This window comes from Solanum tuberosum, unplaced genomic scaffold (assembly GCF_000226075.1).
Source record: "Solanum tuberosum cultivar DM 1-3 516 R44 unplaced genomic scaffold, SolTub_3.0 scf00012, whole genome shotgun sequence".
Lineage (NCBI taxonomy): Eukaryota > Viridiplantae > Streptophyta > Magnoliopsida > Solanales > Solanaceae > Solanum > Solanum tuberosum.
Window position 1 is genome coordinate 18,113 of NW_006238937.1, and position 72,089 is coordinate 90,201.

General features: G+C 31.0%; 4 protein-coding genes and 1 long non-coding RNA gene across 5 annotated transcripts; 3 read left to right on the forward strand and 2 right to left on the reverse strand.

Moving 5' to 3' along the window:
- Positions 1-6,935: 6,935 nt before the first annotated feature.
- LOC102591170 (probable N-acetyltransferase HLS1) lies at positions 6,936-9,078 on the reverse strand. The gene is made up of 3 exons (XM_006339750.2): positions 8,571-9,078; positions 8,294-8,493; positions 6,936-8,111 (listed from the first exon to the last, which is right to left on the reverse strand). Exons 1-3 carry the CDS (start codon positions 8,757-8,759, stop codon positions 7,247-7,249), a joined length of 1,254 nt encoding a protein of 417 aa, XP_006339812.1. The 5' UTR covers positions 8,760-9,078; the 3' UTR covers positions 6,936-7,246.
- Positions 9,079-42,316: 33,238 nt separating this feature from the next.
- On the forward strand, positions 42,317-47,461 carry LOC102591498 (UPF0553 protein-like). The gene is made up of 7 exons (XM_006339751.2): positions 42,317-42,512; positions 42,754-42,897; positions 43,253-43,351; positions 45,548-45,624; positions 45,807-45,915; positions 46,022-46,350; positions 47,178-47,461. The coding sequence occupies exons 1-7, from the start codon at positions 42,443-42,445 to the stop codon at positions 47,268-47,270; spliced, it is 921 nt and encodes a 306-aa protein (XP_006339813.1). The 5' UTR covers positions 42,317-42,442; the 3' UTR covers positions 47,271-47,461.
- A 2,485-nt stretch (positions 47,462-49,946) lies between these two features.
- Positions 49,947-53,379, forward strand: LOC107062315 (uncharacterized). Its single transcript, XR_001474555.1, has 9 exons — positions 49,947-50,057; positions 50,319-50,391; positions 50,512-50,666; positions 50,756-50,810; positions 51,014-51,357; positions 51,583-51,779; positions 52,496-52,559; positions 52,690-53,028; positions 53,119-53,379. It is a non-coding gene; the product is annotated as an uncharacterized lncRNA (long non-coding RNA).
- A 690-nt stretch (positions 53,380-54,069) lies between these two features.
- Positions 54,070-60,089, reverse strand: LOC102591839 (formamidase-like). The gene is made up of 7 exons (XM_006339752.2): positions 58,166-60,089; positions 57,813-58,050; positions 57,536-57,726; positions 57,177-57,412; positions 56,185-56,428; positions 55,956-56,063; positions 54,070-54,485 (listed from the first exon to the last, which is right to left on the reverse strand). The coding sequence occupies exons 1-7, from the start codon at positions 58,382-58,384 to the stop codon at positions 54,330-54,332; spliced, it is 1,392 nt and encodes a 463-aa protein (XP_006339814.1). The 5' UTR covers positions 58,385-60,089; the 3' UTR covers positions 54,070-54,329.
- Positions 60,090-63,216: 3,127 nt separating this feature from the next.
- Positions 63,217-64,353, forward strand: LOC102592166 (LOB domain-containing protein 37). The gene is made up of 2 exons (XM_006339753.2): positions 63,217-63,579; positions 63,657-64,353. The coding sequence occupies exons 1-2, from the start codon at positions 63,396-63,398 to the stop codon at positions 64,109-64,111; spliced, it is 639 nt and encodes a 212-aa protein (XP_006339815.1). The 5' UTR covers positions 63,217-63,395; the 3' UTR covers positions 64,112-64,353.
- Positions 64,354-72,089: the final 7,736 nt, after the last annotated feature.

Below are 72,089 nucleotides of genomic sequence, written 5' to 3' on the forward strand. Positions count from 1 at the left end.
CAAGGTATGAGTTTGATAGGTTTAGTTATCACTCATTATTTAGCTCATCTTAAGCCAATCTATGCCCAATTTTTTTTTGTCCCACCTATATTCGCTCAAACTGTCTAGTATTTAACATTCATAATTATTATTGATTGCCATTTATTTAGGTCGAACTTTATTTTCATAATTATTTGATGTATTATCGTGATGTGCTAGATATATCTGTTCCCTCTTATCTTATTTTCTTATTTGACATTATTGGTTATTGCTATTTCAATTCAAACAAATCTTTCTTTTATGTTGCTTTCTCAAACAGTTCTTAAACAGGCTTATTTTTCTGAAAATTGTTGTTTATGCTACTTTTTTAAATGACGTTTCATAAGTACACAAAAGTACATAATAATCTTCGTTTTCTGAATTCATTTTTTCATTTTTTTTTTTTGTACAAAGAGTAGTTTTAGTAGACTGAAATGGGAGGTGGGGGGTAGTGCGATGAATTATAATATTTCTTAGAGTTCATACAATAAATTATAAGATTTAGAATTGAAAAGATTTTTGAAGTGGCTATTATACAATAGAAGTAGGACGGAAAAATTAGTGTATCAAAGTATGACCTGCTGGATTGGTTTAAGTTTGTACAGGTTAATGATTCATGCATTTATTAACTGTAGCCACTTTGATCTATCTAATTCAGCTCATTTAAAAATTGTTTGATTTAGGCGAAATATATAGCTCAAATTAGTAAATATGAAATTTTATCAATTATTTTGTTGATAGAATAATGATTTTTTTTTTGTTTAGTTTTGCTTCATAATAAAATAAAAATTAAACAAAAAATTGTAAAATTGCACGATTGAGTCATGACCTTGTGTTTTTAACTCATGTTGGTCTTGTCAATCTCAATCGAAATAACCTTTGGGCAAAATTTAAAATATATTATATATTAATTCAGTTCATTTTCACCGTTCAAATTAAACCCAAATTGACTACCTGTCACTCCCCTAAATAATAGAAGTGAATTATATTTTGAAGTTCCGACAATTATAACAGTTATACAAAATACTAACCATCTGTCACCCCCCTAAATAATAGAAGTGAATTATATTTTGAAGTTCCGACAATTATAATTGTGATACAAAATACTAGAAAGAGTTGTCAAACTTAAATGTCTCGACCTTCTAATAATTTCGTACAAAAATATTCCTCTTATATTTAGCAAGTACCACTACTTTACTAACTAAATTTATACTATTTCCCAGGTGAATGCACACACAAAGACAAAAAGATATATCACTAGTACAACGGATGGTGCTGCTCCTTTCTTAATTAAAGATTTTAGGTTTGATCCTTGAATATAGAAAAAATTTTGGTAAGGAACACTTCTCCTCAAATTGTGTCCTACGAGGGTGTGAAAATTAATTAGTCGAGCTTCGATATAAGTATCAAAATCGAAATAAAGAGAAAGATTTGTAGAAATATAGTGGGGAAAATATTGAGATGGGCCACAGAATCCAAGTTGGGCCCCCACAAAGTGAGGCCTAAATATTCAGGCCCAGACCGTACTTGACCACACACACGAGAAATGACGTTTTCTAAAAAAAACAAAACGTAGCAAATGGAAGTATCCTTCGCCTACCGACATTCCATTATGCTATTTTGTTTTCACATTAGAATGTTCTCTTTTTCAATGATTTTGCCTCTGAATTTTTTTTTGATTTCTCTTGTTTAAATCGTCAGTTCTTGTCATAATTTCAACCACAAGACAAAAATCATACATGGCTTTTTTGAGATTATTGAGCTTTCACTTCACAGTTACGTATTACTTCCCCAATCACTCCATATATATCAATTATGATTTTGCATACTTTATCATTGTGACACTTCGCGTAAAAAGAGGATTCCATGTGTTCTTGCGATCAAACGAAATCTGTGGGGATCGATCGACAGAGTTACTAAATTCGGAGTCTAAACATCACATACTAGTTAATCGCTTCTCATGTCTAATCTGATGGACAGCGTAACCAAATGGGCCTAAACAACACCACCCGTGGGACCTTCCAGGACACCTACATAATAAATAAAATGGATCTACAAATCGATAATGAGAGATTAGTAACGAAATTTATTTTTAATCATCTTTGACTAATTAGTAGTAGTAAAAGCAATTAAGGCCGACAAAACTTGACTTATCTAAATGTGTAGTAAGAATTAATGCTGCTTTTCTCCCACTTTACCTAAACCAACTATCGTAGATCGAGCCAGGTGTGAATTTGGTACAATGTTGGGCAATTGCAGGTACTTTTTTTAAAAAAAATTAGTATGTAATTAATTATGATTAGGACCTAATTACTTTCTCATTGCCCCGGTCAAAGCTTGCCTAATTCGTTATCTTTTTACCCTAATGATACAGACAAGAGAATTATAATATTGTACTTTGAAAGTAAATAAATATCTACAAAACTAGTGATTCATTATTATTTTTCTACTTATTTTGGTTTTGATTATTGATGAAATTGAAGAGAAGAAGCGAGCTAGGCAAAAATTATGTGGCTTTGGATTATATTGGTACATAACCTAAGTAAATTTGTTTGGACATGGATCAATAGAGTCCGAAACATAAAGTATCAAATTATAAAGGTATACCCCGCATTAAACGAATCCAAGTCAATCACCCTCATCTCTAAGATTGTCTCAATAGATTTTGTATACCCCAAAACTAGAAGACATCTTCTTAATTATTCTAACAAATAAGGCTTGTGATAGACATTACCTTCTTTAATTAAGGCGTATCAAGTTGGGTGAGAAAGATAGATGTTATTATTTGAAAACTATTTTCCTCTTTAATTAAATGATTTTTCATTGACATGGAGTAATCGTTTTAGTATGCCAGGTATATCTTTGCCTAAAATTGAAAAAAATTATTATGGATGAGGCACAACTAATATTAGTTGAATGAGGGATTATTATATTAATATTATAGTCTGATTCATTGGGCCATACTTTATTTTCCTTCCTGCCCTTTTGTTTCTCTTTGTTGCTCTTCTTCTCTTTCTTCATTTCTCTCGTTTTATTCTTTTTTTTATTTAATTTTATTTTAAAATTAGTTTAACTTCTCCTTCAGTTTATACGAATAAAAATAATTATTATTCTTATACTTATTTGTTTTATAGAATATATTTTCCAAATTATAATTTTCAGTATTATATAATTAAGGTCCCTATAATTAAAGGCTATGAGCATAAAAAAATCAAGTCAATTATTTGAATGGTCACTTATGTCATGAAAATCGACCACTAAAATTATTTTTATTTCTTTTTCTCTCATTTTTCATTTATTGTAGTTTAAAAAATTTTGTCTTCATATTTCATGTCTTTTTTTAACTTCTACTTTTAGGACCCATTTAAGCGTAAAAAATTATTTATAAAATAGTTTTTCACTTTATTTAAAAATTGATTTTTGACCATGAAAATTTAAAACACAACCTTTTTGAAGGTATATTTTAAATTTGGAAAACATGTTCGTATAATGTGTTTTTCAACTCGCTTTCACTTTTGAAATTGTATTTATATATAATATGAACATTATTTTGAATTTTTTTTTTGCAAAAATAAAACATAACTCTATTTTCAACTCTAAAGGCATATATTTCAATATAGTTAAAAAATATATGAATTCTATAGTCAAACACCTAATAATAATTATAACCATGCTATGTTTATAACTTCTAAATATTTAATGTGTAATTTAGTAACAAGTGTTTGATATATGCACATAACTCTAGTTTTATTAAAAATATTTTGAAATTTAAAATTTAATTATTAATATTGTATGTAGTTATTTAATGATAAAAATAATAATCTTAAAAAATATTTTCTATTAAAATAAATAATTAAGAAAATTACTTTAATTTATACAAATCGAAGGAGTAATTAAATTGGTTTAAATTAGAATGGGTCCCGCACAAGTCAAAATATAATATTAATAAAATAATAGCCTCATATAACTAGTACTAGTTGTGCCTCATACATAGTAAATTTTTTTCCTAAAATTCCATCATTAACTCGATAAATCCAGCTGTCTACTACCAAAATGGTAATGCATTAGGCTAAAGTTTTTAGGTAGATTATATTGTCTGAAATTGACTTATCCATAATGACAACTAACACTTGATCGAACACAAAAAAATAGTGATCACCAAGCAAATTAAAGGCAACCATATATAAAAAGTAGCCTAAAAGCTTCATGAATTATATGATCATATAACTACTTTTCCAACTAGATAGAAAATGATTTCTCGTGACATATTATTATTTGATGAAACAGACATATATGATTGTACGGACAGCTATCAATTCTTATTCTAGATTCCCATAATATTGCTTGAGAATGTAAGTTAACCGATGAAAACTAAAGTGTATATTACTTGAATAAGTAAACTTTAGGGATTTATTAAAATATATAGTAATAAAATTAAATGTAAACTGCCTTCATATATTATTTATATTATTACTATATTTAAACTTGTTACTATTTTGAACATAGTTCTTATGAAACTTTGCCAATCATAACAACAAAAGGTTTTAAATTGTATTTTCACTTGACACCTAACTTATCATAGGGTTTAATCACTTTAATTAAGTGGGAAGGTTAGAGTTTAATGCAAGAACAAAGATATAATAGACACTTAAATTTATTAATATAATATAATATATAGTCATGATGCACCAAATTTGGTCTTTTATTGCATCTTCCTTTCTTTCTTTTTTAAACCGATCAAACTTGCTCCTTATAATAGTTAATAATAAAATATCAAATATCATTTAAAGTTGTGATGAAATGAACAAAATCTCTTTATCCTTAATTAGAGGTCTCAAACTCGAGAAAAACAAAATACAAGAATTCTTGGACGATAAAGGAAGATTTCCCTCTAACACAAATTCATATTAATAAGGACTTAAGGTAAATATCATACAACGAACCAAAAGAAATATTATTCTTTCCATTTTCATTTGTTTGTCTTTATTTTTTAGTCTCTTTAAAAAAAGAATGTCTCTTTGTCTTTTTTGACAATTATTTGAATTTAAAACTTTTCATTTGACATGTTTAAGAGCATAATAGTAAAGAATATTTTGATACATGTTACCTATCTTTTATTTAAGATTTATTTACTCAAATTCCATGAAAATTTGATAAACAAATTGATACCTTGACAATTCATTCTTTTAAAAAGGGTAAATAAGTTTGTAAAGGTTTTTAAAAAAAAATCTCTAAAGGTAAATTAGTTAATCTACCCTTTCTTATTTATGATTCTTGAACGAATACGCAAAGAAATAATGGACAACTAATATGAAACGGACAGATATGAACTGAATTATCAGGAGAAAAGTGTGTAGTTTTATATTTCGAGATATGATGGTGACTGATCATGTATAACAATATGATGGTCTGATTACATCCAAATTCCACCACCCTCTTCGACAGATACCTCTATTACCATCCAATATTATTTTTATTATATAGTATAATAAATCCAAAGATAAAAAAGACAACAACCTTCGGATTAATAACTTTTCTTCCCTGCTAAGTTGCCAAATATTGTATAATCTAATTACTAATCCCCCCACCATCCAATAATTAATAGTCTATCAGTGTTTAGATTTGGCTTAATTTGTCTTCCATAAAGATTACACTTGGAGGAATTCCTGGCTGGTCCCAAAGGTAATGGAGACCACAAAAAGACAAAAGTATATATAGTGGAAAATAAATTGGTCCCATATTATTCATGTGCACTTGAAATAAGTGGAATGAAGTTGATCTCCTTGCCCTACCTCAAGTCATCCCTAATCACTACTATCTTTATACTTCTATTTTTATTTTTATTTTTATCTGTCACAAAGAAACAAAACCCCGTTTCATAGCTTTCTTGCCTAATCATAATAACGGAGTTATATAATATATTTGTTTTGAAAAGACAAAGGAATATGAAAGTAACGAAAAGGTACTTCAATTTGGCTATCTTATCTTAATTATAATGACTTCGTCACACATTATTTATGGATATATATTATCCTACAACATCTAGTTCCATGTTGTTGTTTTTTTTTAAAAAAGGGTCCCCCATATTTGTCAATCTCTCAATCCTCTTTCACTCACTTGAAAAACCCCACTTACAATTTCCTTTCACGCCCATGGTACTACCACTACCGCTTTCTTTTTTTTTGTTGTGATGCGTTTTCAAGTCTTGATTAATTAAAAATAGTTAGAGAGAAAAACACTTCTATCATCTAAGTTTCTTTTTCCCAAGGGCTTAAATTCATATGATTATATTGCCTGATACAAAATTAGGCCAATTGCAAAGGATCATTCCAAATTTGCACACATCTCTTATGTCTTCTACTCAAAATATAACATTATTGAGGAGTCAACTTTTTTTTTTCAATCATAGAAATATTGTAGTTTTTTACTTCTTACATCACATTAAGATTGTGAAATAAAATAGCAAAAAAATCATTGAAGAAAATTTAGTAGTAGTAGTTTGTTATAGAAAAATATCATATTAAAGTTAAGCTGTGCACAAGTAATAATAATATAATTCTACAATTTCCACAAATGAAAAGGGAGATAATTCAAATTAAACGGCATAATGAACTTTTTCTGTAAATTTCTAAAACTTGCAAAAATAAAAATCAACATCAGAACTATCAATTAAGATTAGATGTGGGCGGCATTGACAAATTTTGTACTACCGAATCTTGATTCTCTTTACAGGGAGAGGTAAATTACTAGTAGAATATTCTGTGTAAAATATGATCAAAAATCCCTTTTTACATTATTTCAGTTAAGTGCTTACTTTCGCACCTAAAACTTTAGAATAAGGAAAGACAAAAAGGATGAGATAATGAACATAAAAAGAAAACAAAATCCAGCATATAACACAAACGATACACCTTCTCTTTGGCCGAAAGAGGATCCAAAAGCCACATCCATTTTACATAAAATGTGGGATATTCCCCTCCTTTACAACTAATCAAAAACAACAAAACAAAGTTTTCTCATCTTTATATCATCATCATCATCATACATATTTCTTCCAACTTATATCATATCTAGTTTAATTAAATACTTGAAATTAAAAAAGAAAAAAACAAGAACCTACTAAAAGGGAAATATCAACTTTACCACCTGCTTTTTTTTCTTTGAACTTCTAAAATTAGATTCCCTACTACTATTGTGAAAGGACATGGAGCCCTCTATTTTATAAAAGTTAGACTTCTCTAGGATCAACAAATATAGAAAGACCAAGTTGTGATTTTGTCCAGTCACCTACAGACCCGTCACTATAGTCTTCCCCAAGTCGTTTCATGCACCATAGATCCTCAGCGCATGATAGTTTCTTCCAGTGTGGGATTGCTAACCTTAACGGCTCCCCGCTCGCTACCTCCGTCGCCACCACGCTACACTCTGATTCTTTTGCTAAATTGTGAGCAAAATCACACAGAGATTTCATCAATTTAACAGATAATGGGCCTTCACCACCAAGCCCATACAAAAAGTGAAGCCCAAATGGCTTGAAAACCTCCGGCACCGATGGCACCTTCAGCCATGGAAAAGCCCGGTCCACTAAACGAGTTGTTTTAGCAAGGAATTTCGTCATTCTCGATGCGCCGCGAACCTCTAAATTGAACACGTCTTTACAGTTCCACACACTGAGCAAAGCCCATGACTCCGGCGGATTGGCCAAGAAATCCTCCACACCAGGCCAAGTTTCGGCGGAGTAAAGGCCTTTTGGAACAGCGAGGAAGGTACCGAGATTGAGATTGTTGTTGAGAACGGAATCAATGTCGCGGGGAAAGAACTCAGTGGTGGAGTACCGGCGGCGGTATAGGGTTTCAGCATCAGTTGGATTGAGCTTGATGATAGTGACCCGAGTAGATACCCGGACCCGATGAGCGAAAACGGGTTGGACCAAAATGGAGGGGGTACGGAACTTGGAGTAACCGCATTTGTGGTTGAAGAGCTTAATGGAAGCTTGATTGTCGTTTTCAGTAGCTATGTACGAATATTCAGCTCCATTACCTCTGAACCACTCCTCCATTCCGCACACCAGTTTTAACGCAATTCCCATTCTCCTGAAAATACATTTTTTATATTCATTAAACTGTCCCAATAATATTAATACTCTTAAAAAGACAAGAGAAATAATAATACTGTGTTTGATCAACTTTTAGCAAAAAAAACTAAACTATAATATTAAACTGAAGATCCAGTGCTAAATATAAAAAAGGAAATTATTATAAATTATTAGAGTTACCGGTGAGTAGGAGAAACACGAAGGCCTAAAATATAGGCGAGTTTGGTGAAGATAGGAAGCGGCTTAGTGGAATCAGAGGTGTTTTTGACACCACTCCTTGAGAGTTTCTTCCCACACGTAACGGTTTTGATGCAGCCCCTTATCATCCCTACGATTGATTTTTCTTCGTTTTTTCCGTTGTGCACCACTATTTCTGCAACCTGATCATCAGCAATAATTAACTAATACATATATACGCAAATGAAGTTTTATTTATATATATGAAATGTTAGTTTACCAGCATGAGATAAGCAGGAGAATTGCGAACTCTGCAAATTGGGTCACCCAAAAGATCGGTGTAAAGAGAAAGTTTACCACTGGGGCCAACTTCGCATCTTCTCTCTACTTCTTCCACTTCTTTGCTATCATTTTTTGAATCAAATTCTCTCACAACTATCGACACTACTAAATCACCATTCTCCACCATTTTTGTTTCTTCTCCTTTCACTCTATATTTTACTAAAAATGTTTTAGACTGAATTTGTAAGAAGCAAAAGAGTAGTTTATATAGCTGTGATAGTAGCGAGGATAACGTGTAGGGGAAGGTTAAAAATCAGAGCGGCAGAAGAAAAAGCTTTTTTTTCTTATCGAAATTGAAGAAAAACACAAACGAAGATGATAATGAACGACAAAGAGCAAGCGGCAAAAGAAAAAAGAAAAAATAAAAAAATGAAAAAAAAGGGGCCGTTAAAAAGCTCTTCTACTTTCTTTGGGTGTATTGTTCATGATTATGCACAAGTGAGAAAATAGAGAGATTTGCTAAATTAGATGCACTCACCACTCTCTCCTTTTATACTGATTTCTGGGTCTGTCTTTTTCTTTTGGGAAAAGGATATGATATATCCTTCAATTTTGTTATTTAGAGTTGATATGTTATGAAAGTGACTCGTATATATTCTTACTTTTATACAAATGACTCACATATATCTCTACCTTTATAAAATGAGCTCACATATACCCTTCATTTAACAGGAGTGAAAAAATTGGTTTTAAATTTATATATTTAACCTTTAATTTTATAAAAATCATTTAGGGGTATATATGATCCTTCTAGCAAAGTTCAAGGTATATTTTAATCTTTTTCATACATAAATTATTTTTTGACTTCTTTGATTATCATTATTTGAGTTTTTTTTTTTTTTTTTTTTCTTTTATACCTTAATGTAAGAAAAATAAAATTGTGGCTATATTATAATTTAAAACTATTTTTCGGCTATATTGTAAATTAGTTTTTGTATTTGAAAAAAAGAAATGTATAGAAAATAATCTATAGTTTAACAAAGTCTATCTTTTTTATTTATGTTTTTTTGTCTTTTGCTATCTATAATAGGGAAAGAAGAAATTTAGTAAATTGTTTCGAAAAAAGAAAATATCTAGTTTGCTTTAGTGGGACTAGTCGATTTCTATGACTCATGAGTGGGACTAATTAATGGAAGAGTTAATATTCATGACAGTTTTTTTTATTCTTTTTTATTTACAATTTATAATTTTAATCATGAATCATCATCAGAATAAAAAGTTTTGGAAAAAAGAAATGGCGGCTGTGGCTGCGCAGTCCCATTGTAGGTTAATTATTGTTTCACTTTCAATTTTCAATTTTCAATTTTAAATACGCATCAAATGGACACAATTGGTAATCATTATCAGCTCTTAAATACACACTAATTAAGATTTTAACCATCTCATCATATACTATAACGCCTTGCCGCCATCATACATGCCTTCTAAAATGCAACTCATCCTTTAGGGAATAAAAAAACTTACCACCTACTAAGTATTTATGTTAAATTGATAAATGTATATCATATTGTTTGCAATAAATTTTAAAGTAACAGAAAATAAATTACAATCACAAAAAAATATGAAGAAACATAATTTTATTCATCAAGATGACGGGTACAATTATGTTCCTTCCTTGATTCTACTCTCATAAGATCCTAAGATTTGTCCATGATTTGAGGACCGTTAGTGGTATATTTCTCGAACTAGGATAATTTAGATTTGACCTCTATATGCATATTTCATCAATTTTTAAAATATTCGAGATTTTGATCTTTAAAAATACCCAAGAGTTTATGAGATGTCTTTTAAGGGAATTTAATACCCTTTATATAGGCATAAATTAACTAGGGTTTAGGGTTGAATATTATCCAAGAATTCTAATTGAAACTAAACACACTTGTAGAGTCTCAATTCGAATTGAACACGTCTTGTAGAGTTACACAAAATTTCAATGTCTACAAATGCCCTCTGCTTCAAGACTTGTCGGAGTGTAGACTCGATGAAACTCACAGACAAGGCTTGAAGTACTCATTCTTCCACCTTTGCAGCTTCAAATTTTCAGATTTGATTTAAGAGAGAAGAGATGAAGGGCAGATTTGGTCTCACTGGAGTGCCAATTTTGGTAGACAATAAAATTTACGTCGAGAAAACAATAATCAAGAACGGAAAATTATGCAACAATCGTTTTATTATTTCAAGTGCGAGTATTACAAGCTCTATGATTCCTCTGAATTCGCCTTTTCAAATAAAATTCAAGGGCTCTTGAGCTTGATCTTGGGATTTATCTTGATCTTAATTTGTATCTTGATCTTGATCTTGATCTTGACTTGAACTTTATCTTGATCTTGACTTTCTAGTTGAATTCAAGGGTTCGAGCTTGATCTTGAATCCGGTGGTCTTGATCTTGATCGTTCTTGAACTTGATCTTGACTTCTTCAAATCTTGAACTTGAATTCTTCAATTCTTGAATCCTCGAATTCTTGAACTTGCAGAGAAATTGCGGCTTTTGATCCACGAGCTTTCTCTAACTTCTTGTTCGAATTCTTGGTTCTCTATTCTGAATTATGAGAACCCCTATTTATAGTTTTTAAAATAGAGGAGTTGTGATTAGAAGAGGACTCCCTTCGGTCAATCAGATTTAAGTGACATGGCATATGAGCTTTATGGAACGGGCTTTAATTAAATTCATATTTATTGAATTTAAATATTAAATCAATTATATTAATCCATAATATTTATTTGGACTAATATATTCATGAATTTAATCTAATCCAAATCATTTAATAAATTTTAAATAATTACACATATACTTGTATATATAAAGAAATTTCAATGTTGTTATTCTACAATGATTTGTCAATAGGAATTATATATAGTCATTAGAGAATTAGTTGTGATTTCCTTATTCTCTTTCACGAAGGTAATGCACATATCAATAAGAAAAACAGATAGATCAAGAAAATCACACGTAATTCTTTTCAAAAGACATGAATGCATATAGAAACATCTCTTAAATAAGTTTCACGATTACATGATTTTCTAGTTGAAGAGACAGTTGGTCGTATATTTCCGTACGTATATTTATTTGTAAGTATCATCGTAAACCTACAAAACGTGTTGTTATCGATATATAGAAATGTATGTCAGATAACTTTTACGATTGGATAATTATCGTAAGACAATTGGCAACACGTTTCCGTACGTATATTTATTTGTATCATTGTAAACCTACAAAACGTGTCGTTATAGATTCGTAAATAGAAACATTTGTCAGATAACTTTCACGATTGGATAATTATCGTAAGACAATTGACAACATGTTTCCATACATTTATTGACAGGAATCATCGTAAACGACTAAAAAGTGTCGTTTTCGATACATAAAATATCTTGTCGGAGCTACACGGATAAAAAGATTCTTAATGTAATTGTTTTCTACGATATAAAGGTAAACGTGATCCTAATATATTACACTTTTAATTGCAACAACAATAATAACATGTTCAGTGTAATTTCTTAAGTAGTACATAGATTTTATTACTATCTTATGAATATAGATTGATTATTGAAGACATCAAAATTTTGTTGGACTCTCAAGACTAGTTCAACAACTATTAGGGCTACTCTATCCTAAACTCTTATCATGCCTATATAAAAAGCTTGTTTGGTATTGCTGTTGAAAAACCAAAAACATTTTTTATGGGAAAAAAACATTTATTTTTGAAAAATAAGATATTTGACAAATCAAGAAAACTAATTTTATATAGAAGAAGAGCAGTTTTTCTGTTTTTGGGAAGAAACTAAAAGTTTATGCTTCTTTAAAAAAGCAGATGCAGAAATAGATTTTTTTTTTTTTACAAGACCAAAATATCATTTTCATATTTAAATATTTACTCATATATCTCTTAATAAATAATTAATATATCTCATAACTTTGGTAAAAGTTTCATTTAAGAATTTTATTTTTTATATAATTATTTATTATTATTTTATGTTTATCATCATTACTTTTTATTTAATATTTTAATTATATTGAGATCTTTATATTATATTAATATTTAATTTATTTTTTATTTATCTATGTATAACTAGACATCGGAGCCCGTGCTAGCACGGCCCCAATATATATCATTTTTTGTTTCAATTTATGTGACAAAGACAAAATTAAAGAGTTAATCAAACTTTAATATTAATTTAAAACAGTTTAAATTTTTAAATATTGTTAGCTATGGTAAAAAAAAAATTGATGTCTTTTAACATTCTAAATTGCTAATTATTGTTGTATGATTTGTAATATCTTTTACGTAATTTTCAAATAATAAAGGTTATTTCTTCTTTCTCAATTTATGTGGTACTAATAAAATTTCGAGATTCAACAATTTTTTTGTCTTTAAAATATTCTATTGTTAATTACTGTAAATTATTGTACTTTCTAAGAAATTTTCAAATAATATATATTATTTCATTTGTCCCAATTTATGTGTCACCGGTAAAATTTGAAGAGTCAATCAGATCTTTTATATATTTTTATATCTTTTAAATATTTAAGTAATTAATTATCGTGATTTATAATATTTTATACAATTATTTAGTATAGTAAAATAAATTTAAAAGAAACAAACAAAACGAATTCATCATAGGAAATTACCAAAGCATCCTTCAATACATCAATAATGGGTCCCATGTAATACTTAACAAAATATGCATATTGGGAGGATATTTTTGTCCAAACTGGAAATAGAATAAGTATAAAGCATTAAAGTCTTTAAAATTTTAAATTGTTAATTCTTATTGTATGATTTGTAATACTTTTACGCCATTTTCAGATAATAGAGGTCATTTCTTCTTTCTCACTGTATGTAGTACTAAAAAAAAATTGAGATTCAATCAATTTTTTTGTCTTTGAAATATTTCTAGCTGTTAATTACTGTAATTTATAGTACTTTCTAAGAAATTTTCAAATATATATATTATTTCATTTGTCCCAATTTATGTGTCACCGGTAAAATTTGAAGAGTCAATCAGATCTTTTATATATTTTTATATCTTTTAAATATTTAAGTAATTAATTATCGTGATTTATAATATTTTATACAATTATTTAGTATAGTAAAATAAATTTAAAAGAAACAAACAAAACGAATTCATCATAGGAAATTACCAAAGCATCCTTCAATACATCAATAATGGGTCCGACTTCTTGTTTTAAGAAATTGCACATTCGAAGGATATTTTTGTCCAAAGTGGAAATATTGTGTAAAAAATGTGTATTTATTGTGATTTTGAATGTTTTGTGGGGTAATAAGACGCACACAAAGTTAAAGTGTCTTTTTGAAAATCTGGAACAACTTCAAGTATCAGTTAATGTTTTTTCTCAAAATCTAATTTACTTTCGTAAACTATGTGTCAGATAAAAAATGAGTAATAAATAGCTCATACAATGACATATTTATTATTTAAAAGAAGTACTCCTTTTGGTTGAAAGCTAACAAGATAGTTACAACTTAACTAAATAGATATAAAAATCTTTTTAAAAGAAGTACTCCTTTTCGTTGAAAGCTAACAAGATAGTTAGAATGTAACTAAATAGATATAAAAATCTTTGCATTCTCTTTGCATTCTAGCCTATTATATATAGAATACTCCTTTTGGTTAAAAGTTAACAAGATAGTTAGAATGTAACTAAATACTATAAAAATCTTTGCATTGTAGCTTATTTTATATATATATATATATATATAATGTAACTAAATAGATATAAAAATCTTTTTAAAAGAAGTACTCCTTTTCGTTGAAAGCTAACAAGATAGTTAGAATGTAACTAAATAGATATAAAAATCTTTTTAAAAGAAGTACTCCTTTTCGTTGAAAGCTAACAAGATAGTTAGAATGTAACTAAATAGATATAAAAATCTTTTTAAAAGAAGTACTCCTTTTCGTTGAAAGCTAACAAGATAGTTAGAATGTAACTAAATAGATATAAAAATCTTTTTAAAAGAAGTACTCCTTTTCGTTGAAAGCTAACAAGATAGTTAGAATGTAACTAAATAGATATAAAAATCTTTGCATTCTCTTTGCATTCTAGCTTATTATATATAGAATATTGATGAATAATTGAATATGTAAATTAAATTCAATAAAAATAAAAGTTTGATCAAATTTTAAATAATATATATTTATAATAATTTCTATCTATAAAATAATTTTCATATTAAAAGTATGTTGATACTTGTCCTTTTTGTAATTTAACACTTAAAAACACTTTGTAAAAAAATTTAGTCAAATACAATTTGCTTATTAAAAGCACTTTTCAAATAAATTAGCCAAATACAAATTATTATTATTTTTCAAAAAGCACTTTTCTAAAAAGATATTTTATTAAAGGGATTCTCAAAATAAGCAAATTTTAGCAATAATATCAAACAGATTCTAAGAGTAACATATTCTCTTCAAGAGAAATTTCAAATATCCGAAAAATCTCTAGAGTAAACATAAAGAGATCATGGACTTCAATCCAATTAACACATAGGATAATCATTACGAGGTCAAGACATCAAACTTTATTTTTGTCAAAGTTGTGATCACCTGATACTCTTGGCGATCAAATGCATCGTAAGGAAGTTCAAATCCTCCACCTGCTTAGGTAATTCCGAAGTGAAATCTTAAAAGGTAGTGTCTTATGTAGATTTTATCTCAATTTCATGAATGTAGATAAGTGGCTATAGATATCGAAATTTTGTGAGATTTTAATTGGAGATATTCTATCCTAAATTTTAATTCATGTTTATATAAAAAGTGATATATTTTCTTAAAGAGATCTCAAATATTTTCAAAAATTCTACAGTATTCGTAAAGAGATCAAGATCTTGAAAGCCTATATACTCATGAGATATATATTCATAAATAAGTCAAGAAATTAGATATTATCTTTGTCAAAATCCTCGTTGATTCATTATAAATTGCAAGAAAGTCTAAATCATCAATGCTCAGTATAATTTCACAATTGAAATTTGAAAGAAAAAGAAGAAGAAGGTGTATGCACATATTTTATCCCTATCTAATGAATGTGAATAGGTTATTGTAGACATTAAAATTTCGTGAGACTCTATAAGATGAGTCCAATCTTTGTTAAGGTTTTTGGAGATTACTCTATCTTGAAATCTTCATGCTTATATAATGAGTACCATGTTCTCTCTTTTAAAAGATATCTCGAATGTCCCAAAAAGTTAGAGGGTATTCATAAAGAGATCAAGACTTAAAAAATCGTATAAATTCATGAGATAATCGTAAAGAGGTCAAGACATTAAATATTATATTTATTATTAAAGTTGTTGTCCGATATTTCTAGAGATCAAATACCTCACAAGAAAGTTCAAATATTCTACGTTTTAAAAATATGCTATTAAAAACCTTCGATTCATTGAGAATTTTTTTAAAAAGATTTGCATTTCTAAATATTCACGTAGACATTGAAAATTTGTGGGACTCTACAAGACATGCTCAATTCGAGTTGAGACTCTACAAGACATGCTCAATTGGAGGTTATTCAACCCTAAACCCTAGTTCATGCCTATATAAAGACTACTATATTCCTTTGAAAAGACATCTCAAAAATTCCATAAAGGGATCGAAATGTCAAATATTCTGCAAATTCATGGAATATCTTTATATCAAATCCAAATCATCTTAATTTGAGAAATACGTCACTAACGGCCCTCATATTATGAAGATCAAGTCCAAAACATCCTTGTTCGAGAAATACACCACTAATGACCCTCTAATTATGAAAATCAAGTCCAAATCATCTAAGTTCGGAAAATCCGCCACTAACGACCCTCGGATAAATCTTATGAGAGAAGACTCCATAGAGGAAGGGAATTGTACCTGCAATATTTATCAATAAAGTTATATGTATCCTCATATTTTATTTGTGATTACAATTTATTTTCTGTCACTTTATAATTTGTTGCAAACACTTCATTAATATAATTTATATTTTATTATTGTAATTTACTTTTGTTCATTTTCTCTAATTCTTTGATTTTTTTTCCGGAAGACTCGTTTCTTAAATATTATTCAATACAATTTCAGATTGTTGATAACAATTGTTTCCTAATTTAAATTATGAAGAACTCATGATTTGTAGTGTTAAAAAGTAGGAGGACGAAATAGGAATAACGTTTGATTTGTAGAAAATGATAAATTTACGGTTTAAGTGGCACAAAAATCAATAAAGTGATGGATGATGCATCTCCATATATAATGCGTGATAATGGCATGAATAAATTGCCAATACGTTTTCTGCCCATTCATAACGGACCTGAAAATACTAAAAAGACGTGGCAAGAATTGCAACCGTTTGAGTAAAAATATAAAAATTAATATTAATTACATTTAATTTTGCTAAATAATGCTTATTTTGAATTATCTATGTTTAGTTAAACAACGAGTAAGTTTGATCGAAGAGAATTATGTTGCATTACATTCTCATTATTTTTCCTTATATAAAATAAGGTTTGTAAACACATAAAATTTATTGCATCAAAATCATGTTCATTTAAGTTGAACGATTAATTTTGACTGTATGACTAGATAATTCATTTTATTAAATCCAAATTTAAGGTCGTGACATCTCAATTAAATTTAAAAGTGATTAAAATAATGTTTGACTAATCACAAAAAACCCTATCATATAATATTTGTGATAAATTTGATGCCAATTAAAATCAGGCAAGACATGCATTATACTTTGACAGTCTACTCCCTGTGATTATAAATATGATAATTACATAAAAACCGTTACAAAAACATCAATACTACATAGTTCTTTGAAGAAATGATCAACAAAATTCTATCCAAAAATTGAAATTAATTTTATTATCGTTTAATATATGGTTATCAACTACTTTTAATAAACTACCGCGTCTTACTCCTTCACTCACGAAACATTCGTATATCTTCAAAGAAAAAGTACAACTATGTAACACGTTTTCTTTCCACGGTAGCTTTTTCCAAAACGATTTTAACAAACACAAGATGTAGTATTTTCATTTCTTCTTTGTGGCTAAATTTTCTATGAAATATAATGTTAGCCATCAATTTTGTGAGTCTTACATTAAGATTGTATGCAACAACACACATATCCTAAATTGTGTACTTTAATTAATTAATATTAGCTATGATATTTCCCAACTAAGGCATAATTTAAAAGTATAGTTGATAATGACAAAAAAGTAATTGACTGCATTAATTAAAGACACATTTAGCTTCAAAGAAAATGAAAGGAAACTACGAAATTCTATTACAAAAGTTATAATTCTAGTTGTATAATTGGCCGATTCACATCAATTTCACCGGTATATTGACTAACTAATTAAATAACGTTTTATTAATTAACCACTAGAAAAATTAATGACAAAGTTAGGCATCTAATATTGATCGAGACTTGTGAGAATATGGGACCATATTTATTCATATACACAAATTAAGTAATTAACGTGAAATTAAAGTACATCTTGATTGTTCGTTTTGTTTAACCAAAAACAAAAATTAATAATAACTTTACAAAAATAAGAACTCGTTCTTAAACAGAACTTTTGTTGTTCGAACTTCGAAGACAAAAGAAAGCAATTAGTAAGTAATTTCCTTATTTTTTTTATATAAAAAAAACATTCTTATTTTCTCCATTCATATAAAGTTTTAAAATGCATTATCTTTCTAAACTTTTTTTTATTTATGTAAAAATATGTTTGAGATGTTTTCTATCTATTGATGAGTTTTTTCTTTCTTTAAATTTCAAACTATTTTTTCAAAACTTATTATCCCTAAATCAAATCCCACCACACACTTCATTTTCCAAAAAGAGAACCAAAATCAAAGCAAACCACAACCAACCACCTGTGAATAATGAAGGTACATTAATTATAAAAACATTTTATATGTTACAAAATTAAAGGAAGAGAGATTCGTTTAAATCATCGTAGAATTATTTATTCCCTAAGAATGACTACGCAGATGCATCTAACATACATATGTACCTCTTTATATTTTCATGGGACATTCGTCTATTTTATCATGAAATTGATGCCTATTAGATATCATTAAAAGCCCACTTTATCTCTATATAAAAAAGGAAGAAATTAAAAATTAATACAAAAGACTTGGTAATTAATTAATTTTAAGAAGACTCATCAAAAGCATATAATATATCAGAAAGGACTTTTAAAAAAGACCCAACGAACTCCATAGATAAATTTTTTTATATTTAAAAAATCCAAAAGGGAAGGGGAAAGGAAATGAATGTTATGCTACGATGAAGTTTGAACCGTTCATCTCAATTAATTTGGAAGTCATAAGGGGGATCATAAAATAAGTTAGCCCTCAACCCCACCAAGCATGACTTATCTTCACTTTAATTTTATGGTTAAATTTATTCCACAAAGTTTTACCCATTTCTTCTGTTATTATTCTTGATGAATGAAATGTCCCACACCTATGAATGAATATTGAAATCATAGGTTATTTATAACTAATAAGGTTTGGTGAATTCTTTATTTTTTTCTAGCTAGCTTTTGAATTGTGCATTAGACTCAAAATCTAATTTGACACGGTGTCAAAGACAGACTCGATATGGACCCTAGGAAATCAGACAATTGTAAGGGCGGAAATACTCTTAAACCTACATTAATATGAATGAATAGAATCCTAATCTCTTTTTAGGCTCTGAGTTAGGCCTAAAGGCTAATTTGACAATTTTTCATTTTTAAATCTAAAGGTATAAAGTAGTAAACTTAGTGTGAAGATTCTCAAAATTAAAGCAAAAAAGTTGAAGAATTCATAGGCGTAAAGAATTACTCCTATTAAAAACTAAGAGTATATGTATAGTGTTCTTAAAAGTGATTTTGTCAATGTCAATATACTTTACGTGATGTCATATCTTTACACTTTGATTAATCTCATAATTTGTTATTTTAAAGTCAACAGTGTTCCATCTCTACCAACTTGATTAATGAACAACAATAAGTTTGTCCCTTCAAATCTTTATTTAGACGAATTATTACAAAGGTTCTTTCACTTTTTTTTTTCTATTTTCAATGAAACTTTGGTAGTCAAAATGGTAAAATAGAATACTACCTATATATTCCCAATTACTGTTGGACGACTAAAGGAAATAATTGGAATATTAGAATAAAGTGAATTTTCGAAATATGCTAATCATGAAACTAGCCTTGAGATATTCTTGCCTATCGTTAGTCAATTTTGAAGATCATATAAATACTAGATCAATTTATTTATTTTTGTATCACGTCCATGGACCACTGTGAAACTGTTATTAGAGATTTCGAATCAATAAAAGATAACTCAAGAGATTTTTTCAATATTTAAAAGCGCAGCCCATTATTTTTTATATTTTTTTAAAAAAAATTATAAACTAAAAGAATATCTTAAACTAGTACTCTCACTGAATATGCGGGGGGGGAAAAGAATCTTCGTTAGTTATATGGGAAATGAGCATCGCAGGATGTAACGATGACGATTGATAATGACTAATTAAGTAAAATAATTATGATTAACACATTATTAACGAGAATTTGTCTTTGATAGTTAAGTCTTCGTTTGTTCTTACTATTGTTAATGATTAATCCCACAAAACTTGTGGAAAGATAAAGAAATGAAAATATGGTTTTGATCGTGTCGATGTTTGATTAATGTTTAATTTCAAGACAGATTGTCATATAATTCAGCCACATAATTATCGTTGAAAGGATTAGCAATCAGTCAACCACGACAACACAGTTCAATTAACGTAGGACCACAAAGGTTGTTTGTTCAATTTGAATGGTTCTCCACAAGACAAGGAGAGATTCCATTAAATCAACATTAGACTAACAACTGTTAATCACAAGATTTGCAAGGAAGATCGATCTACACATATATAACTAATAATTAATTAACAACCAGAGTCAAAGCTAATGAAATACTTAGATTCCCACATAGTTAGCGGAGTGTTAAATGGATTTTCGGTACTCAACCCCTAAAACAAAATTGTCCAATCATATAAGGAGACGTGAGACAACATGTCTTTCAACATTGACTTTTGAAGTTCAGCGTAATAAGATTCAAAATTCATTTTCTTAACATAATTATTTGCACAATATAATTGGTTTCTCATCGTTGTTTTTGATGACTAATCACCCAGAGATCATGAGTAAGTTTTTGGTGTTCCGTTAGTCATTCTAATTATTTGATCAATTTTCTTAACAAAAAAAAAACTTTCCGCGTTAGAATTAGAGCTATGCAACCTCACGCTACATTTAAATAATAGAAGATCCAAATTTCACCAAAATGTTTATATGCTCTTCATAGAGCTACTACACTAAAATAATTTAAAGAAAAAAAAAGTTAGCGATAGAAAGAAAGAAGAAAAAAGAAACAATTAGAGACAAAAGCCTCGTTATAATAATGGGAGGGATCTTGTTGCCTTTTACATAATCTAACTAAATGTCCGTACATAAGCTTTTAGGCCAATCATATTAAGATTGTCAAATGAACACGAAGCACAATGAAGTTTGTAGGGTCATTCTTAAACAAATAACTCCTCATATAATGCAATGTCCCTTCCCCACATGCTTAAATATATATTTCCAAACCCTAGCTAGTAGTGTAACCATACCTAACTAATTGCCTAATCATATTAATTAATTATAATTAGGGTGGAAATATTTACTTTGGTTAATGTACTTAACATGATCACAATTATGCTGCTAATTGTCGTGGTCAAAGGGGACTTTTAGTTGACAAGGTGGGTTAATGTAAGATTCTTGTGTGTCAAAGTCTGTTGGTGGAATAAAAAGATGGTTTGAACGAATTGACTCAATTAGTTAGTTGGTGGTGTGGCTCGAGGCATTAATAATTTGGTTTAATTTTATAACTAGCTTTACTTTTTTGTTTCAAATAAATGTTTTGTTTATTAAGTTGGTCTATTATTTCAACTTCAAACAAGATTTTTATAGTTTTTTAAAAAAGTTTAGTCAAATAACTTTGATTATATTTTCGACTACATATTTGACCAAGTTTCTACAAAGCTTAAAAGTGTTTGAAAAAAAAAACAATACTTTTTCTTGAAGAGTTGAGATATTCGGTCAAGTTTTTAGATTAAAAATTAAGTATTTTTGGGTGTAGCAGCATAAACAGATTATTGTTGTAATATTACAAAGATGTATTTGCAAAGTGATTTAGTCACCCACAAATGCAAACACATTTTAAAAATAAGCAAAAATTTAAAAATCGGAGAAACAGACTTTTAGTTTAATAATTTAACTAACCCTTTTGATCTGCTGCTTTGTTATACTGTAGTAAAATATTGGTGAAATATGGGATTTGTTTATCCCTAGGGCTTGTTAAAAAAGATGGTGACTTGGCCATGACTTTCTGTAGTTGGTATCAGACAGGGTCTTTTGTCATCGAGACCTTCAATTTTGACCCACCATAAAGGGCAACACTTCTTTATCTGCTCAAATAATGGGAGTATTAAAATACTTTCTCCGTCTCATTTTATTTATCATCTATTTGTATAAATAGTTGAACCACAATACTTGTCATTTTATAAAATTTATGCATAAATTATCATATTTTGTCTATTATATCCTTGATAGAGTAGTTAATTAATCTTGAAAATGTATTCATCATTTATTATGAAGTTAACTTAAGAAAAACATTAAATAAGGGTAGAAAGGTAAAGTTACATCATTTCTTAATACAAGTACAAAGTAAAAATGTGATATATAAAATGGGACGGAAGGAATACTATTCAATTACTACTCCCTTCCTTTTATATTGGTTATACTCTCTTTTTTCTATATTAGTTACTTATATCGTTTTTTTTTTAGTGTATATAAAATTCTTTTTTAGAGTTAAATAATAAGAAGTTTGATTAATAGTTTAAGATATATTATTTCATCATATTGATATGCGAAAAATTATAGTTTATAGTATTTTATACATTTTAAAAAAAATCATAATTCAAGAGAAAAAATTTACTAATTCACTTTGAAGATTTCTATTTAGAATTTTGCAAACATATTTATAATTTCAAAAAATAATAATTGTAGGTATAAAAAAATAAAGAGAAACTTTCACATATAGCAAACAAAAAAATCATATTTGTATGCTATAGCAAAGTTTGCATAATTGCGCTCCATAGCAAACATATATATGTATAATTCGCTATACATATATACAAAAAGAAGCAATTGTATAATTCGTTGGCTCCTCTTCAGAATTGTATAATTTCGCTGGCAGGCCATTTGTATAAATTGTTGTTAGTCTCTCGTTTGTATAAATCGTTGACAAACATAAATTATACATTATACAAGCATAAAACTGGGCAGGGGAATATTTTTATTGTATAATTATAAGTGTATAGGACGAATATATATGTATTTGCATGTGTATATACAATTTTCTCTTGCTATTTATACAAACAAACGCAATTTATACACTTCTGTGTATAAAGCGAGAGAGGCGAGCACAGAGAGAGTGAGCGAGAGAGGAGAGTGGCGAGCGAGAGTTTGAGGGAGAGAGGCGTTGGCAAACAGTTTGCTACAGGACACAATTAAATCAAAGTGTGATTATACCATTTAATTTGAATTAATAGTTTGTCATTATGTACAATTTTCCAAAAATAAATAACTATTTTTCTTTGGATTTGTAAAAATTGACAAATACTTAAGAATGATTATTTTTTAGTAATATGCACAACTAATATTAGACCGATAGAGCATAGAATAATACATGTTTTGAGCCACTAAACATAATACTTCAAATTTGCTTTACTTTACTTTACTCTCAGAGGTCTTTTACGCTTACCCAAATCTTATGTTAATTTGGCAGATGGCGATACAGTTATTTAATCCATTGCACCTATATTAGAGTAGTTAAAGTAGTTATTATAACATGAAGAAGAATTATTCAACTATATATATCTGTTCGAAATCTGGGGGGGCGGGGGGCGGAGGGGGGGTCTGATTACATAATTTAAAACGTCGGATACAATAAAATCTCACCAAATTAATACTCGGTAAATTAATAATCTCTTTAAGATAATATTTTCCTCCGGTCTCGACTTGAGCCAATAAAAAAAATCACTTATTCGAATAAGATGATAAGATAATATATTTTCAGAAGACCCCTATATAAATACATGGTCCCATTAATATTATTAATTAATAATTATTTAAAAGTACAAATATATTTAAGACAATTTAGTGAAATATGATTCTATTATGTTTTATTTTTTTGTTAAACTTTTAAATCTAGTTGAAGTTCATCTCAAATTTTTCTTATTGCATCCAAAAGTTTCGGTGTTATCTTTTCGAACTACACCATAAAATTGTGAAGAGTCTATATACGATAAGTGTTTTCTTACGCGTAACTGGTTTCAAATGTATTGTATCATCTACAACTTCATCATCAATATTTTTTTTTATCGTATCCACAATTTCGTCTAAGCTCTGGACCTCTGAATATGTATCATTTTCACCTGGATAATCCAATAGGTTATTGCCGTCCATTTTATTGTGGTAACTGAGATCATTAATCATGACTTCAAGTTAATGAATGACGTTTTCACTAGCGGGTTCATTCAAATTCTCTAAGATTTCATCCTCCGAACAAATTTTGTAGTGTCGACAACAATTTGTTGTTGTCTCTTGCTGAACACTTGTCGTCCAAGACAGAATTGCAAAATTGATAGCATTCAAAACATTAATTTTTCGTGGATCGGTTTCATGTCCCACTTCATATCCTTCTAATATCCTACGGCAATATCGGTTGTGATAATACATCTTGAAAAACTCTTATTATCGAAGCGTCACAAGGTTGAATCTCAAAACACTCTGTAAATTAATAATTATTAATTTATCGATTATATAATATCTCTAGAAATTAATAATACTTTATGGTCCCAATTATATTAATTTTGAGAGGTTTTACTGTATTTAGTTTGAGTAAAAAACTTTAAATATTTTTTGTATTTAAATGTGGTCATAAATTATAAAGTAAGTTAATCATGATGTGACAATACTTGCACAACAATTTTTACACGTGATTTTTATGACGTTTTTGCATTTTCTGTTTATATATATTTTAAATCCATATTCCAAAGCAAAAATAGTCTTCATAGGTGAAGTGCAATAACTGATGGTAAAAAACACAATTACAACAAATGCACTGTATTTCTCATTGATGTTGGCATCGCATGACCTTGACCATCCCCAAACGAGGGTAATCGTCGTAAAATAGAGATATATTAGAGAAATATCGAACGTAAATTCTTCAGTTCTGTTTTATTTTATAAGAATATACCATATATAGTAAATAGAAATGTAAATGACTTCTAAGGTATGCTTTTGTGGTATAATCATACATCACCTACAATAACGATTTGTGTCATTTAATTTAGAGAATAAATATAAACCTTATGCGTCCCCTCTTTATTATAGGTGGATAAAAGGGAATTTATAGATTAATGATCAACTAGTAGCTTTTTATTATCCGAACCATAGGAAAGTAAACAAGATTTTATATTACAAGTCAAATCAGTCATAGACAATATATATATATAGTTAATGCATTAATTAAACTAATTTACTAGCACAACATGTATATATAATAAAATTTTGAAATATGTAAAATTAAAGCAGGCAATGTCTATAAGATAGGTGCTGTACAGCTTACTGTGTCGGGGTAGCTAGGCCTAGAGGAAACACAAGACAGATGGATATAGTAAGGATTTGGTTTCTACTTTGGAATTAGCTATACATTGAAATGAATATACATTACATTACTTGTAACAGGAAGGACCTGTCATATCTACATTTATATTATATAGTTTTAATTTAAACTGCATTTTTGTTTGCTTTTGGGCTCTTGTACGCCTAGTTTCCGACACTAGGGTAAGGGCCTTGGCTTAGCCAAATCCCCAAGATTATGCACCATGTCTCTTCCTCCCACCCATATATCATTCAACAACCTATTAAAATACGGGATCGTTTCATCTAAAAATTTAAATTTTAAAAATGATACACTTTAGTTTACTTAATTTATGTCATTGAACTCGTAAGAGAATCAAGTTCGTTTTTCTAGATCCATTTATCGAGTGAAGCAAAAAAATTCTCCTAAGAGAGGCATTAGTGTGCTCTTAAATTTTTAAGAGAATCAATTTGCTTTTCTAGATCCATTTTGCCAAGTGATGCGAAAGAAATTTCATAAGAGAGGTATTAGTGCGTCCTTAAATTTGATACTCTATCTGTTTTTTGAGTTATCTAAGTTGTGACCGACATTAATTTATTAGCGATCTCTCATGCAATGTGATTATATTGTTTTTAATGACTACAACACGTGGACATCTATATTTGACAAAAACAATAGTAATATTATTTGAGTTTGAGACCCCTGCTTGCTCTGATATCAACGACTCAATATTAACGATTTTCAAGCATCCATCAAGCGAAATGACAATTCATGTGTACAATGACAGATGAGCAATCGATTTCTTTCTAAGAAGTATATAATTGCAATATAATGCATATATATATATAGTTGATCACTACCATTCGTTTTCTTTGTACGCTGTACTTCATCTAGCAATCATCTATATTCCTAGCTATCCTCAATGTGGCCTTTGATTTAATTTATCATGATTTTAGCCATGTTCACACTCAACATGGCCGTCCCTTGTCTCTCCTTAAATGTCTCTAAAATTATAATCATGTCATGTCCAAGTGGCTTGAAATTTGGATCGAATATTATTCAAAAGATTTTTATTGGTAGAGTGATTAAACACGTAAACTAAACACGACAGTGCGCTTATTAATCAAATTTCCTTGCTAATACAAACTTAACTACGAGAAAATTAAAGCATGCATGTGAGGCTCAATTGCCAGCTAGGTGGTTTTGAAGGAACAATTGTGTTAAAATAAGTGAATCATTAAATGAACAAGATTTGAATGTTTCATTGTAATATACATATGCATGCATCTAAGTGTTTGACTATGATTTTGCCTAATTAATTAAAAGCTAAAGATAATATATATTTTAACAAGGTTTAGGTGGTGGATGTGTCCCTTGAGAATTCTACAAACCCTAGCATAAATGCAGGATTATACACATTTTAAACGAGATTAAAGGGGAGACAAGGGAGCATTTTGGATGATGGTTTAGGGTCCATTGCATGTGACATGTGTTCTTAGTTTAACTAATATCCGCGGAATGAGAATAATTTTTTACGCTTATAGGCTACATTTACTTGTGATAGCAGATGACATGTTTTATTATCAAGATCGATTACAAATTATATATTTTAAAGAAGTTTAACTCTATACATAACACCTGATAGTGTGAAAATATTCTTGTACTAGTAATATATATAACTTAAACTCATACAAACAATGGACTTGTTCCATTTCTAATATTTTTATTCCTGGACATGGAGTTATCAAATATAATTACATATATGATGGAGTGCGCCGTTTAGAGTTTATGAGTATTCAAATTGTGCTAGAATTGAATCTACTAAAAATTATACGAATAATTAACTTTACGCGTTGGAATCACGCTGTGATTTCTGATCTTCTTCATTTTAGGAATTTATCCCCTATATTTTATTTAATTAACATGTTCGAAAAGATTACTGTTAGACTTTTTTTTTTAATCATACAAGGCTCTGCGGATGCTTCATTGCTTTTGTCGACACTATTTTATTTAACATGTACAAAAAGAACCCTTTGCTTGCACTATAAAAGGACCTTGATTTCTAGCTAAATCTCAAATACGAAGAGATCGTAAATTACTCGTTAAGAATTGATGTGAGAATTTTTGACACCCAATTACATGACTCTAGACATGATAACTCGAGTGTAAACAACATAACATATATGGCGCCTTAACATCAGGTAAACCAAAAAATTGAAATGGATGGTTTTAATTTTATGTTGGAGTGTATATATGACTTCTTATCTTAAAGTTTAATCAATATTAGAAAAAAAATACACTTTTAATTATTTATTTATGTTCTCAAAAATTAGTTTTTAATCATGATAATGTTTTTTTGTCAACAATTACATGCTCATTGAGCGACCTAGCTCCATCAATAATAAATAAACAAATAATTACCTATATCTTGTATGAAATCTCATCTCTTGGGATATAGATAAGTCACTATGTCGTGAATTTGGTAAAGGGGGGAATGATAATATGTGCAAAACACCAAAAAAATAAATAAAGAGATTACTGAAACAGAAAGCATGGCACCATAGTAGATAATTAGTCCTCCATACCCTTGACTATCTCTTTGACTTTTTCTGAAAGGATAACAACAAATTTATAACGTCCCTTTCTTTTATTCATCTGTCATTTTTTCTGCTAAATTATATTATATTATATTATATTTATATATCCATCATGTCTTATTTATTCAAAATATATGTCGTCTATGCATTGCATATACATATAAAATATGTCAATACATGCTAAAGAATTATAGGGTATATTTAGTAAAGGGGAAAAAGTATTTCTTCTTTTTCCTCATGTTTGGTTAAATTATACCTAGCGCTTCATGCTATTTAAGTATATTATCTTCGTCCACTTTTAATTACTGTAATATTATTTTTTTAAAAGTTAAATTATAAAAAAATTGTCTAACATTTTACGATGTATTTTTTCATCATATTGATATGCAAAAAATTTGCAATTTATAGTACTTTTCGTATAGTTTTTGAATATCTAAATTTTATGTTTAAAATATTGAATTAACATAATTTAATTTAACTTTGAAAATTAGTCAAATTAATCGATTTTTGAAAAGCTTAACATGTCAAAAAAAATTGACGGATGGAGTAATACTTTTCATTTTACAATTTCTAAATATTAATCTAACATTTGTTAGACCAAATAAATAAATAAATCGTAATTGACTTTGAATATGTAGGTATTTTTCGAACTGTATAACAAATAAAACGTCATGATATATAGTTTCAGATCCTTTCTCGTTGGAACAATATCTTGATTTGAAGGAATTTGCATTTTGAAAAAAGGGAAGTTTATCTTAATCATACATGGGACCCGTACAATCTAATACTTTTAACAAAGTTTATTAAACGATGGAGATTAAATTCAGAATATTAAATTGGGATCATAACTTAGCTTACAGAATCACTTTGCTTTGAGAGTACCTATCATTGTCAAAAAAAATTAAAATGGACTATTTTATTTTATACACATAAATATTAATATATGTAATGAATGATATGTCTATTCAAGTAAAGTGAAAGATCCCATTTAATCTTAATGATATGTCTATTTCATTTTAACATTTTACTTGTCTATCATGCAACGATATAATTATTAATTAAGATTGATGGAGATGGTAGAATTATTCTTACAAAATATCCAAAAATTATATTCAGCTCTAATATTGCACATTCAATTACTGACCATTATTCCCTAGAATATTTGATTCTAGGTCCAGTCTTTTATTCTTATTCTTTCATATATGCCAATTATGTTCTTTTTAACTTTTTCGTATATATTATTTCAAAGTTTAAAGCTATGAATCGACGGATCAGACTGATAAGTCTCACACGGGGTTTACACAGATAGCTAATTTAAGGACCACTCAAAGTTTATTCACTTTTATAAATTTAGTCGTTTTAAGATTAATTTCTCTTACAAGATTAAAGTTGAAAAATCAGCGTATGAAGTTACTAACTTTAAAATTTGATTTTCTTAAACCTACTAGTGAGTTTTAGATATTTTCATTTAATAATTATGTTGACGGACTCAAACTTTTAGACATTTTAAATAAATTTCACAAGGAATTTATACTTATAGTTAAACAATTCTTTAAACAGGAACAAAAAGGGCAACCATAGATAGGGAGTTTCTAATTAGTATTAATACTATATACTATATACTTATTATATGCCACGTGTAAAGTGAGAAGAGACAAAGTGGGATTTGGAAGAGGCTAATAAAAAGAGGTGGGGTAGAGCTTTGTAAAGACTCAATGGAACCAAAGAAGAAGTAGAAATTTGATTAGATACCAAATGTCTCAATTAATTGGAAGGAACTTGCTCTTTTCTTTCCTTTAAATGTCCCAATAATTTATTCGTCGATGTTTAATTATAAATTAAGACTATCAAATAATTATATTTAGTAGTAAATAATCTTTATTTTTTGTTGAGTTCATGACATATTAACTTTAGTTAAAATTGAGTTGATTTATCGTTCAACAATTTTTGTGCGATAAAGTTATAACCGTCCAATGAGATATTTGTTTATCCATCTACGATTTTCATGTGAATGCAATAACGTCAAAGAATAAAAGATTAGCTTTACCCCTTTTTGAGCAGTAATATGTGTGTCGTTTTATCGACTTCTCTATTAAAAACGTTAGCATACAGCTAAAACCAACTGAAATAACTAGATGAAAATTGATAGAAAAAGGATCGTGTCGGCTTTTGCCTTACTGGTTTGGCTTTTTTGTTAGCACAAGTTGAAAGACTGGAGCCCTCTCTCCATAAATTCTGGTGGCTACATATATAATAAATAAAATTAAGGTCAATAACCCCTAAAAAGCTATCGTAACTCTTAACCGTTTTGTTTCAACAAATATAAAAAACAATGAGAATTACGTCAAAATTTATGTCATCAATACCACTATACTATGCCTATGTTTAGCTAAATAAATTTTATAATAAAAAATAATATAAATAGTGATGTTACTATTTAAAAAAAATGATTATTCAGTGCAACGCGATTAAAGAATTTGCTAGCCACGTAAGATCCTCAAATTAAAATCACAAGAATTATTATATGCAGTCCATTTTTTCCTCTTGTCCTACCCAGGAAGAAGCTTCAAAGAAAGATAGCTTACTTTCCCTGATGAGCAGATGACGACTTATGTAGCGTTCGTAAATTATTATTTGATATATAAGAGCTTCAAAAATCTTAGTAAACTCGAACAGAATCCGCTTAGGTAATGATTCTGTTGGGTAACTCAAAGTAAATTGTCAACAAATTCGGCCAACAGTATTCTCTTTTTCTCTTCAAAAGACGAACTATTGAAGCCTTTTGCTATTTTCACACATCAACTGCTGCATGTATAATCTTCTTTGGTTTTGCACTCAAAGGTCATTCAATTTATGAAAATATTTTCTTAAAGTCTATTTTTAGACAGCAAAATTATACAACTATTCAACAAATATTTTACATGTCATGGACTCATATTGAATAATATAATGCATTTAACTGAGAACACAATCATCTCTCCAAGAGATACTATAAGCTAATTGAAGAGCAGACAAACATTCACATTTAATGATATAACGATTTACAAAATCTAGTTACATGGTACAACTAATGAGTATATCTTAATTTCATTGTAAATGTTGTTGCTTAATCCCAATTTCTTAATTATGTAAAATCATTATTTACCTCCTCCTTCAGCCATTAAAGCTCTACCTTGAAATGAATATGATATACTATGTCAAGTGTGTTTTCTATTTTCCGAGTCAAAATGCGATACTTGAGTTATAACTTTGTTATCCTAATAGAAAAAAATGACTTTTGTAGGATATTACTTGTCCAAAAAATAACAAAAATGAATTTGATAACTCACCATTCCATCTCGCACTTATGTAATCCATCTAGCACAATAATGTGGATTGGAGTAAGAAGAGATAAAAAAAACTTTGTGCGGTGACTGCAGCCATCAAATTCTACAGTAAGAGAAATTCAGTCGTGAAGTCTTTTCGCAGCAAAAGTGATGAGACTCTAGTTGCATCTACCGTCAGTTGCTGCACTAAAAAAAGGTGCCTACTAACAAAAATACAGAGACCAATTTGCAGTCTATCCTTTTTTTGGAAAGTGACCTTGCCTTTAGGGCGTGGATTATGATCTGTGAAATTTTTTAATATGGTTGAGGCACAACCAACAAAAAGTGGTGAGGCTTCATTAACTTTTTGACACATGAATAAGTGGGTCATATATAATGCTATCACTAACAAGAGACATAAAATATATTTACACAATAAATTGAATTGAACATATATAAAAAAATGTAAGGGAAATTAAAACGTGAGTTTACTTCTTCTTTTATTTTGAGATTATATTAAATATGTTACGTAGTTATATGTTGGTTTGATAAATTTATTTTGATATGGTATTTTTTTCTACGTAATATAATTTGTATTTTTGTTTTCATCACAGTTACTTTTCTACTTTTAATTTTACTTTTTTTTTATAAAATAGTACTTAAAATTTTGTGGAATTCGTTTAATTTTTTAAAATAATGATTTATTTAAGTTAAAGATGGCTAGATTTAGAGAGAAAATCAAGATCTGAAAAATTAGTCTTTATTTCTATTCACCATTGGTGCAACATTTTTTCTAACATCAACAAAAATAAAAAATTACAGATTCAGTTTGAACGTCACAATATGTAGTTTTGATTTACCATCCTTTTATTTAAAAATATTAGGAAAGAAAATTCAAAAATTAATTTTTCAACAAGTATAAAATGTGGATCCACAATCATTTTTATTTATTATTATATATTTAGTGAAATGTATTATTTCTGATGGGATTGATATTAATTATACAATTTATTTTACTTTTTGTTATTTTTGTTCTAGGTTTATAAAAATTCTTCAAACTAACATAAACTACAATAATGAAAACAGATCCAATATAATCTCAAAATTAATATAATATTAACAATTAAAAAAGAAAAGCATCAAATGCACATATCATTTCTCTTGCATTTTTTAATATTTGTTCAACTCAATTTATTGTGTAAATATATTTTCTCTCTCTTGTTAGTGATAGCATTTTTTCTTTAAAATAGATAAATGACCCCACTTATCCACATATCAAAAAGTTAATAAAGCCTCACATACCTTTTGTTGGTTGGACGGACCTCTACCATGATAAAAATTTTCATAATCTGTGACCACTCCATTCACAACAGAAATCATTGTCTCTCTCTATCTTAGATCTCTTTCATTGAGCCTTGAGAAGTTGGAACACTGCCCAAATCAAGAGAAGACCCCAGAATTGTGGGCTGCATCACATGCACTGCAGAAGCCCCATCTACCAACTACAAACCTACTATTCTATCAAGACGCACTCTAATTTTTAGCCTAGCATAGCTCCAGTGATTCATCCAAATTTCTGGGCCCATTTGCCTTCTTTAGATTTGGACCTTTTCAAAATGCACATGGAGCAACCAAAACTGAACATCAAGACTAATTAACTTTCGGCCCATACACTAATACCCTCATATTTTCACAAGTACAAGAACCAAACAATGTTACTAACCAACGCTGACCAGAAATACTTGGGGGAAGCACACAAATAGCCAATGGACAAATCAAGAAATGTTGCACGGTGGTAACACTAAATTCTCTTACATTACTTAATTTTCTCTGGACAACTTCATATAGTTCGACTAGCAAAGCACAAAATTAAGATGGTGTAGACATTGAAATTTTGCAAGACAAGTCCAATCTGTGTTAAGAGTTTGTGGAGGCCAGGGGGGGACCCACCCTTGAGGGTGTGGGTGCATGTGCACCCATTCACTTCGGATTTTTTTGTGTGTATATACACGTATATTCTAAAATAAGGAATATATAACTCGATGTGCACCCTAAGACATAAAAATTGAGTTGGTGTAGTGGTCTAATTTCTAGTCGTTGGGCGTCTTAGCGACTCGCTGGTCGTGAGTTCAATTCCCTCTTGTTGTAATTTTCATTTTGTCATTTTAATATTTTCCCGAAAAAGGCTTTATAAAAAACCTTAAGCGAGATTCGAACTAGGAATCTCAGAGTACACTAAGGGTCAAGACCATCAAATCATTTTTTTTTTTTTGAAACTAGGGTCAAGACCATCAAATCATAGAGTGAATTATGTTAGATTTTTTAATTTATATAACACTCGATTTTATACTTGTTTGACAATATTTTTCGATAAAGTATCGTTGCTTCACTAACTCACATTCAACTTTTATAGTCCCTCCGCCGTCTTCCGATCCTGGGTTCGTCTCTGGTGGAGGCTACTCTACCTAAATCCTAGCTCATGTATGTATTAAAGATTACATATACCCTTGAAAAGGCATTTCAAAATCTCATAAACCGGAGTATTCATAAAGAGATTAAGGCATTAAATACTGCATTTGTCAAAGTCATCGCCCAACATTCTTAACAATTAAATACACCCTCAAGTCACTGTCTTTCATCACATTTTATTTTCCATCACATAAAAATTTGTTGCAAACAATAGCTACATGGGAAAAAATGAGAGTGAACAAACAATGGAAGTGATTTGTATACTTCTTTAGAATGGATTCAAAATAAACTGACCATGGTTTCCTGCTATGTCTAATCCAAGAATAAGAAACATTTAAAGGGGTCGTTTGGTAGACTGTATTGGAGAAAATAATGATTCCAATAGCTTGATGTATTATTAGTACCTTGTTTGGTACACTTTTCTAACCTATGCATAATTAATGATTGTATTAGTAATACACTATATTGTGTATTGAAGAGGTGTATTACTAATACCATCTATTTCCTATGCATTAGTAATGCAATGAGTTCTAATGCATGCATTAACATTATTGAAGACACAATTGCCCTCAAATTTTTTTTTACATCCTTTCCACTATGTTTGTGGAGGGTATTTTTGTAAACAAATAATTTTTCTAAAAAATTATGTAATGCATAATATTTTTAGTACACCAAACCAAACATTGCATAAAAAAATCGCATCATAACTAATGCAAACATAACTAATACAAGCATTACTAATACACTATATTTTGCATTATTCTTATACACTCTGGCAAACGACCCCGTGTTTATTAAGAAGGATCACTCTTAGGGAAAACAAAGTGTTGTTCTAATTCATCATGAGATTCCACAACAAAGCAGCAAGATGGGCTGCAAGATAACATTCTAATTCTAGTTGGTACTTATTTATGTAAACACTAAAACTGATCGGTCTATTCGATCTGTTGTTATCCATTTCCACAGAGAGATATTTTATAGGGTATGATACAAAGTAAGTATCTGATTTCTTTTATCAGGAAGGAACCCCAGAAAAAAGCATGACAATGTAAACGCAAACATACAGCCCATGCATTTACCCTTATAATCTAATCTCGTTGGTCCTCTCACTGATCAGTGGAATCAGAAATCTCTAATGCACAAGCACCTGTATTATATGCGTAAGCCAAGTAAAGTTAAATGACTGAGCAGCCAATTAGACAAAACAATGGAAGTTGACCTTCCAAACTATTAGGAAATGCTTTATTGAAGTCGTGAGACTATTGGTAAAGTCGACGTATACTTAACCCTCCCCCCACTTCCCCGGGTCATTTGTGGAATTACATTGGGTATGTTGTTAAATTTGAGGTTGACTTCCATGTTGCAGGGGAGATCACATGAGAGATCACTATAGATGAAAGACGGGGCTGAGAACTTGACTGATTAAAGAGATCCTTCAAGTTTGTACTCTTATTTGAGTGCAAAGTTCTTGAAACCCCATATAAACTTAACACTTTGTTTGGATGATTGATACGTATTGTTTCATGATGTGTTGTATTGTATTGTATCGTACTATATTGTTTTAATGAATATAATACTTTGGTAGATTGTATCGCTTTCCATCATTACATAATGTTATACATCAACAATTTGAAGGATAAATATACAAGAAAAACAGGCTACGTGGAATACCTACTATAAAAGACATAGTAAAAGATAAAATAGGATTATTAAATAATAAGTATAAAAAAATGAGTATTAAGAAGTTTATCAATTTACTTTTGTTTACTTGGTGGTGTAAAATACATAAGGGAGGCTGAGACTATACTAGAGACCTTCGAAACTCTTCATGTATAGATGAATATATAATAGGCAACCTATTTTGATCCTTAGCTCTTTTCTTCCATTTCTATTTTTAGCTTTCGCTGCTGATGTATGAAATAGCCCAGCACCACTTAATGCTCGTTTGATGCCAGTGAAAAGCTTTCTACCTTCTAAAAAGAAAATCCCTGACTTCATTGTTCGAGGTGGAGGGGGGTTCTTCTACTAGGCCATCCCCCCTTCCTTGTCTTTATGTCTTGATACATTTAGTAGTGACGGTAACAGTAGACACCCATATATCTATTTTTACATGCTGGAACTCCTGCTTTTATCCAGCAGAAACAAGATTTTACAAACTCTTAGGTAGGAAATTTGATGAATTTAAGTATGGATGTGATGTAAATTGTCAAGATCCCCAAGTTAGATATATTGGATTTTATATTGCTCTTTCTTCTGTCTCCCCTGATTTTTCTCGGTTATTTCTATCTTCCTTGTTTCCTATATCACTACTTCAGTTATTATCTCTTTTTAAACTCAATCAATGCTCTTGGTCAGGTTTGATAAGAAGGGGAAAAGGAAAGTCTCCAGGAAGCTAGAAACAGTTTAAAAATATTATTTCACAAAATTATTCCAGGAGATTAAGATTACTTTTGACTTCCTTTTGTTTTCATGACATTCTTGGGGTTGAAGGAGTATGTTGTGGTCATCAATTGGACATTTATTTAGCATTCCAGTTAGATGATCTACTTAATTCATTGTAGAGAAAGAGAGTAGCTTGTTGTCTTTGTATCTTCTATTTTAAGTCAAACTCACCTCACATATGTGGAACCAAACCAAGTAAACTGACACAATCGATCATGATTGAGTTTTGCTTTCTCATTTATCAACATCATAATTCATTGTTGAAAGACAGTTAACAGTTTCATGTTCAGTACATATTTTTTTTCAAATCTTGTTCTCTCACATATGTGGAACCAAATAAAAGTAAAACCTACGAACCAATTTGTAATCAATAGAAGAGTCTTTTCTATGTACACCAATTTAACATGTCTTAGACTTAGAGGGTAACAAAGATGTGCCTTTGCATACCTTTTCCAAAGCAAGGGATGAAACAACAACAACATACCCACCGTCAGGTAGGGTTTGGGGAAGGTAGAATGCATGCAGACCTTACCCCTACCTACCTAGAGAGGTTACCAACAGACTCTTAGCTGAAGTAACACCTATCAAAGAAGTCTTGAAAAAAAAATAAAATAAGTAAATGAGACATCAAATAATAAAGAAATCATTACATAAAATTCAAGAAAAACACAATAACAACAACAAAATAATGCCACAAAGAAATAACAGGCAAGTTACATAAATCGAAGGACAAGAATCTAAGGGATTAGTACTAATGCTACTAGTAAGTAAGGAGAAACATGTACGGAGCACCAAACCTATCCTATAGTAAAGAGAGACAACATTCAACTATCTACAACATTCTACCATAATCCCCAACCTTGTACGGAGCACCAAACCTATCCTGTAGTAAAGAGAGACAACATTCTACTATCTACAACATTCTACCATAATCCTCAACCTTGTATCTTGCTTAATCCAAGGGAATGACCATAATTCTAGAAGTAAATAGTGAATGGAGTTAATTACCAGTAGTTTGGGATTTCTATCACGGGGGAGTAGAAGTTGTTTTACTTAAAAGTATGAGTTAGGTTCATGGGAGTTTTTTAGGAAAAGAAAGTTACAGTCCATTATAATTTCCACCAGAAAAGCACCATTCTATTCATTATCCATTAATCAGCTTTGTGAGCTAGTCTACAGTCCAAAGAGACCAAAGAAGCCAAGGTATTCGGAAGCACAACACATGGTTTAGTTTTTTCCTTAGGTCGGCTTATTTCATCATCTTTGAAATCACAGCAAGTTCCCTGAGTATCAAGCTGATCTAATCTCTAAATAAATGATCCCCTACTAGTTTACATTCCCAAAAAGCACCTGAAAATGAACCAAACTCCCATTGTCATTACTCGAGCTGTAGTGCAGAAAGAGAAAACAAAAATCTGGTAGCTATAATCTAGACAAGGTGTGAATCTCCTACGCTAATAAAAATTAGCGTAATATTTCACAATAACATCAATTCCAACAGAGTAGTTAGTCTTTCTTATAAAAGCAATTTTTTGAACGGAAAAGATAAGATGCTTTCATGAACAACTATCACTTAAGAGATTTGCTTCGTCCTTAGCTTAAAAGAGATACAAGGAGGAAGCTTAGTCTAATTGTCCAAAGTGATTCTTTCTTGATTGGGTGCCAGTATTCTCTTAATTCCAAAGGCAGTCAATCTCCTTCTAAGAAAAATATCCAAAGTGTTTCACTTTTGATCAAATTACGTCTAATAACAAAACTAACAAGACATAGGCTTGCATTTTGATGCGTGATACTTTCTGTCAATGAATAAAATGGAGGTTTATCACAAAGTAGTAAAACGGCAAAATAAACAATCAAACAACTAACCTTTTTTTCTTCTTTACATCTTCAAGGAATTTTGATAACGCCTTTTACATTATCCACTGTGTGAATCCTCCAAAAGACTTCAGAGTTACTTTCCCCCTCCGAACACTTTTTTATCATCCTGCTTCCTAAACAACCAATCAGCAAATACACAAAAACATTTAATTCATTGACATAGTAAATTACGTAATTATCCTTTCTGGCGGCAGTGTTTCATAATCCAAATACTCTTTGGAGCGGATTACATGGAGAATAGGCGTAACCAGAGTTTTAATTAAAGGATGCACAAAGACAGTACATGCATCTTCCGATCTACTACCCCAGTCCCGCTAGTGTTTCCGACAAGAGGCAGAGGAGCCAAGCTGTGATGGAGTTAAAGGCGGCGCGCGGCGAAGGACGACCCATGCTCGCTCAGTCTTCCTGTTGTTGCGTATGAGAAAACAATGTGCCGGGCGAAAGACGATAAGCAGACGCGCGAACTGCAACGAATACGTAGGGATGAAAAGAGGACAACAGTTGAGGAAGCGGGAACGAGAACGATGCCGTAAGGACGAGTTTAGGGCTAAAATAAGCGGGAACGGAAACGATGCCGTAAGGACTAGTTTAGGGATAAAATAAGCGGGAACGACGCCGTAAGGACAAATTTAGGGCTAAAATTATCAAGGGAGTAAGTTCCGTTTGGTTCTTCAACTATAAATGAGCATTTTTAATTCTTTAATTTTGCTAAAATAGAACACTTTTGATCTCTTTAACGAAAATCATTAAAAATAATGGTGTTAGATCTCCAACCCAACATCAAATTTTACGCCAAATACTATTTTGGTATAAGATTTGGTATTTTGAAACTCCTGTCCAACACTTTGTTTGGATGGTTGTTACATATTTTGTTGTATTATATTGTTAGTTTAAATATATTGTTTGTTTTGATTGTTATTTAAATTTTATTGTATTATTCGTTTAAATTCATTGTTAGGTAACGACGAAAAGACTCATTTTATGTAACGATCGATTTGGTGTGATCGCATCATTATCTTACTATTTTCTTCTCGACTTATCTTTATTTACTATTTAATAATTATATTGTATCTTTTACCATACTTTTTCATAGTAGCTCTATCCGTAACCTACTTTTCTTGTAGGTTTATCATTTAAATTATGGATATATGACATTATGTAACAACAGAGAACGATACAGTCTATCCTTGTATTCATACAATACGATACAATATAATTCGATACATTATAAATTAATACATAACAACCATCCAAACATAATGTTAGTGTGAATAGTGTCTCACCAAATTTGGTGTGTCACTATTCATACACACTATTTAAATCACTTTTAAAATATTATATAAAACTTTTAATTTGACATTTTTTAAACGGTATGGTTTTGATTAAATCTCTTGTATACTTAATTGTTTTTTATGTAACAAATTTATAATATTAATTTTATATCTAAAATCTAGCGCATGTGAATTAATTTTCTTATTTATGACCTTTTTAAAAGTAAAAATCTATGTTATTTTTACAAATTATAATTGGATAAAACTATAATTATAACCTTTACAAAAATTAAAAAAATACAAATATAATAAATTATTAGAGAAATAGTACAACCTATTTTTAATATTCAACAACCGGAAATAATAAACATTCAAACAAATTAGTAATTAATGTACATCAAAAATGAAAAAAATACAATACATAATGATTTTAAATAACTACAATATATAATACATAATAATTTTAAAAACCAGAACAATATTTTATGTATGAAAATAATTTTATATTAAATGACTATATAAGAAAAGAATATTAGTTATTTAGGGTGAATATGTGAAAAGATTATAAAGAATTTATTTTATAAAATAAGAAAATATAAATGAAATAAAAATAATAATATAAAGATATAGAATAATATAAATAGAATATTCTTTTTTTGTGTGTGTGTAAATTTTAGTATAATGGGATGAAGTTGATTTACACTAAAATAGTGTTAAGACTATGTTAGTGTAAAATTTTGTGTTATAGATTGGCTCAATTGAATTGGAGGATGCTCACCCATATGACTGACCTGGGATAGATTTTCCCTTAATATGTTTTGAGTTGAGGTCACCCTAAGCTTGCTTAGTGCCTCGGAATCGGTCTCCTTTAATGTCTGTTGAGAGTCGGTATGTCACACTAAGTAGGCGTTTGGCCATGCGATACCATATCACGATATGATATCATGAGATAGAATAAGCGTTTGGACATACGATTTTACGCTGATTCCATCTCATGATTCCATATCACGAGAGGTGATACCATATTCTCCAAAATCATGATATGGAATTATATGGTGATTCCATATCATGATTTGAGATATTTTAATACAATAATTGATCCATGAGTTTATAATTTGTTAAAAACAACCCCACATTTATATCTACTAACCATTTGTTTCATATGTAAATAAAATTTATAATCACATCATTACTTTTTAAAATTTATTATTCTCACCAACATATAGTCACTTTAACTCACACCTCACGATTGTGGAGTAATAAAATTTTGAAGAGCCCGTGAAAGTTAGGTTGAAAGTTAGATTGAACATGTAGTGAAATGTGTTGTCTTATTTACTCCAATAAAATTAGGTTGGTAGGCTTAAATGCATAATAATTTATGCTCAACCATAAAACTTTGAAGAGCCAATAGTTCTATATATAAAACAACCCATAGTAATATTTATTGAACAACAAAGCAGATGAAATTGACCTAAGAGTCTTCTATCATTTTCAAAGTGAGTTAAACATTCTCTACTCTTTCAATTTTTGATTTGTATGACTAGATTTATAGTTTTTTCTGATTGGTTAACTAGATATTGCTAGTTACTTTGTAATATTTTTTTGAAATTAGAATACAATGAACATAACTTGTCAAGATTATTTGCGAGAATACCAAAGTAGTGATGAAATATTTATGGTCTATGAACATGAAGATATAGTTGCGGAGGATATTGACCAACAAATGGCTCAAAGTAACAATGTTGGTTCGTCTTCTTGATCGAGAAATGCAAGTTCAACGTGAGGAAATTGTCCGTACTATGTGGGAGGATTATATTAAAGACTAGTACACTACAATTTATGTTCAATTTTTTTTATTAAATTAAAGTTAGATGAAACAATTACTTAAGTGAAGAACAAATAACTTTGTAATAATTTATTATGCGATTTTATAATTTTTGTTTATTTGATAAGATTGAATAAACAATTGGAACTATTTTAATAGTTTTACAACTTATGAGATTTTTATGTTTATGAGAAAATATACAACACAAAAATTCCATATCGCATGTCCAAACAAACCTTCAATTTCATCTCATGATACCCAATCGCATGGCCAAACGGGCCCTAAGCTTGCCTAATATGCTTTACTAGTAATTGAAATTTGTTTAATGTCTTATGAGTTTGGTAATTGAAATTTGTATAATTATTAAGATAGTAATTATCAACCTAATAATTATACAATTTAATAATTAATGTATATTTTATTGGTAGTTAAAATTTATGTAATTACTAAAATAGTAATCACCAACCTAATAATTAGTGTATTTCAGGGCTTATTTGTTGAGCTTCTCATCTTGAACTGCTTTCATAAGAAGCTTCACTTTTTTGTCGAGCTTCTCATCTTGAACGGCTTCCATAAGAAGCTACACTTTTGGGACGAGGGATAATTTTCTTTGAGAGAAATGTTTGAAAACACTCTTAAATTTGACGCAAATTATTAGTTTCATCTTTGAAATAATGATAATCTTAAAAACACATCTCTACTTGACTAACTAAATTTACATACACCCCCAATCACCCTCGATCTGCTACAAAACATAACAAGTGGTCTCAAATTCTTGTATAACATGTAACTCTTACTAAAAAGTCGAGAAAAGTGTTGAAAACATCCTAAACTTTGCAAAAATTTAGGGGTGTATTTCGCTTATGTTATAACATCCGTGATATATATAAGTTCAATTAATTAAATAAAAAAATAATTTTAAAGGTATCTTTAATTTAAAAATGAAATTAATAATTCACATAGTGTTTCAATACTTCTTTTATTTTCTTATATTTTTAGAATATACTAATCACTAATGTAAGAAAATTGTGACATAAAAAAGGTGAGACAAATAGACAAGGGACCCAGCCAGTTACTGATCTAGATTATTAGCCAGACTTTTCGGCCTTCACGTGGGAGGCTTGACCAGTCAAATTTTCGGGAAAGCACTACTAAAAGTCTAAATTATAAACGCTTGAAACGTGAGCGCGAAATTTCGGTTGGTTTGAGAAGGAGCAAAAACAGTCCTCTTTTCTTATCTCCATTGTTTTTAACTACTTCTAGGGTTTTAATCTTCTCCGGTGGCCGCCATGGAAGATGTTCGGTCTACCACAGCTTGGGTCGCTACTCACTCCTCTCATGTTACCGTTGATTTCACAGGTCCCTCAGCACTCTCTCCTTGTTTTCCATTACGTTACTCCAATGCATTTCCGTTCTACATTGAATTAATTTTGTTTTAATCTCAAATTAGTTAGAGTCCGTTATATGAATCCTCCGTATCCGTTACGTTTTCTCCAGAATGGCGTGTATGCACTGTTTTCTTATTCAGATTCACGCTGATGGTAGTTCAAAGTGGTTTGTATTTGATATAAGGTTACATTTTGGTATGGGTTATGTTCAGGCATTGAGAAGGTCGCTGAAAATATGAAGAACTCACTACCAAAAGTGGAGTGGGATTTTGAAGGGATTCACTATTTTGATAATGGTCCACTTACTGTTCAGTATTTGCTGGTGTTGGATACATTGAATTTCTGTTTCTGGCCAGGTACTTTAATAAGTTTACCATTAAGGAAGCAGTAAACTGCCTTGTAAATTATTCAGATGCTAAACTTGTGAAATTGTTTTTAACATTATTTGTCTTTAAGCAATATTTCTTATAAATGACTGACTTTAAGTGCTGAGAAACTTCAGTGTTGTACTTAGGCAAAATGTCAGTAGTATCTTCTAACTTTTTATCCTTGAACTTGCACATTTAAGTTGATCAAGAAAGTTTGTAGTACAGAACCCTATTCATGATGCTTGATACTGGGGCTTCATTAAAGGTTCTTATAGCTGTTTTTATTTCAGCTGTTTGAATATATGCTTTGGTGTATTGACCTTATACTTGCATCTAAGTGCAGACGAGGAGATGAGTTATGATCATCTGGCATCTGGATTAAAGGTTACTCTTGAAAGTGACAAATCTGCATTTGATGCTGATCGTCTTCAGAAATATACTGGTAAGCAGGTTTCTTTGAGACTCTGCCTTTTGGGTTCTTTTTTACTTTGCCAACCCCACCCATTGCATGAGGAAAGCCTTCTAGTAGTGGCATGAGACTCTTGGTGTCCACTGATGCACTCGGGGGCTATGTATAGGATGTTCACTGAACAATCTCTCAATTTGTATACAAAGGTGGTCCCTTAAGAATGCGAATGAGTTCCACTCTTTCTTTTGCATATGTAAGTTATAGTCCTAATCCCTTTCAATCCAACTAACTACAATCTAAGGGGAATGCCTTTGCTATCATTAAGTTTAAGGTCCTCACATAACTATTACAAGTGAGGTAATCCAAGATCCAAAACATGTGTTGTCATTATTTTAGTCTTTTGTTGAAATCTTCTTTTCTTGTTGAAGTAGCTCATCATCTCGACAAAATATTGTGATAAATCCTAGTTTAAAATCTCTAGAATGACGCTCACTCTCTTAAATCTTTAGAATTTAATTCCTATTGCAATTTATTCTACGTCCTCAAGGTTAAATCAGGAGATTGAAAAGGATTTTAATTTGATGCAGCAATAGAGACACATTAGATTAATAAAATATAAAAGGGATCATAACTGATGTAGCAATAAAGATTCATAATGGAAGGAAGTAATAACAGCAAAATATGGCATGGAGGACAAGTGGATGACAGAAGGAGTGACCAGCCCTTATGATTGTAGTGTATGGAGATCAATCAGGAACTTATGGCTATTGGTCAAAGATAGAATAAAAATAAAGGTTGGTAATGGAGAAAAAGTGGCCTTCTGGAATGACATCTGGTGCGGACAGGAGACACTGAAACAAGCATTCCCTGAGCTACATAGTCTAAGTCAAGCACAGGAAGCATCAGTGGCAGACTTATGGACAGGGCAAGGGTGGAATTTACATCTGAGAAGGAACTTAAATGACTGGGAAATAACATCCATAGCAAGATTTCATGATACAATGGCTAGGGCTACCAATCTAACAGAAGAGCAAGATAGACTGATATGGAAAGGGGAGAGAAAGGGAGAGTTCACTGTAAGTTCTGCATATCGAGAATTGAGACCTAGTGAAGAGCAGCAAGCAGGATGGCCTTGGAGGATGATCTGGAGAACAAAAATCCCATACAAGGTGAATTTTTTCACATGGCTTTTGGCAAAGGAGGAAGTCTTGACACACGAAAACTTGAACAAGAGGAAACACAACCTTTGCTCTAGATGTTATTTATGCGAAGAACAGGTGGAGACAGTCAACCATCTCTTTTTGCACTGCAAATGGACAGATCAATTATGGCAAATGTTCATTCACAAGAGGAAGATCAAGTGGACAAAACCAGGGAGAATCACAGAAGTTCTAAAATGCTGGAATAGTGATGGAAATGCAGGAAAAAAGGAGGAGAGATGGAGGATTGTCCCAGCATGCATTTGGTGGACAATTTGGAATGAAAGGAATCAAAGATGTTTTGAAGGAAAGAACAACAATATTCAGAAGATAAAGATAAACTGCCTAGGTCTTTATTATTTTTGGTGTAAGCAAGTAGTAATAGGAAATTCTGAAGATGTTTCTAATGTTATTGACTGGCTGTAACTAAAAGATCTTAGGGCTGTTGTAAGTACAAATTTTTGGAGGGGAACTACACTTTGATGTAGTATACCTGTGGATATATAGAAGTAAATGTTACCTTTCTCAAAAAAAAATAAAGATTCATAAGATTAATTAACTATTAGAGCCAGAACAGAATAATTTTTTATTTTTTTTATGACAAGGGAAACCCGCAACCGCTATCCTTTGGATGCGCACAAGGTAAAACCTCCACTCCTATGCAATGGCTCGTAAACCACACGGGAGAGGTAATCCGCACTAGGAAATCCCGGTGCGACGAGCTTGATCCAGTAGGCAAACCCCTTGCTTTTGCTGGCAAGGGGTTTCAAACATGAGACCTCCAACATGGAAGTCCCAATCCCAAACCATTGGGCCACGGGCCACCCCGAAGGGTAGTCAGAACAGAATAATTACCTTGAAAGCATCTTCATTGGTTATGTTTGTGTTCAGCAAGTCTTTATGTTAAGCAACTCACGGTTGCAATCTATATAGTTTGACAAATGTCTTGAATGTTTTTGAGTTCTGATATCTTAAAACCTTTCCTGCGTACTTGTTTGAAGATAATCTCATTGCAAACACCATTTTTTAGGTCCTCAATTAAGGAAAATGTTGAACTGGTCAAGACCATTGCCTTTGGAGGATGAACGGGTGCGCTTATTGCATGAGGTACACCTTAATTCTTGATTTGGTGTTCTATGCACTCTTCTAATGCTTCAGCAGGTCATAATTTTTTTTTGCATTATGTGCATTCTCTTAATGTTCCAGAAGTCGTAATTTGCTGTGACTTAAAATAATGTGAACTCTTAAGCTTGTTAGTGAGCTAATAGCTCTGTGAAATCATGGTTAAGGTTGGGCTTGAGCTTGAGAGGAGCTTTGAGGGAAAGGCATCTAAACTTGTGGAGTCCTGTGACAACTCTGCTGCAAAACTTGTATCTCTTATGACACGCCACTTCCCTGGTATCGTTGTTTACTATAGTTTTCCTTTTAAATGTTACATTTGATCATTACTTCCAACAATGAGATGTAATAATATATGTATCTTTTCTTTTTTTTACTGTTGCAGGCTTCCGTGATCACACGGTGTACAAAGGCCACCAGATTTTCTTGTATAAAAGAGCTCAAATTTTTGCTGCTGATTTGTGGGGTGCATTTAAGGGTCAAGGATACGGTGATTTTGAAGACATAACCTCAATAACCATATTTGCTGATTATATTGTTCCAGCTGTCCTTCAGCAACTTGGAGTGCTGAGATATCGTTCTTCCCTGGATAATACTATCAAGAAAAATACTGAAATTGTCTCAGGCAGTGAGGAGGAAGTAGAACTCCGAGCCTGCTCTGTTTATGCTGTGGAGAAAATGAAGGAGTTGATCAGTAAAAAGACTGGGAAGCAGGTTGGTCTTGCTCATTCCTATTGTTTTGCTGTTCTTTGGTTGTTAGATTTGGTGATTCCTAACTTATACTCGGCCAATTTTATAGATTGAATATGCATTTTCTTGCATGTGTAAAGCTTGGTGTCTCTTATTGACAGGGTTGTGAGGAAACATGCAATATTTCATATACTTCACCTAGAACAATTATATCCCGAATTTGCAGATAGATGACTTCATGAAATAGAATAATCTACAATATAGAAAATCATTCTTTTAGCTTTAACAGTGGCTGATATTAATTGAAATTCTGGCCATCTAAAGTGTTGGTGTTGGATATTTGATGCCTACCCTTCGATTTTAAAGCATACAAAGTCAACTTGTATGTTTTTTTTTACTTTCTAATAAATAGTTATTACCAATTGGAACAAGAAATCATCAAATGGAAAATATTAGAAAAACAGTAGTAAAAGTGAACCTTAAAAAGGCAATAGGCAAACAAATTTCAGCTAACATGCCTACTCCAGCTATGGTTTGAATATATAGTTGTTGCTCCAGCTAAGGTTTTTCTTATACATCTTAAGGTAAAATACAAGACAAAATAAAAAGGTGAGTTACAGATCTATATACCTGATTTCACTGTACAAGCAATAAATAAATAAAGGCTGCTAGTGTGGTTACTGTTAGTCTGACATGTAACCTGTGTTCCTTGCAAGATATTTGGTAGAAATTTTTCCTTTCTAAAATTTATTAACTTGTTATTCCTGTTCTGTGTATTCTAAAGTGAGTTCCCAATTTTCTTTGTTTGAATGTCATTTTCACAAAAGTGTGACATCTCATTTGCTATCCAGGTGTTGAGTGTGGAACTGGATCTCTGGTTATGGGCTTTTGGCATACAATGCCCATCTCTTCAACACCATCGGACACTCTCGATCTATTATTGACTATAGAAATTAAGCTCCATTTCCATTGCAGTCTTGCATACAAATGATGGTTTTGGTTTTGGGATTTTGACATTAACATGTGTAGATGTAATAGTACAGAAATTATACAGGATTATTTTCTCCTCCTAGTGGTGAATTTACTTTTTTCAAGGAATTCAAAGGTTGAATATCAGTTTATGCAGTACCTAGTACCTTGTACAATGTTTGATGGGCTTTACACTCAGGGGCCGTTTGGTTACTTGCTGGTTAGCGTTAGGCAGATATTAGTTATGTAGGGTTTAGTTATGAAGGGTTTAGTTAGGTATGTATTAGTTATGTAGATTTTTAAAAAAAAATAGTAAGCTAATTTTTATTTCTTAATTTCAAAATGTTTAGTAAGCTAATATTTATACGTGTATTAATTATTTTATTTGTTGTAAATTAATATATTATTTAATTTCTCAAATAATTATAGCACTATTATACCGGCTATCTCAAATAATTCCAGTACCATTACAGAAGCATATTTTAAGTACTAAAAAGTATAACATCTGCAAATTAATTTCACATTTTTTGTCTTGATTCGTTTTTATTACTATTAAAAAAGTAGGAAGTAAAATAAAATAAGAAACGGTAAAAGTTCAGTTTTTCTTAATTATATATTAGGCCATGATAAAAGGGTAAATGCGTAATTTATTATTTAATACATGTATAACTAATACCCACATAATTTATTCTACCTTCTATCCTCGCATAACTTATACATAGATTCCCTCATAAGTTATGTAAGTATTAATTATGTAGGATTATAAAAAAAAATACAACCAAATACCGTATATAATTTTTATATAACATTTAAAAACTTTTCAATCAAACATTGTATAAAATTAATAATTGAAATAAAACATGGTATAAAACTAATACATGAATAACTAAAGTTATTATGTATTAATTTTATGTTTATCCCATAAGGCCATAACCAAACGGCCCCTCAGTTGACTAAGTATTTAAGTATATATATATATATGAAGTATATACTGATTATTCAATTTAGATCAACTCAAGATCACAATAGACGAAGAAAAAGACGTAGAAAAAATAGGACAGAGAATGCAGAAGAAGAAAACGTAGATGGCCATAACATAGTTATGAGTCGATATATTGCATAATTTTTCTTAAATTATTTAAATCGTAAATATAATTTATACTTAATTACAAATATAATGATAATGGTTGATCAATAACAACAACATTATAAGAAAAGTCATTAATTATGCTCAAATTTTCTCCTTTAAAATACTCTAATTTAATTTAGTTATCATTTTTTATTTTTAAAAATTTATGGAATTAGGGGTCGTTTGTTGTCGAGGATAATATCATATAGTCATGTAATTAAATTACAATGCTACATAATTTGTTGTTTGGTTGATAAATTCAGGATAACTTATTTTGAGATTAATAATTATACCGAAATAAGTTATTCGTCCCCTTGGGTAATATAGTAATCCTAAGATAACTTATCCCGAATAAAATATGTAAAATGACGAATATATCTCCGTAAACCTTTTTTATACATCACTTTTCGCATTCATGTGTATATACATTACTTTTAAAATCATGTATAACAAAATGAGGAAATTTCGCAAATAACCACTATAATAAAACTTAAATAGGCTTCGTAGCTATAGTTTGCATATTTACGGTTGTACTATAGTTTAAGCTTATACGGGTGACTTTTTTTGTATAATTCACGGTATTTTTATATAATTCGCGTGTATTTCTATAATTGAGTTATTTTCGTATGTATTTGTGTAAATCGATTAGTTTCAATTGATTTATATTCGTTTTTGTATAAATTATTTCTGATTGATTGAATTGACTGATAATTGTAGCTTTGGTGGAATAAGTGTTTGTATAATGAGCTGTTTCTGTCCGTGATTGTATAAACGGAGTAGTAACAACTGTTACACAAATTATATTACAAATTCTGAAATTATATAAATATGATAAAAACTTGAAATATCGAATTTGTACAAACACAAACATATGAACTTTAGACAGTTATACAAATTATATTATACAAAAGTTACGCAAATTATATTATACAAATTTCGAAAATTACACGTTTATACAACTCAAACTTGGCCGCGTAATATAGCCTAAAAATTAGTGGTGAATGACAATTAATTCAAACTGTAGCTATGTTAACTAATTAACTAGTATATGTTTGTTTATCCGCATGATTTCTCCGAATAAAATTTACAACTTTCAGTACTCCTTATATTTATAATAATTCTTCCTATTTATCTATTAAAAAATTACACTATATAAATATAATTTTTATCATGAAATTTTTGACTAATTCTTCTATTTATTTACATTTTGATTTCTCTTAAATCTTTTTTTACTTTAACAAACTTAAGATGAAAATTCTATTTTAAACTTAAATAAAAAGAAAAAATTATTTTTAAATATATATTGTACGATCATGGAAAGTGAAAATTTTAATTTTTAAGAAAAAATTAAAGTTCGTAAAGAAAATATAAGAAGTTAAATAATGCGAAAAATATTTTTATAAACAAATACGTAACCCGTTCTTATTTTAATTAGGAGTATTTTTTTTCACGCGTGTTAAGTTGTTTGTATATGTATAAAAAAGAGAGCCACCTGCCATTTTAGAACCTCAGCACCGTGAGTTTTAGTAACAATTTCCATCAAAGAAATGCCAGAAATAGAGCTCAGAGCCTCTCCTTTAAAGCCAAAACTTTCAAGGGGAGTGCACAAGACGCGCATGGGAGTCAAAAGAAGGTAAACCTTTCCTGCCATTTGTTCCTGACCTGAATACGAATTAAGAGTTGATTTTTTCTAGTGGATGTTTCTGTCAATTAGCTTCATTTCTTTAACCCACTTCTCAAGCTTATCTTAGACTGCATTCTTATTAATCATGAAAGCATTAGAAATTACAATGTCTCTTTCTAAGTCTCCTGGGCTACATAGTCTCTTTCAAATTCCATCTTGCATATGTTCTGATTTTGTAATAGTGCCTGACATTTTTATTCAAATATTCAGAATTTACACCTACAAAAACTAAAGTTTCTTAAATTCTGGGACAAAATGGAGGTACTTCCCTCCAGAAATTACAGTTGAGTACCTTAACTTAAGTTCCAATATGGCCTTCTTGGTTTCTCATGAATTTCCTTATAATACATTGTAGTCTATAGGATTACTTTAACTACGGTTTCGTATGCTTTATGTACACCAGCAACATCAAAATACAGCCATTCCGATGATATGCATGCTTTCCCAGTGAGCTCTGGCCTTTAAGGAGAGGCTCTGAGCTCTACTTCTGACGTTTCTTTGTTGGAAGTCGTTGCTAAAACTCACGGGAGGCCAAATGAACATCGTAAGGTTTTGAAGGTAAAGTCCTTTTGAGTTTTAGTTGGTAGTATCCACTAGGATAGGTATAAAACTACTAATTTGGTCTTTGTTCTTGCTATTATTTACAGGGCAAGTGTTTGTTCCTTGGAATTGATAATTGTAGACAAGATGTTGGTACGAAAGGTAATTCTGTATAAACCTGGTTGACTACTGTTTGCTAATAAGGAAATTTGTTGGGACTTTTTTTTTTCAGTCATTATTGTTCATGATGTATTTTACAACCAATAAGTTCGAACTTCCAAGGAAGCAAATGCACTCAAGTACTTCTAGTTTTCTCACAATTCAATCAAACAAAAAATATTGATTTACTTACTTTACTTCTTCAGCTGTACTTTGTCATTGTTTGCATATAGAATCCGGAAGCCCAAAGAGGGTCTTGCATTCTCTGGAAGAGACTCTGCTAAGAATCGCCCTTGTGCATTCCAGTGTCCCCTTCAAAATTGTTGATATTGGTAGGTCTGTCTCTGTTATTCAAACTAACTTAAGGATATTTCCTGTCTGGTATCTTAGATTTTGTTCATTAGCATGCCGTGAGGATGACTTGCTTTGCACGCATGCTTCTCCTTTTCCCCATTGCCACTATTGTCCAGTGGGTTTGGGATTCATCTGAGTTCCCTTTATAAATTGAATGCAAGTGATGGTTCATTCAAACTCTCAGGATACATCTCAGGTCCTGATGTTTACACTGAAGCCCAAATTGATGGATAAGTTATCTTTTCTACAGTCTGTTTCCCTAACAGCGACGTTCAATTTGCAGGTCATTCAATTTTTCTGGGGTATTTCAGTATACTTTCTTGACCAAAGAAAAACGGAAAACTAATCTCTGGTTAACATTTTCTATATCGGATGCTTGTTTTTTAAGGTGTTTCTTTTTTCCTTGACCTTAGTAATGCAGATATCAATTCAAGATTTGTTTCCAAAGGACCAATACATAAATTACTTAATAACATAGCTATGAGTTTTGACAGTGCTTCTGACATTGAGAAGCGAAGTAGATCTCGGATATATCCACTTTTTTTGTTGAACCTCAACTGTCCAAGATCTTTATATGATTTGACTTTGGAGCCTTCAAAGACCTCTGTGGAATTTAAGGTGAGATTTTTTGTTGGGATTTACGGTTTCATTCGTTTTGGGGTTAGGAAACAAATGTGAGGCTTTGGATTTATTTTATAGAATTGAGTTTGTGTTAGTGTTTGTTTTGTGAGAATTGGTTTGAGTTGTTTTCTGTAAAAAAATATTTCAAACACCTAATAATTTTTTGAAAATTTCAATATGAGTGAAATTAATAGGTTAAAACTGGCTAAACCATTATTTATTACTAAATCCTATTGGATTTCAAAGCATTAAAAGGACCCCCTGACCCAGGCAAGGTCCTTGCATCACAGCTGTTCCCTGAGAACAAAATAATATCCCTTTGTTTTGGGAGAACAATGCTAAACCACGTTTCTAGCTTCTTTTGGTTTCAAAACCAAACAGGCCAATGTAAACCAGGACATGTCATACATTTGTTTTACTGATTGGAGTATTGTATTTCGTAGTACAATGTTTGCTCTTTTCTAGGACTAATAATTCTCCCAGTTCGAACTTAAGTCTCCAGGTTTTTGCTTACCCAATCATTTCTGCTTCCCTTTAAATGGATTTTGCAGTTTTTAAAAATAATATACGTCAATTTTCATAGATCTAGATACATGCTACATCAATCTTCTTGGAGCCTTGTTATCTTTAGGAAATGGTGAAATCCAGCTGTATAATGATTGATTTCTGACCTAGTATTTTTTGAAATGATATGGTTCGTTGCCCCGAGTGAGTCTTCAAGAAAGGCAGCAGGAAATAATAATATTAAGACTGGTCATGATGTGCCACTCATGCCAGGTAATTTGTCCTTTAGTTCTTGTTTCTATCAATAATCAATGATGACAGGAAATGTGTTTTAATTATCTGTGATTGTAGACGTAAAAATCTTAAGAATTATTTGATACCACGAGCTATGCTCTCCTCTCAGGTGGATGGGGACTCGCATAAATGGATTGATGCTGGAAATCGAGGTAAAACAGATGATGAGCCCATAAGGAAGAAGAAGAAGAGTAGAAGAAGTCATTCAGCTCCTCCCTTTACCAAGGCAAGAAGAAGTTCCTTGCCACGAGTGAGTCTCCAAGAAAGGCTGGACGAAATAACAATATTAAGACTGTTCATGATGTGCCACTCATACCCTAAGTTGCTTGGACTCTCCAAATATGTTGCCACACCCGTGTCGGATCCTCCAAAATTGCACCACTTTGGAAGGATCTGACACGCACTCGATGACATTTTTGAATAGTCCGAGCAACTTAGCTCATACCAGGTAATTTGTCCTTGAGTGCTTGTTTGTGTTATATAATCTCTGATGACAGAAAATGTGTGCAACTAATTAATGTTCTTTTCCATCATGCAGAAACTAGAGCAGTATGGAGACTGCATCATTCTGCAGAAGCTATCTGCTCGGAGCTTCCACAGCTGTCATCCCACCAATGCGATCCATATACTTCAGCTAGAACAATTATTTCGTAAATTTGCAGATAGATGACTTCATGAACTAGACTAATCTACAATATAGAAAATCATTCTTTTAGCTTTAACAGTTAAGCAACTGATATTAATTGAAATCCTGGCCATCTAAAGTGTTGGTATTAGATATTTGATGCCTACTCTTTGATTTAAAAACATATAAAAGTGAGTCAGGAATTTTCCATTTATATGTTTTTTTTACTTTCTAATATATAGTTATTGCCTATTGGTACAGGAAATCATCAAATGGAAAATATTAGAAAAATAGTAGTAAAAGTGAGGCTTCGAAAGGCAATAGGCAAACAAATTGCAGCTAACATGCCTACTCCAGCTAAGGTTAGAACATGTAGTTACTACTCCAGCTAAGGTTAGAACATGTAGTTACTGCTCCAGCTAAGGTTTTGGCTTATATCATGTTGATGTCTTAAGGTAAAATACAAGAAAAAATAAAAAAGGTGAGTTACATGTCCAATGGTTAAGGTAGGTTATATCTGAGCTGAGATCTATATACTTGATTTCATTGTAGAAGCAATAAATAAATAAAGGCTGCTAGTGTGGTTACTGTTAGTCTGACATGTAAGCGGTGTTCCTTGCAATATATTTGGTAGAACTTCTTCCTTTCTAAAATATATTCACTTGGTTATTCCTGTTGTATGTGTATTCCAAAGTGAGTTCCCAATTTTCCAATTTTCTTTGTTTGAATGTCATTTTCACTAAAATGTGACATCTCATTTTGCTATCTAGGTGTTGAGTGTGTAACTGGATCTTTGTTTATGGGCTTTGGGCATAGAATCCCCATCTCTTCAACACCACCGGACTCTATCTATCTATTATTGACTATTGAAATTAAGCAATTTATTAACTTAAAATTCACGAAAGGCAGCAACATTAGGATGATTAGTCCTAGTATGAAGTTTACCGTGTTACGATTCAAAAATTATTTATGGTCTCACTGTTGATACCAAGCTATTACATTTTGAAGAACTTGTCTTCATCTTTAGATGCTTAGAATGCCTAGTTAGGCTTTATGCATCTCAGGTTTGCTTCTTTCAATTTGGTCTTATCTTCCTTCAGTAGCTGTACATGCACATCCCCAGCTCAAGAACTAGCATCCATGTCGCAGCTGCTCCCTTGTTGATGGAGCGAAGGATTCTTGGTGATTGGCAGGTTTCCATCATAAGTACATTGCGGAATTCCTGGATTCCTCATAAGTCTTGGCCCAAGGGGCACTTTATTGACCTTTGGGCGAATATCCTGCACCAAACAACTGATTCTGTTGGAATAAACTAGAACTTCCCTCTCATGAAAACCAGCAATAGAGGCTGATTTCTTAGAACCAGGTTTAAATGGATCTAGATCAATTTCAGTTACATGCATCTATCATTTTTAATTACCCACATAATGTTGTTTCATTTGACACTTGCATGGAATTTCGGTCCTGGTCATGTGATAAACATTGATTTTGATTCTAAGAGGATATAAGATTGTGTCAGACTAGACTGCTTGTTTTATCTTCCATGAATAAGAAATGAGAAAGCTATTTGTATGTGCAGCTTATTTGTCCGATAATCCATTAAGGTATTTAAATAAGCTTAGCACAGGAAAAGAAAGCCATCTTAGAAAGAAATTTGGAGGCAACAGAAATGGAATTTCCTAAGTGGTTCATAAGGAAAAGATTATGTAGAGACTGAAGCAACTTGTAATCCTTAAGTCAGTAGTATTTAGTATTATGTGATGAGCATTTAACAGTCTCATCTTCATAGTTATTTGTCTGTCCAGCACAACAAGATTTAGAAATCAGCAGGAAATGTGTGACTATGACTTACTGATTTAGCTATAGGCTATAAACTGTAGTAGAAAAGATATTTATTTTGCATGTGTGAACTCCAAAGGTATTTAGTAAAAGATGGGACTCCTTGGATACACAATCCTTATTAGTATTATTGTTATTTATTTTTGTTTCAGATTAGGAAACCGGAAAAAACAAATTCATTTCTTGCTAGTTGTTCTGAGAGATGAAGACACATCCGAACTTAGGTATTTCTGAGAAAAGTAACATAACAGGCCTAGAGATGTGTCGGAATCTTGGTTATCTCCAGAGTTTGTATATGCAGAATATTTCTTTTAAAAGAATGTTGGACATAAGATTGTACAAGAACATTGACTTTGGTAAGCTCATCGTCTTTGTTTCTTCCTATATGTGTGTTTCCTACTGACTTCCAGGAGCTTCTTAGAATTGTTCTTGCGGACATTTATTGCCTCTAGCTTAATCTGGTGAAAGATATTATACTGGTTGATCTATTTCAGATAACTGAACAATTATACCAATTACTTCTTCCATTTGCTTGTCTAGCCCATCTGTCGTCAATAAACTGGGAAACTACTCATGTTTTATCTTGTCATAGCTGGCTTCTCTGAAGTACCTACGTATTCACATGCTGATTACTGATACTATGCTATAGTTGTAGTTCTATCTCCTAAAATAGCTTGGATTTCAGTATTGCATAGAATTGTAGTTTGCAATTGCTATCAGAGAGGATATTCCTATAAGATGCCTTGACTTAGTTTGATCTTGCCATGGATTACTCCATGCTTAACAGCCCAGGACCCCAGAAGATATAGCAATTTCAGATATTGGAATCACTAGATGAGGGTCACCTCTATTGGACTTGTAGGTTGCAACTCTTAAATTTATGATAATTGAACCTTGAGAACTTCTAGTACCTGGTCAAAAATAGCAGTTGGAATGGCAAGGGTGGCAACAGCATTGGGAGCATCAACAATTCCTGAAATCCTTCCTTCGCAGGGACAGCACGAAAGTAAAAGATAAACCTGATAGCACCAACATAATGTTCATAATTACTCAAATTTCTTTACTCTCCTGAATGTTAATGTTATCTATTCCCGAGAGTCTTCTGTTACAAGAAGATTTTCAGGGAGAGATTTTTATTACCTGTTCCTTTGAGTAGCCAAATTTTGAGAGGTAATCAATTGCATTTAGTACTGCACGCTTGTATGCAACACTGGCATCAAGATAGTGTTGTTGTCCACTTTCATCTACACTGATGCCCTCAAACACCAACCACTCTGAGAATCTTGGTTCCATGGGCCCTATCTCAAAAATTGGGTTCACATGTAGTGGTGTGGGTCCCATTGGAGTGAGATATTCTTTCATTCCGTTTCTTAAAATCTCACACCTGTTTACAAGCAAAAAAACGTAAATCTAAATCTGGTAAAGGTCTATTGTTTGCTTATAAATGCAGAGGTGTAGCGCATAGAAAGAAAGGCACTTGATGCAAAAAGAGTGGTGCTTAAGGAGGTCTGTCTTGTGTTCTTGCTAAAGAAAATAAAAGTTAATAGCTGGTGTTGTTTTTCAGGTTGTACTTCATAGTTCAGGTTCATATATAAAAAAGTTCTAGGATGTTAGAAATAAATAAGATTTAGGAGTATGTAGTTTTTAGTTTGTTTGTTTTTTAAATCTACATAGCCAAATTACATTATACATTTTTTGGCTTCTTTATAGTTATGCTCCAGCGATTAATTGATAAAGAATTAGGTGAGCTAAGCATAACTGACTTCCCAACTTGGGTGTTTCCAACATGGTACATATTTTTTTTTAAAAAAGGGCTGTTGTATTGAAATTCTTCACTAAACCCTGGGAATCAGTTGCTCTATGCCAATACGGATACCTTTGCAACTCTTATAGTATATTTGTGAGTACCTTAAGATAGAGAATATTGATGTAGCATATTAGCAGTGATGTGAAAGAGGGTGGCATAGGAAATAGCACAAAGTTATTAATGGAGCCCAGTTTTGAAGTTACTTTATATTAGCCTGTAATGTGCTTGTTGATGTAAGGGATTAACTCTGATAACAGTCAATCTCAAGGCAGCAAAAGATTATTTAGTCATGACAATTTAGCGCTAAATGAGATGTGGAAAGTACTTGAGCTCTAGGAAGCCACTCATCTCAATTGCCCCACAAAATGATACTTCACCGTCACCTTGAGAAAAATGCATATCACCAGTACTGAGGTTTGCTCCTTCTACAAATACTGGAAGGTATATTTTTGAACCTCTGCTGAGATTTTTGATGTCACAGTTTCCTCCATTTTCACGTCCAGGTATTGTTCTTGCAGCCTCATCGGCAATTCTATTCCACTCAGCAGTTCCATCTTGAATCTACATTATAATCACGAGTTGTCAAAAAAAAATGATGTGCTTGGCAGTGAAGTTCGTTTGCTCATTCTCTTTCTCTCTTCAGTTTGTTTAACATATTGCTATAACAATTGCAAGCCATCATACCTTGCCAAGAATGCACCCTTTTGTTGAAGGTAGGTTAGCCAATGGTCTAGAATGCAAGACCTCACATAATTTGAGAGACTGGGGACCAGTTTCTTCGAGCTTTCTTTCCCTCTCATTCCATATATTGAGTAGTTCTTTTGAAGGCGCTGTTCCAATTATTCCAGGATGAACTAAACCAGGAAATCTTACACCTGTTTGTGAGATTTTCAGTAGATCTTATCAGGATTTGATAAGTATATATGTCTAGGATATATTAGGAGAAGATATGCAGCTTTACCTGGTATATGAGGTGAGTAGGCATATATGCCTTCGAAATACCAAATAGCTTTAGTTGCACGGGGAAAATGGTCTGTTAGAAATCCTCCACCGTTCTCTCTGTCGAATATTGCTGTAAAACCCCATTCATCTCCAGGGAGAGGCCCTAAGTTGCATATTTCAACAGCAAGGAGGTCACCTGGTTCAGCAGGATTTCCATCTGTGTCAACTACTCTTATTGGCCCACTGAGATAATGGACCTGCATAGGAGAGTAATATGATTCAGCCTGAAGTGATTTCTAACATCTTATGACTTAGGATCTAGGACTCTTTGTTGGTTAGATTCACTGAATTTGTTAGTTTATGCACACTTACAGTGGATAGATCAACAGTTTTTACATCAATTGCAGAGTTATTATCTTGGATAGCGCCTGCTGTCCAATCAACCATCTCAATTCGGAACATCTCCCCTGTTTTAATCTCAGTTACAGGAGGTATCTCTGGGTGCCAACGGTTGTGGAGTGGCAACTTTTGTTCCCATGGCTTCTTCTTTAGGTCTATGGGGATTACTAGTCTTGGAGTTGGAGGAGCCATAGTGTGACTTGGTGTTCTGTGAATCACTGAGCATGTTTACTTCCATTACATGGCACTCTAAGGGAAGCAGCTGACAAGCTTCCTAGCTGAGTGGGACAAGGTTGCTAGCTGACAAATGGGAGTCACATCACAGTAATGGTCACGGTTTGTCTTCTTGAAAATGCCAAGATATTGGAGTATTGGACATTTGGACTACGGACAGACTTGACATTAGTTCAATTGCTAAGGAATTATATTCAACTTGGAAAACTCCCCAACACTAGTAAGAAGAGTGACCAAAATATTCATAATATATAAAGTAATTTTGCCCGAGGCAAGAAAAGCTTAATCTTCGCGTGAAACCAACTAACTCAATCCAGCCCATTAAAATTAGAGCAAGATATAGCTCTTTCTAGCTTCAATGGCAACTTCTCTTAAACCTTGGACCTTCTCTAGTTTACATGCTACGCCTTATCTATTGAATTTTTTATTTTATTTTTGGCTATTGGTGGGATCCTAGGATAATCTTTCTTTTTATTCAGGGTTGAACTTTGACTGTTAACTTCGTGTCGAACCATTTTCTTTCACAAAACTTGTACAAGTTCGGAAGAGGGGGTTCAGTTCAATAGAAGTAACAAATGTCGAACACATAGAGATAAGAGAGTGCTGTGAAGAACTCACAACAGACAGATTGTGAGAGATCAAATAGGCCCTAGCTAGATTCTCAAGCTCAGATTCACCCTAAAAGCCCTTCTTTAAGCTTTCTTATTCACTTTTTAGTGCATAACTTATTCTTTCACCTATGTTCAAGCATATGGTTAGGATTTCCCTCCATCCTTTCAACAGAAAGAGGCAAAATCAGAACAAATCAAGTCTTGTTTGTAGCAGATAAAGGCTACCTTAATCCGTCTGCAAGCAACATTTGCCACTCATCAGGGAATAATGCAAAAAGTTTTATCCAGATTAAGTTTTGGTGTGATGACTTGATTTAACCTTTCATTTGTCTTTAGTGATTTATGAGAATACACATTAATCTTGGAATACCTGTTGTTTAGGATTAACAGAGATACAGCAGTTGCATTCTCTGTGAAACAGAGCCAAAAAAAAAGAAAAGTGTCAAGTATCATCATTTTGAGGACAGAAAAAATGGTCCTAAAGCTAATCCTATCCCTAATTGCCTTTTGTAGAAGACCCCACAAATCAAAATCTATAGGATTTGCCAATATCTTTTGATGGCTTCATTTCACTGCAAGTGCTTGGTTTTTTGTCTGCCCACAAGGATGATGGTCCCTCAACGGCTAAACGAAGTCTTCTAGTACTTATCTCAGAGAATACTTTTCTACATATCACATATGTGGTTGCAATATCTTCACCATGTTCCTTAGTTTGATTATTAATTGCATCCTGATTGGAACATCTTCTCTTGAAAAATGTTGGATACTTTCTACCCAGGCGATTTTTCGACCAGAATTTATTATGTGAGAAGTATACCCTCGTATCAATTAGGTGAACTTCATACAAAAATTAGGTACTTACTATATTTGAATCCTCTACCGACAGATGCACCAGTCACACTAGGGCACTAGCGGCCCATCAAAGCTCCAAAACTAGTAAGGGCACTCTTGCTCGAACAAATATTAAGTTATGCCAAAGCTGGAAATTTTTGGACTTTTATAAACTTTAGTGATTCCTGTTTCTGTAGATTAAGGTTATATGTATCCGCTTGAAATTTAACTTTTTCAACAAGTTGCAACAGTGTTCATCAACTACGCATGTCCAGCAATTCCAAAAATAGGTGACTCCTTCTTTCTAATCAGCTGGGAGATTTGCGATTGCGAAATCGACTCTCTGATATGCTTGATGTCAATTTGCACTATATCCTTTTCCATCCAAGGAGAATTAACTTATATACACTCACCCAACTGCTTAAACTAAAAATAGTTAGTGGGTGTGAAATATGTGTAGTATCGATTAGAAATAGTAAAACATGAATCCGGCCAGCTATTATTGTAAAGATCCCAATTAAAAAGAAACAAGATTGTAGGTTACACAGACTTCCTTAATTACTAACATAGAAACAATAAGACATTTAATTAACTTGCTATATATATAACCTTAAAATTAACCCGGTTTCTGAAAAAAAATGTCCATAAAGAGAGTATCTCTGAGAAACCCAAAGATAGAGGTGATGAAAAAGGGATGGGCCGAGGCTGCAGCATATGTGAACCATGTGATAATGTTTTGTTAAAAATTGTACAGTCAAGCATATTTGTATTTGTGATTATCAACATCTATGTATACAGAGAAATTTCAGCAATGTCCCCTCAGAATTCTTTTTATAAAATAGGAGAATTAATCTAAATAGTCATCCATCCAACTGATTAAACTAAAAATAGTTGATAGATGTATAATTTGTGTATGATAGTAAATAATGAATGTATAATTTAAGTATACCAACTAGAAAAGTAACAATTTTATTCGTGTAAAGATTCTTAAAAAACAAGAAGATCCGCTATTTAAATTTGATTAGATTGTTAGGTGCTGTTTTCATACCACAGCCTTTTTTCTCATTGATTCTTAAATCTTTTGCTTTTCTCATAACAAATCGCGTCAGCGTCCAAGTTATTATAACTCAAAACATTATGATAAAGCAAGCTAACATATCTTCTTTTCAAAATCTAGTATTCTATCTTTCAAGAAACTAAAGCCGTCTATAGATATCATAGAAAATTTTAACTCTTTTTTAGATTATATATTTCACATTTTAAAGAGTGTTATTCGTACGATATATCCTTTGAATAATACAAAGACTAAAGTGAAAAATAAATGTGCTATTTTTAGTTAATCAGAATCATTTTGCGTCCACTTAAGATTTTTCTCTGTTGCAACTCCCTTCTTTGCACCATTATATTGTTACCTCAAAATTGAAAATACATGTCTAAGTCAATACAATCGCAAAGACGTATATATAGTAAGGTATGTATTGAGAAACTAGATAGTTTTCTTCCCTATGATTTTCTAATAATGTTATTTACTATTAAATTTTTTCATTAGATAATTACCCAGGTTTCCTTTTTGTTTCCTACTCAACACATTTTATTCGAGTTAGACAAAAACCATGCAAACTTCTCCCAACCTAATCATCAAAAAGATGATATCACCTATTTGGCTACACTTTTTTTCTTCTTACAATTAATTAAGGGGAGCCTAGTGAAATCATTTCATCAGCAGACGAAATTAACCTTATCCACTCGTTTGCATAAAATGAGTACTTCCCTCTGTCCCAACATTCTTTTAGTCCATTTCAAACAAAATATCATTTTCTACCATTCAAAAACAATTTAACTTTAAAATATCTCATTTATCCATGATAAAATTATTTTCAACCATACAAATTGTCTTTTAGACTATAAATTTCAAAAGTTCCCATTTTAGAGGGTATTTGGATTGGCTGAAAAGTTGATCAAACCTATTTTTAAGTCAATTTTTTACTTCTAAAAGTGCTTGTCAAATATACTAGATAACTTAAAATAAGTTAGAAAGTGTTTGTCAAGGTCAAAATGACTTAAAATAAATCAAAAACCTAAAATAGGTCTCCTCTTACTTATTATTTTTTGAGTTAAAAATTATTTCAGTTTGATTTTTTATTTTTGACTTAAAAACTATTTTTTTAAAATCAATTCAAACGGACCCTTATACTTTAGTCTTTGATACACTATTACAAAAATAGTCTTTTGATTGTCCCCACCATCCCCATGGTGTGTGTCCTCAGTGGGTCAAATGAATTCTCATTAACCTTTGGCCACTTGCTTATCTATTTGGTTCTTTTTTTTTCTTTCTTTTTGTGATTGAAGGGGAATTGTCCCTACAACCTATGATTCATCGACATGTTCATTTGCTAAAAATATATAGAAATTGGTTGCATACCAATAGTATAATTGAGTACTCTTATGGAAAAATTAAAATAATGAAAGCGATAGGTTATCATATCAACATCCCCAAAAGCAGTGATATAAGAAAAAAGGAAAAGAAAAAAAAATTAAAAAATCCAACGGTTGATAGACAGCCATCCGCGGAGACCCGGAGCCGCTTTCGCCCCCCAATACTTTTGGAATCTAACACAACCACACAAACCCAAACTTGACTCTAGTTAACTTTAGTCTGAAAAAAATTTAAAGTAGTTCATTTAAAAGAAAAATATTAAGCAAGATAATGTAATTTTCTTGTATTATTGGTGTGAGTTAATATGTTATTAGCAAGTTGTACTTCGTAGTTATTAGATACAATTATTATGGCAAGCTACTTATATTATCTCCTATAAATGTGACCTAATAATATAAGTATTCTTTAAATTAATGTTCCCCGTTTGAAGCAGATAAATAAAAATAATTTATCTTATATTTAAGATTACAAAAGTCACATGCTGAGAATGCAGCTTATGTTTTAACGATGCTTACCTAAGATATATATTATTTGAATGGCTATAATTTTTTTTATACTGGCAATATATAACATTTAAATTTCAATCATTTAGATGTTTAAGTTCTAAGCATTAATAGTGCAAAACAAATTTGAATTAAGTTTTATACATTGTTAATATGTGTTTTACATTATTGGCTCATTCAAAAATAAAATAAAATTAGTAACCCCCTTAAAATGTGGGATTTTTAATGTAAAAAAGAAGACAAATATTGTACTTGTTAGTACAACATATAATGATATAAATTAAGTGGTTTTTTTCAGGAGACTCAAAAATATAAATACGATAGGTTATATTAATGATGTAAAAAATGTCGAAGTAAAGTCTTTATTTAAAAGTCACTCCATGATTAAGAAATTTGAAATTAAGAAAGAAAAAACTTGAAGCCGACTGTTTCTCTCTCAACCTCATTGTTTATATATAGGCACATTTCATTCTCTTTCCCCTTGCCTATTACTACTATCCAAGTTTCTATTTCTTGCTGCAAAAGTATATTGCTATCCTTTTGATCTTTCTTCATGCTCCGGTAATCATTAAATACAAAACGGAAAAATGAGTTGTAATGGTTGTCGAGTCCTTCGAAAAGGATGCAGTGATAACTGTATTCTGAGACCTTGTTTGCAATGGATCGAAACACCTGAAGCACAAGGACACGCTACTGTATTTGTAGCTAAGTTTTTTGGCCGTGCTGGACTTATGTCTTTCATTTCCGCCGTTCCAGAAAACCAACGGCCTGGTATAGTCTCTTGTTGATTAATTTGTTCAATTTTTTTTTGGTTTATGAACTGATGATTTTTGTGTATTTGCTTGCAGCTTTGTTTCAGTCCTTGTTATACGAAGCTGCTGGGAGAACAGTAAACCCAGTGAACGGCGCTGTAGGTTTATTATGGACGGGAAATTGGCACGTCTGTCAAGCGGCGGTGGAAACCGTCCTCCGCGGCGGCGCGTTAAGGCCGATCTCCGAATTTCTCGGCGCGTCGGTAGAGATTGATGAGGTGTCTGATTGCACCGATGTATTTAAGCTTCAGGATCCAAGGAAGATGCAAAAACGACGTCGTTTCCCCGAGGAAACTTCAATGTTGGCGGATCTCGATCTCAGTTTAACACCAGGTTTTAATCAGAAAGTGTATAATAGCCACCCTTTGCCGGAGAATCATCGGCGACCTGGAACACCGTCGATGAATTCAGAAGAATCTGGAACAACTACTTGTTTTGAGAGTACTGCTGTCATTGGAGAAGAACCCAAATTACTCAGCTTGTTCAATTAGTTTGTACTAATATTTTCCTTTTTCTTTTTACTATGGGGAAGGGTTTTGTAAATCATTGGCACTGGATTTCCCTCCTTTCAAACTTGTTTATTAGGAACAGTAGAAAGGAGGGGAAAGTGAAAGTTTGTCCGATGATTCCTTCCTCCTTTTGTTATTTTCTCCTTTTTGTTTTTGTTCTCATGTTCCATAACGACTCTTATGAATGTTGGACATTGAATAAACTGATTGTTAATCTTCCTTTACTAGATTTTAGTTCATACTTAACTAGTATAAATTTTAGATCTATCATTGATAACCGAATTACGTCTCAAGATAAATGATAAGGAGAAAAGATGCTTTGATCATCTTTTTATGGTTAATAAGAGGTTACCAAAGTCCTCAATTAGATAAGATTTTGGACTTAAATTACCATTTAGTCACCATCATATTCTCAGGGCATCCTAAAAATGTGTTTTATTAGGCCAAAGCTGACAAGGTAAAAGGTTGTGATCATTGAAATGCTAATTAGGATAAGAATTTTAAGAGAGAATAAAAAGACTTCCAAATAGGTAGGGGGAAAGAGTCAACATAATTGACTTACCCACGTATATAGGAGAGGTAGATATATCCAAGAAGAAGTAGGTCGAACATTTGTATATTTTGATTGGAGGAATCCGTAGTTATCCAAAGTTGAGGTAAGCAAAACATTAGAAATGGAGTTATTATTGTAAATGAAAGGGACAAGCAAGTGGGTATATTATTGTGGGCCGTGAAAACCTGCAAATGGACAAAAGGGGTTGGATTTTGCGAATCGAAGAGAGAGAGAGAGAGAGGCGGCTTTTGGAGAGCGTTAAGAGGCGTAGTACTAATACTACTATTCTATTCTAAGAGTAATCCGTATTTTTTATTTGCTACTTTATCATTAATTTAATATTTTAAAAGTAAATTATAATATTTAAAAATTACATGAAAATATTGTAAATTATAACTTTATCATATTAATATGATAAAAATTATTGATCAAAATATAAACAGTTTGGTTGTCGAAAATAAATTATGATTAAGTAAGAAAAACTAAGGGAGTACTACAACTACTTACATGAGATATGAGATTGGGAGAGAAGAATCAAATACGAAGTATACTCTACTTTGTTCAATAATATTTGTTCATTATTGACTTTGCATACTACTTAAGAAGTTATAAATCGTAGGATAATTTTACTATATCACTTTTTGAATATAATAAATATAATGTCATTAAAAATGTAATTAAAAAATAACTATAATTAATAAAAAAAGTAAATTAGAAACTAAATATAAAATTATTCATTACTTTCATAAAATAGACTAAGAGTAACAAACAAGGATGACTACCAAGGGATCGTAGAGGCAAATCTACAATTCAAATGAAAATTACAAATTTAATAAAAGAATTTCTAAGGTCAATACTAAGAAAAACGTTGTAATGAACTATAAAATCAAATCTCTCCTAATCACAATTCAATAGTGTGATCGAAATTTTAATTTTATATTAAAAATATTATTTAATATAAAAATTATTTCTCTTTATTTAATTTAAAATTAAGAAGAGTTAAAAAGTGAGACATGGGCCTGGAAGAGAGGAAGCAAGAAATTTGCAGTTTATTGGTGTCTTTATCAGGCAATTGAAATGAAGGAGTACGGTCTGTGTCAGCCTCGTGTTGGCATTGTCCCTTTTCTTTTTCCTTTGTCTTTCTTTCTTCTTAATTTAATTTAATCATTAGATTTAAGGTACGGTACATGTTTTTTTTTTTTTATCACAGTATCTTAAGCTCGTTTGTGTGACTTAGTAAGTAAAATATTTATAGCTGAGTGATTTTTTCGTAAGTTTATAATTGAGTAACTTTTGAATTAAAAATCAAACTTATGTGACTTTCTATATTCATAATTGAATGACCATTTGAGATAGTATCTCGTGAAAATGGGATCCACCAATTTTTCATTTCTCGTTCTCCATCCGTCCGTTCCAGTTCTGAGGGGTTTAAAGACGTTTGTGTCCATGAAACCATATTGTACCTGCGAATTATTATAAAAGATCTTTATATAGTAAATAAATTTATTTTAGAAATTTGAGTGGTGTACGTCAAACCAAGGAATTTTAATGCCGTGTGTAAATTATGAGCTAGGAAACTTAATTATAAATTGTATAACTTACATAAATCTCATAGTGTAAAGTGCAAATTACATTTTATTCCTATTTTTTTTTATGCCAAATAACTTAGGTACAATACATCTTGATCAATTAATTAAAGGACGTATATAACACCCGATGCACACATCATAGATAAGCCTAATCTCTGTTAAGTACTATTATAAAAAATAAAAAAAAACGTTGGAGAAATCTCATACGTAGCTGTTTATTGAAAAAGAAGATTATGTATATAATACTAATATTGGAAAAAAGGAAGGGGGAGGTTCATGAATCAGAAGACTTTAGTAGTGTTATACAAAGCAAGCAGCCTGCGCCTCGCCGCAGTTGCAAAATTCAGTGGTCCCACTAAGCATAATTCTTGGGCTATGTTCTAATTCATGCTGCTCCAAGCATCCAAGCAAAATCATGATTCAATAGCGTCGGTACATATTCGATAGAGTATATAAGAATAATATTAAATAAAAATATATTAAAATTAATTATTATTCTATTTGATATTTTTTTCGTCTTATTTTATATGTCATTATTTTCTATAAATAGCTAAATCACAATACTTGTCATTTTATAAAATTTATGTATAAATTATCATATTTTACCTATTATATCCTTGATAGAGTAGTTAATTAATCTTGAAAATGTATGCCATATAAGTCAAAAGCTAGCCTGAGACCTAAAAAAGCAAGGTCGAAATCCATTTCATCATTTATTATAAAGTTGACTTAAGAAAACATTAAATAAGGGTAGAAGGGTAAAGTTACATCATTTCTTAATGCAAGTGCAAAGTAAAAATGTGACATATAAAATGAGACGGAAGGAGTATATTAATCATAATTATGTGTTAGATCATATGTATAATTATTCACATATTAATAGAATTTATTATTAAATTTACATAAAGTGCTAGTAATTAAATTTAAAATTAATAAAACAAATCTTCAATAAATACGGTACTTGTTGTGGAGAATGTTAAGTTTTTTTTTTTTTTTTTTTAAACTAAAAATGGACTTCTTCAATAATAAATATACTGCAAATTACAGCAACAAAGGTATATATAAAAGGAATCCAATCTCTAAATTAATTAATTAATTCATAATAGACATTTATGCATGCTACTCGCCGTTTCTCACGATTAATGAGTGAGGATTCTTCCTACTTAATGGGGAGTTTTCTTCACAAATGATGATTATTCAACTTACACAAAACTAAAGTAGAGTTTTTGTTATAACTTTTTTCTTAGTATATATTATTGAGCAATTCTTTTGATTACAAGAAATAGTTTAATGAGTAGAAAAATGATTTTTTTTTTGAATGATTATCGAAGTGGTTGACCAAGTCATGTCCCTAGTAACCCAATGTGTGTTTTGTGAGTATAATTTTAGCATATATAGTACATTAAATTTATATAATATAGTTTGAACTTTGAAGCTTTGGCATGATACTTCCATCCCTAGCTCCTCTCTCATGATCGTTTCCACCAACCAAGTGTTGAAAATATTTGTATTTTAAAAGTTTTATTTTATTATCATTGGTCAATATGTTACTTTGTGGCCAAGGATAATATTTGACTTGGCAAGTCCATGTGATGGTATATGGCTCTTCATATGAAGTGACATGGTTGTCACATGCTGATCTCAAATTGTATCCAAAGCCTCACCTTTGTAGCTGCTGCTATAAATAGGAGTCGAAGGCTTCAGAAAGGGAGAGTACAACAACGAAGCAATTCACAAAATTCTCCAAACAGTTGATCTTTCAGTTTTGCTGGTTTTTGTTGTAATTATATTTTGTTGTTCCTGTTCCTCTTATAGAGAAGACTTATTTAATCCTGAGAAAATATTTCATGCAGTTGAAATAGTTTTTTAGGACAGTGTCTAGCACGACTCAAGCATCGCTTGTATTCACTTATAAATAAATATTATTATATTACTATTGTTATAATATCCATTGTTCCCCAACATCAAGTGTGAACTCGATAATTCTTTCATTTCTAGTTTTGGCTCCCTTCTTCTTGGAAAGAGAATAACACATTAAAAGCAATTCTGAATCGATCAATCAACCATCAATTATTACCTCCACTTTCTATCATGTATATTACTCAACAATAATATTAACGGAAAAGGGTCGAAATTGCTCCTAAACTATGTAAAATAGACTACTTATACCCTCCATTACATTGTGGGATAAAAAATACCCCCGTCGTTATCCTAGGAGACCACAAATACCCTCAAGAGTTAACACCCCAAATTATTAGTGATGTGGCAAGCCACATGGGACTAATCCCTCCACCTAAGCATTGCCAACTAAGATTCACTACAAAAGAATTTGACCTTTAGTGGCGACAAAGTTGCCACAAAATCCCAAAATATTGTCACTAAAGGTTATTAGTGATTTTTAGTGGCGAATAAGGCTCCAACAACCATTCTCTAGTAAAACCTATTTTTTCAACCAAAAAAATATGATAATTAATTTTCGATTGCAACCTAATTTTCTAAAATAAATAACTTTGCAATATCAATATTAAAAATATCCAATATTATTACGAAAAATCATCAAAATTACTTCTCGATTCAAATCTCCTACTATATAATGCATCATTGTACATTTTATACATTTACATATGACATAAAAATAAAACATACAGTGTCTTAAAACTCCTACTTAATCGATATCATTTTTGGTTTTTTAAAAACAATGAAGAAATCACTAATAATTTGGGGTGCTAACTCTTGAGGATATTTGTGGTCTCCTAGGATAACGGCGGGGGTATTTTTTATCCCAAAATGTAATGAAGGGTATAAGTGATCTATTTCACATATTTTAGGGGCAATTTTAACCCTTTTCCGTAATATTAATAACCTTAATTATATTATCATTTATCTTTCCTTAAGCACCTCCGTAATCTAGAACAATAATTATTGAATAATGAAGCTCAACTATTCTTAATCTTTCCTATTAACGATTTTTCATACTCAAGCCTCAAACCTAATATCTTTGATTAAGATAAAAATAGCCTCATACATTACACCACGTTATTTGAGGGTGAAATGCAAAGATATTGTTATGGGTAGGAAAGGGATTGTGTTCCAAACAGAACAGACAAAGCCACATGGGCTTGAAAGAACTGGGAATATGGGTATGAAATATTAGGTGGGGGGTGGGGGCAAGGAATTAAATACTAGTTGTAGTTATATTATTATATGATAAGTCAATATATAATATCCAAATAAAGAGGCAAGAGAAACATTTGTGACGCGGATATCACCACACTTCCTTTTCATTTCATTAAATAGAGTCTAGAGAGAAGACATAATTTCTATTATATATTTATGGCCAACCACGACAAATTCCAAGCTTCTTGGTGCATACGCAGACTTCATATATATATATATATATATAAAAGAAACATACTACGGACTAGTACTATTTGTTTTTCTTACTTCTAAATATTAATATTTAATTAAACATTCGGACACCAATTTTAAAAAATCATTGCATTTTGAAAGAAATTTATCAACCAAAAACAAGTTTTAGATATTATTGTGAATTATAAGGACAAAATGAGAATTTTATAATTATTTTTAAAAAATATAAAAAGGACATTCCTTTTATAATAAATTAAAAAGAAAGTATACCAAATAAATTAGAATAGAGGAAATATAAAATAGTAAAAGAGACTTAAACTCATTTAACCTGTATGTTTGGGATATTTCTTGCACTTATTACCAAAAAAGATAAAATTAACAGGAAATGAGGATTTTTATAATTCGGTTTGATCATCTCTACAACGTCGTCACATCATTCTTTACATTGTCATAAAACTAAACCCAATATAGGTAATAGTAGCTTGTACATACATAGAGACCTCAATAACATCTTCAATATTTTTTTATTTTCTTTTGAGGAGGGCCACCCTCGTGCTTAAATTTGTTTGCGTTAGGTATGGAATAAATTTTCATTAGGAGTAGTTGAAAAGATTGAGTAACTACATATGACGAGTAGGATATATTAATGATGATTTGAAATCTTTTAGGAAAAATCATGCGGGCTTAGTTAAGAGTAAATAATATTACAACATGTTAAGTGTACTTTACTTAGTTTAATAATTGATATCAGAACAAGCTCTGATTCAATGGGATGAACATGACAAAGGTAGATGATGGTGTGGGCTTCGATTTACTACCCCTCACAAGCTCAGAGGTGTAAACATACAAGATAAAGATAGTTGCGGGTTTCGGTTGCCATGTGGTTGGCACACCACAATCTCGAAAATTGACTCGTGAATTGTGGCGATACATCTAACGTGAAACTTAGTTCAAGAAAGAGATAATTAATTTGCGAACTAAGTTCCACATAATTAATATCTGAAAATAGTAGAAAAATATTTTGGACTGATTTGCACAACAATATGCTTTTGCAAATTTCCCGAAATTGTTACTATATCAATAAATTTTTATTTCACATTTCATCACGCATACAATAACAAAAAATGAATATACTATATAATTAATACCACTTAATCAATTATGATAAATTATCTTAAGTCATGGACCAAATTAACCACACCATTCTATTATTTTCAACGTGCAATATTTGTTTTCCAAGACTGCGGCAGGGATAAGATGGGAAAAAGAAGTAGGGCCAGTCCAACTTGTCTGCTTTCAATTTAGTTTAGATTAAATTTTTATATGCAAGTTGGCTAAGCAAGTTGTCAAATAGCTACTGGTCTATGCCAGCTCTAATTAAGTGGAAGATTGGTTCATTAGATTTGACATTGTTGTCCTCACAAAATTATGATTTTAAGTCCCACATCCCTGGAAAAATGGATCCAAAAATTTAAGTGGCTTTTGATACTAAATCCAAATTACCTAACAAAAACAGCACATATGTCTATTTTCACTTTTCAAAGTAATGAATGGTTACAGATTATTGAATGAAATTATTACAAGGGACAATTAAAAGTTATTGAGTACTACTGTTGGCTCTTGCTATAATATAGATATAGATATGGCCTGCCTCTTCAAGTGATTTTAAGGTCATTTTTGTTATTTATATTTCATCATTTAATTTAGTTCCTTATCTCTCTCTCTCTCTCTTCAATTATCTATCCATATGGTATACTTTATTAGTACACTTCTACTTTCTTTTTCTTTTGGATTTAAAGTTGATGTGTTGGATTCCTTTTTCTTTGGGCTTATGTCATCCACAACATGCAAAGTGAATAGAGATTAATTTGGCTATGTGGTACAGGAGCCTGCAAGGAATCCTTTGTTTAAGGAGAATAAGTACCATCATGTCCCTCAGATGGTAAACTATGCTCCAGTTTAGGACACATACCATATGTTAACGCTTAGTGTTTCACGGATCTGGCTCCCCTCCATTTCGTCAAGTGCACGTCTAGATTAGAGATATGTGTCATATTTAAAGTTTAAAGGCTATGATTATATTATATTAAGAAATATCATAATCATAGTTAAGTCAACTAATTTTAGAAAACTACTCTCCAAATTTGGTAAGGATTACAATATATTCTATACAAAATTTGATATTTATTAATATTATTAATTTAATATTATATTTTTGTATTTAAATATTAAATTGTATGATATTTAAAGTGAGAATCAACTAAACAAATTATGTACTAGTAAACTTTGCTCTTGAAATAGTATATATACTGTGCTGAGAAACAAAACAAAAAAGTTAAGAATTATAAGTGTGGAAAAAACCTATAAAATAAAAGACACGAAATAAAAATAAAATGAAAAGATGAAAGGTTTTTAGAATTAAACCTGAAATACCAAAATTATTCCAACG

What these genes read in the sequence shown, in the direction of transcription:
- LOC102591498 (XM_006339751.2), top strand. Translation starts at nt 42,443, where the DNA reads ATGGAAGATGTTCGGTCTACCACAGCTTGGGTCGCTACTCACTCCTCT. An exon ending in GAATTTCTGTTTCTGGCCAG is followed by an intron (nt 42,898 to 43,252) that starts GTACTTTAATAA and finishes ATCTAAGTGCAG; the next exon opens with ACGAGGAGATGAGTTATGAT. An exon ending in GGGTGCGCTTATTGCATGAG is followed by an intron (nt 45,625 to 45,806) that starts GTACACCTTAAT and finishes ATCATGGTTAAG; the next exon opens with GTTGGGCTTGAGCTTGAGAG.
- LOC102591839 (XM_006339752.2), bottom strand. Translation starts at nt 58,384, where the DNA reads ATGGCTCCTCCAACTCCAAGACTAGTAATCCCCATAGACCTAAAGAAG. An exon ending in AAGGGTGCATTCTTGGCAAG is followed by an intron (nt 57,413 to 57,535) that starts GTATGATGGCTT and finishes ATTATAATGTAG; the next exon opens with ATTCAAGATGGAACTGCTGA. An exon ending in AGTGGCTTCCTAGAGCTCAA is followed by an intron (nt 56,429 to 57,176) that starts GTACTTTCCACA and finishes GCTTGTAAACAG; the next exon opens with GTGTGAGATTTTAAGAAACG.
- LOC102592166 (XM_006339753.2), top strand. Translation starts at nt 63,396, where the DNA reads ATGAGTTGTAATGGTTGTCGAGTCCTTCGAAAAGGATGCAGTGATAAC. An exon ending in TCCAGAAAACCAACGGCCTG is followed by an intron (nt 63,580 to 63,656) that starts GTATAGTCTCTT and finishes ATTTGCTTGCAG; the next exon opens with CTTTGTTTCAGTCCTTGTTA.
- LOC102591170 (XM_006339750.2), bottom strand. Translation starts at nt 8,759, where the DNA reads ATGGTGGAGAATGGTGATTTAGTAGTGTCGATAGTTGTGAGAGAATTT. An exon ending in CTCCTGCTTATCTCATGCTG is followed by an intron (nt 8,494 to 8,570) that starts GTAAACTAACAT and finishes GCTGATGATCAG; the next exon opens with GTTGCAGAAATAGTGGTGCA. An exon ending in CGTGTTTCTCCTACTCACCG is followed by an intron (nt 8,112 to 8,293) that starts GTAACTCTAATA and finishes ATGTATTTTCAG; the next exon opens with GAGAATGGGAATTGCGTTAA.